Source organism: Marmota monax, unplaced genomic scaffold (genome assembly GCF_021218885.2).
Source record: "Marmota monax isolate L192 unplaced genomic scaffold, Marmota_monax_Labrador192_F-V1.1 WCK01_AAM20220418_F8-fsc00038, whole genome shotgun sequence".
NCBI classification, from domain to species: Eukaryota; Metazoa; Chordata; class Mammalia; order Rodentia; family Sciuridae; genus Marmota; species Marmota monax.
Window position 1 is genome coordinate 1417091 of NW_026692498.1, and position 61648 is coordinate 1478738.

Sequence of the window (61648 nt, forward strand, 5' to 3'; positions counted from 1 at the left end):
CAGTGAGAGGGTGAAGGTGGGGAGGTATGTGGGGACTGATGCAATGACAGTAAGCAATTTCTTTTGCAGGGAACTCTAAACCTCAAAGAAAGATCTGGGGGAAGGGTGTGGATAGGAACCTGCGTGGCCAGTCGGTAGAAGCTGCAAAGTCCACAGAACAAGCTGTCTTGAGTCTAAAAGTGCACCTGGCTCATTCTGCACCAGAATCTGAATTTCTTATGATTTTGGACAAAAGGAAACATTGGTCACTCCACTGGGTCTCTGCAGTGAAGCAAGGGAGATTTGGACATGGCAAGACATTCCCAAATCACCTCCTTCTGGGGGTCCCCCAGCCAGAGGAGCCGGGCACTGAAGCTGCACAGAAGGCAGTGGGTGAGTGGGTGTGTCACAGGTGGAGCAGTTTGTGTTGTTGTAAACACACAACTTCCCTAGGGAAAGTGTGAAAATAGACATAAGGAAGAGACTGTGTCTGCCATCAGGACCCCAGACAGGTACTTAAAGCCCTGGCTCAGGAGGCCCCACACCTCACTCCTCCCTCTCCACCTGCTGCTCTCACCTCCTCCAACCTCCACCTCCAGAACCATGACCTGCTGTGGCTGCTCCGGGGGCTGTGGCTCCAGCTGTGGGGGCTGTGGCTCCAGCTGTGGGGGCTGTGGCTCCAGCTGCTGCAAGCCCGTGTGCTGCTGTGTGCCAGCCTGTTCCTGCTCCAGCTGTGGCTCCTGTGGGGGCTGCAAGGGGGGCTGTGGCTCCTGTGGGGGCTGCAAGGGGGGCTGTGGCTCCTGTGGGGGCTGCAAGGGGGGCTGTGGCTCCTGTGGGGGCTGCAAGGGGGGCTGTGGCTCCTGTGGGGGCTGCAAGTCCAGCTGCTGTCAGTCCAGCTGCTGCAAGTCCAGCAGCTGCAAGCCCTGCTGCTGCCAGGACAGCTGCTGCCAGTCCAGCTGCTGCAAGCCCTGCTGCTGCCAGGACAGCTGCTGCAAGTCCAGCTGCTGCAAGCCCTGTTGCTTCCAGGACAGCTGCTGCAAGCCCTGCTGCTGCCAAGACAGCTGCTGCAAGTCCAGCTGCTACAAGCCCTGCTGCTGCCAGGACAGCTGCTGCAAGTCCAGCTGCTGCAAGCCCTGCTGCTGCCAAGACAGCTGCTGCAAGTCCAGCTGCTGCAAGCCCTGCTGCTGCCAGGACAGCTGCTGCAAGTCCAGCTGCTGCAAGCCCTGCTGCTGCCAGTCCAGCTGTTGTAAGCCCAGCTGCTGCAAGCCCTGCTGCTGCCAGGACAGCTGCTGCCAGTCTAGCTGCTGCAAGCCCTGCTGCTGCCAGTCCAGCTGCTGCAAGCCCTGCTGCTCCTCAGGCTGTGGGTCCTCCTGCTGCCAGTCCAGCTGCTGTGCCCCTATTTGCTGTCAGTGCAAGGTCTGAGGTTCTGGACACAGAACTCCAGTTGCCCCTGCGCACCCTCAGTCTCCAGACAGGGGCAGAAGCTGCACCCCAGGCCCCTGGGGCTCACCCCTGGCTCTTATCTTCCAGTTGTTGGAAGCTGCATCTGCAGACCAAGGAGGACCCAGGTCTCCAGGGAAGGACACCACTCACTCGTGGGGCTAGGTCCCTCTTCCAATGCCCAGGGAATCATGCCTCTCATCCCTCACCCACATTCTCCAGCCTCTGAGTCACTGCCCCTCATGGCCTCTGGCTTCATCTGGACATGCAGCACACAGTGGAGTCCCCACAGCCTGGGCACCCCCAAGCTGTGAGCACCTTGTCCACTGACAGTGGCCCAGCCCAGGCTGGCTCCTCTGGGCCCTCCCTCTCTGGCCAACTTCTCTGATTCCTCTGTGGAGGCGTGAACTGTACCCTTGATGTCCTGAAATAAAGTCTGTCACCCACTCTGTTTCCATGGTGTTCTTCCTTTCTTTAGCCCTTTCCGCTCGCCTGGATCCTCCTCCCAGCTCCTGCCCTGGGTCCCATCAGGGTGTAGTCTCAGGCCATTCAGGAGCTGGAAATGGACCCACACAGAGGAAGTTTTTTAAAAGTCACTGAGTCAAAATCGGTAGGGATGTCAAGGCAGCCGTGCTGTGGAGAGTTCCGGAAACGCAGGGTGCTGCTCCTCCATGAATCAAGCCAGAGCTCTGGACTCAGGAGAGCCTGGGGCATCTCCCTGCCCTGGGCCCCTTTCCAGGCTTGATGGGGGAGGCTGAGGCAAGTCGCCACCCTCCCTGTGCCAACCCTTGTGGCCTCCTGTGGCCACCAGCACTGTGAACTCAGATAAATGAAGATCCAGTGTGGTCACTGCTTCAGCTCCAGGCCCACCTGGCTTCTCCCCACTCACAGGAGGCCACCCGTCCTGGCTTTGTCTGCCAGGGCCCATGTACCCTTGGTCAGCCCAGGAAGCAGGACCAACACCTGGGAAGGAAGAGGAAGGAGTGTCACGTGATGTGATTCACCAGCCCGAGCGCTGGGGTCCAGACGCTCTTCCTCTCCCTGTGGTGCTGTGAGGGCACCCAGAACCTGGAGCCGGCTATCAAGCCCCATGCCAGAGCTGGCCTGGGCTCCTCCCCTCCTCCCCTGTCCTCTTCCCTCTCCTCTTCCTCTTCCTCCTGCTCCTCTTCCTCCTCCTCCTCCTTTTCTTCCTGCTCTCCTCCTCCTCCTCCTCTTCCTCCTCCTCCTCCTCCTCCTCTCTTCCTCCTTCTCCTCCCTTTCTCTTCTTCCCCTCCTGTTCCTCCTCCTCCTCCTCCTCCTCCTCTCTTCCTCCTTCTCCTCCCTTTCTCTTCTTCCCCTCCTGTTCCTCCTCCTCCTCCTCCTCCTCTCTTCCTCCTTCTCCTCCCTTTCTCTTCTTCTCCTCCTGTTCCTCTTCCTCCTCCTCCTCCTCCTCCTCCTCTTCCTCCTATTCTTCCTCCTACTCCTCCTTTACTTCCTCCTCTTCTTCCTCCTCTTCCTCTTCCTCCTCCTCTGCCTTCTCTTCCTCCCCCTCCTCCTTTTCTTCCTGCTCTTTTCTCCTCCTCCTCTTACTCTTCCTCCTCCTCTTCTTCCTCCTCTTCCTCTCCTCTTCCTCCTCCTCTTCCTCCTCCTCCTCTTCTTCCTCCTCCTCCTCCTGCTCTTCTTCTCCTCCTCCTCTTCTTCCTACTTCTCCTCCTTTTCTTCCTGCTCTTCTTCCTCCTCCTCTTCTTCCTCCTTCTCCTTCTCCTCTTCCTACTCCTCCTCCTCCTTTTTTCCTGCTCTTCTCCTCCTCTTCCTCCTCTTCATTCTCCTCTGCCGCAGTCTGGCTGGGCACACAATCACGAGCCACCACACAGCTTGTAGATTCAAACAGCAACTCTTTATTCCCGAACTCACACCAGCCGTCTACAAACACGTTCTGGGGAAATCCACGTTCTCTGCCCAAATCCACCTCCACTGGGCTTCTGTCTCCCAAAAAGTACTGTCTGAATCCCATGAGAACTCAAGGGGAACTCAGGCAGTAGGATACGCCATATTCCCAGCAGGAATAATCTTAAACCTTAAACCTGGAACCTAAACCGGGAATGCCCTAATCCGCCCTGGTCCTTGAGCAAGGTCACCTACTGTCGCGACCCCTCGCCAGCAAGGGAAAACACGACACAGGATTCTTCTTTCAGCAGTTTATTCAGGCCTTGTTTCATGTATCATCTTCTAGCGACCCCCCCCGCCGAGCGCCCAAGCACAGCCTAATAAAGCCTCCCGCATACCAATCCCAAGCTGCCACGTGGATCTCTCTCATAGGGTGGTAAGGGATTGCGTGCCAACTCTCCAAAAAAGGAGTTGTTTATCACAGGCCACAGTGGAAGCCGGCGCCATCTTCTAATGGCGGCCACGGTCTATAAGAATGGCTCACCACAGTTCCCCCTTCTATTTTATAAAACAATGCAGGCGAAAGTAGAGGTCCTATCCCACTGTGCAGAAGTGGCTGCAGTGTATGGTTCAGTCCTAAGGAGGTCCCTTCCCTAGACCTGGTCCCATATCAGCCGACGCCTTTTTTCGTAGGGCGGGGCGTGGACGTCAAACCCGCATGCAATAGGACATGCTTTCCTTGAGGTCCGTTGAGGGATCACTCAAGTGCAGTGCCTTGCCTCGCATCCTGTATCGTGACGATGGTGGACGAAGGGGGATAGCTGAGGCTGAACTGTGGCTGTTTATAATGACAAACAAGTTGACAGCACCCTGAAAGAAAGGCACGAACTTCAAGGCGATAGAAAAGTACTAGTGTGGAAACCCATCTGCGTGCAATGGTAACAAGACCTGCAGAGTGCAAGGGCTATTCAGCACTGGGAGAGAATAAGGAAGAGGACATGCCAATTCCAGTGCAATGTGAAACTAACTTGGGGTGCAATGGCCATGCCCAGAAATCACTGTTTAAGATGTGCAAGCCAGATTTGTGGAGAAATGCCATTTTCTAAGGCTACAAGAGCCTGTACAATCATAGCCTTCTCTTGCGCATGGCGAGTTTTAAGGCGACAGAGAAGCCACAAACAAAGCACAACACTGAAGCAACACATTGCCCCAAAAATGCCCACTCCCACCCATTCCTTAAATAAGGAAAAAGCAGAAGATATCCAATCGGTGAATTGACCCAAAGTCACGGAATCGACACGGGTACTGTTCAAGACAGCTATCTGGGTTAGTTGAGACTGGATCATGTTTTCTGCTTCCATGGACCAGGTTCCGGATAGATACTCTCCGATGATGCGGGAGGCATTTCTGGAATCATTAAATCTGACAGAGGTTATACATAAATGTGCACGTTGATCAACACAACCTAAATGTACTAGAACAGACAACTCCTCAACTTGAGCTTGAAGCAGATCTATCCTTTGATTAGCAGCCAAAATCCCAGATAAAATGTGTTGATTAATTTTACTTTGAGATTCAAGTATGGTGGATGTTTGTTGAATAACCTGATTAATAGTGGCAGCAGTTTGTACTTGGCTGGCCATGGCTACTCCAGCTGTAACTGCTGCAGCAGCAGACACCGCCACAGCTGTCACTATAGCTGCCGTAATTCCAAAATCTCTACGGGCTCTAATCAGTTCAACAATAGGAAAAGACTCTGGATCTGTAGTAACCGGAATCGGGACAAAGGTTGGAATTTTCATAACCACTGCCGTAGTCCAGGAGCCATTCCAACACTCAGACAAGTAACAGGTAATATTAGAACAATTAAGCATCCCCTGTAATGTAACATTAGCCAAAAGAAACAGGAACGGAGATTGGAGACAGACTGCTGCGGAGGGTAATGTAGCATTAAACAATTGTGAATTGTTTGCAGAAATTTTAAGCCTCCTACCTCGCTCCGAGTCTTGGGTACTGCCAGAAACATTAAACAGCCAACTTTGGACTCCTAATATTTCCCTGGGGAAACACAAGCGCGGACTAGACTAGCCCAATCTGAGGGAGTCATGCAAAATCTAGTAAGTCCCTCCACCTGAGTGAGAGTGAAAGCGGCATCTATGCCATAAGTGCGGACAGATTCTGCCAAGGTTTTAATTATCTTAAAGTCTAAAGGCTCATGATATCTTCCCCTGTTATTGTCCTGAAATACAGGGTATGCAAGTCCCATATCTGTCTTAACTGTCCTCCAAACTTGTGCATGAAAAGATCTCCCGGAACCTTGGCTCCCACCCACATACGGAGGTGGGGCAATCGGCACCATATCTTCTTCTAGATATTCTACCTCCTCCTCCTCAGAGTTTTGTTGACCGATGTTAACTCCCTTCCCCTTCTTACAGTAGGCCTGCGTGCCCTGTGTCTCCTTTTTCTTCTTTTTCATTTTTATCTTATGTAGTTGTTGTAACAATATATCAAGGTCCTCAGAACTCTCTGAGTCGATTGTGTTCTCAGGCGTTTTTAATTCGGTCAAGTCTGGGTAGAGCCTTCTCCTATTTTTATCTTCAGGCTCTTTTGCCTTCTCACTACTGTTACTTTTAATACTCTCTGCCACTTCACTACATGATCCTTCAGATTTTTCCTCATGCAGTTGCTCAAGAATAGCTTGACCCTCACTCACAGCTACCTGGCATTTACCATCTGTTATACATCCTCTAACTAACTTCCAAAGTGGTATAACACCACCCTCTAAGGTGCCTTGCTCACGAGCGAAATCTAGATCTTTCCCTAATTTGTCCCAGCTAGGAATCGTAAGACTCCCTGAAAAAGCAAACCAAGGAGCCACTATATCAGCTTCTCTTAAAAACATCTGCAAAGTACTCTGCTTTATCTTAAGTCCTTTTGAATGTAACAACCCATCTAGGGCCAACAAAATTGGGCTTGAAGAGGTAGCGCCCATAATGTTTTTAGAGCTATAAAGAAAGTGAAAGTACAAAAGTCCCCGCTCTCTTCCTTTTACAGGGGAGCGTTCCGTTCTATGAATTCCCCGCTCTCTTCCTTTTACAGGGGAGCGTCCCTTTTTCCCGCTGTCTCTCTATTTACAGAGAGAGCGCCCCGCTATTTGCTTGCGGATTCCCACTTTACCTGGGAACTTACCGGTGCACCACCCTGACTGCTGAAAGTTCTGGATCCTGGGTTCGAGGAATATAATTCCCCGTCCGGGCCACCAATTGTCGCGACCCCTCGCCAGCAAGGGAAAACACGACACAGGATTCTTCTTTCAGCAGTTTATTCAGGCCTTGTTTCATGTATCATCTTCTAGCGACCCCCCCCGCCGAGCGCCCAAGCACAGCCTAATAAAGCCTCCCGCATACCAATCCCAAGCTGCCACGTGGATCTCTCTCATAGGGTGGTAAGGGATTGCGTGCCAACTCTCCAAAAAAGGAGTTGTTTATCACAGGCCACAGTGGAAGCCGGCGCCATCTTCTAATGGCGGCCACGGTCTATAAGAATGGCTCACCACAACCTACATGCAATGTCACTGCAAAATGTCCTATTTCAACGAGTCCTTCCACTAAGCAACATGGGGTACGCTGGCAAGGAAATTGTCATACCTGTTGAGAGCCACAGCCAAAGGGGCCCCAGCAAACTTCCAGCTGCCAGCAAACTTCCAGCTGCTGGCTGATGATTGGCTCACAGCGGCCCCAGCAACATCTAGCTGATTGGCTCCTCGGCCCCAGCAACATCTAGCTGATTGGCTCCTCTGCGGTGATGCTCATTGGGCTGTTTCCCTGCCCTTTCAGACCACGGAGCTGCTCATTGGGGGACTTTTTTGACTCCGCCCACGTGACCCAGCCAATCGGCCTCAAGAGCAGGATTGTGGGAGGTGGGGAGAAGCTTGTGTGGGAGAGAGAGGCTTGTGGAAAGCCGGTGGTGGCAGTTGAGGCTCTGAGGGTTTTTCCTGAGAGGCTGTTTTGTTTGGCGTGTGTGGTTCTAAAAATAAAGTTAGTTTCTTTTGACAAGTGGCTCCTGATTGTGCCCAGCCAGACTGCGGCATTTGGTGGCTCGCACGGGGAGCGACTGAGGGTAAGTGAAACTGCTCGCCCCTGAGGGCAGGGCGAGAGGATGGGTAGCCATTTTAAGATTCCTCTTTTATTTTGCTTCACTTTTGTTTTAAGTTGCCTGTCCCTGGAGATGAGTGAGACGGAAGAAAAACCGCTCACATCTGAGGAAAAACTATTTACGTCTGAGGAACAGATAGGGAGAAAGGACGGATGCCCATGTCAGGAGGATAGAAAGGCTATAATGACTTTTTGTTGTTCCCTTTTTATTTCATTCTGTCTCGGTTTTGTTTGGCGTCATCTTGTTGGGTTGTATTATAGTAGAAATATGGGATCAGAAATTAGTAAAAAACAAACTGAAAGAGTGTTAAGTAAATTGTTAGAGGAAGGAGGCATCCCAGTAAAATCAAGAGCAATCAGGGCATACGTTGATACAATACAGAAATGTAGCCCATGGCTTTTTAAGGAGGAGTTGTTAAATATATCACAATGGAACCATCATGGTGAAGATTTAAAAAGAATAGAAAAGAAAAGCCCAGGGACTCTGCCAGTTGGCACATTGCCATTGTGGACGTTCATATCTTGTTTGCTTAGTCCAAAGCCTTCAGTTCAGACAATGGTAGAAGAAGGAGAAGACATAATGATTCAAGTAAAAGAGAAGGTCTCTCAAGTTAGTCAGACAGAAGAAAAGATTCAAGTAAAAGAGAAGGCCTCTCAAGCTAGTCAGACAGAGAAAGAAATGTAAAACAGAAAAAGCCGTCAGGGGGAAAGTTACAACAGGAGACTGCTACTAACACCTTTCTATCACCAGAAGGTGTAAGTGTCCAACCAACAGCACCACCTCTACAGGAGACTGCTACTAACACCTTTCTATCACCAGAGGGCGTAAGTGTCCAACCAACAGCGCCACCTCCATATGCTGGGAGGCCCCCAACCCCCGCAGTTGATAGTTGGGATCCTGAGACAAGATCTCAAATATTAACATGCCCTGTATTTGAGGCAGGAGGGCAGCGATTTTACCAAGTTTTAAATTTCAAAACAGTGAAGCAACTAAAAGAGGCTGTAACAACCTATGGTCCTCAAGCACCCTTCACTGTAAGCATGGTCGAATCCATTAACAACTTGAACATGACGCCAACAGATTGGGCTAATATGTGTAAAGCTGTGCTAAATGGAGGACAATACCTGTTATGGAAGGTTGCCAATGAGGAATTTTGCAAGGAGACGGCTAAGCGAAATGCAGCAGCTGGTTATCCTCAGAGAAATCTAGATATGTTGTTAGGAAAGGGACCTTATGAGGATCAGCAGCAACAAATTGCATATGATCCTGGCGTATACGCACAAATTGCTGCAGATGCAATTAAGGCATGGAAGACTTTACAAGGACATGGAGGTTTACAAGGTCAATTATCTAAGGTAATACAAGGAGCTAATGAACCTTATGCTGAATTTGTAGATAGGCTTATTCAAACAGCTACCAGAGTTTTTGGGAATACAGAACAAGCAATGCCATTACTAAAACACCTGGCTTATGAGCAAGCGAATCATTGGTGCAGAGATATCATTAGACCATGGAAACATGAAGATTTAAACACATATATTAAATTATGTAGAGACATTAATGAACAAGAGCAAGTCGTGGCAGCTGCAGTAAAACAGGCTTTAGATGCCAGAGACATTAATGAACAAGGGCAAATTGTGGCAGCTGCAGTAAAACAGGCTTTAGATGCCAAGCCAAGAACATGCTACAATTGTGAACAAACAGGACATTTTAAAAGGAATTGCCCCATTGGAGGAGGGTTTAACAAAACTAGGTATCAAAGGAGTAGAATACCAGGTATTTGCCCACGGTGCCATAGAGGGAGACATTGGGCTAATGAATGCCGTTCTCAAACCACCATAGAGGGTACTCAATTATCAAAAAACGGACAAGGACCAGGTGTTTACCCACGATATCATGGAGAAAAGCATCAGGCTCCATTGCCAAAAAATGGACAGGGGGGCTGGACGGGGGACCTAATGCTCCGGGGCCCACAACCACAAATATACAGGGCAATGGAGGAACCCAGCAACCCCATCAGGGTAGTGCCCAGGACACATTGTCCATCAGATCCCTCATCAGACAAACCAGAGGGAGCGCAGGGTTGGACATTTGCACCTCCACCAGAGCAGTACTAACTCCAGAGATGGGAGTTCAAATCATTCCCACAGGGGTGAAAGACCTCTTCCCAAAGGAACAGTAGGCTTATTATTGGGACAGAGTTCTTCCACTCTAAAAGGACTTAATGATAAGTCCTGGGGTAATTGATCCCGATTATGAAGGTGAAATAAAAATTATAGCCAGTTCTCCAAAGGGTATATCAGTAATTTCACCAGGAGATAGAATAGCACAGTTACTAATAATACCCAGCCTACATGATAAATTTTCCAGTCGTACTGTAGAAAGAGGTTCCAAGGGATTAGGCTCCACAGGTGTAGATTGGGCTATGCTTTCTTTAAATTTAGATTCTCGCCCCATGCTAAAACTAAATATTCAAGGACATGAATTTAATGGGCTACTAGATACAGGTGCAGACCTTAGCATCATCTGTCGTCAAGAATGGCCAAAACATTGGCCATTACAACAAGCCACTCAAACGCTTCGAGGCCTAAGAGTGGCGACTAATCCCCATAGAAGTGCAATGGTATTAGATTGGAAGGATCCTAAAGGATGTGAAGGAACTATACAGCCATATGTATTGGATCATCTTCCTATAAATTTATGGGGACGAGATGTCCTAGATCAATTAGGTTTGACATTAACAAATAACATCAACCAAAATGCACCCACTATTATGACTAGACAAGGTTTTAGGAAAGGAAAAAGATTAGGAGAACAAGAACAAGGTATAGCAGCACCAATACAAATAGATCAAGGAACAGACAGACATGGGTTGGATTTTCAGAAAGGGCCACTGAGACAATAAAAATTACTTGGAAATCAGAAAGACCAGTATGGGTTCCTCAGTGGCCCCTGACTAAAGAAAAGATACAAACAGCCCATGGCCTGGTCAAACAACAATTAGCAGAAGGACATATACAACCTTCTGTATCTCCCCATAATACTCCCATTTTTGTCATCAAAAAGAAATCTGGTAAATGGAGATTATTGCAAGATTTAAGAGCCATTAATAATGAGATGGTTATTATGGGACCTACTCAATCAGGGATTCCTCAGTTGTCTGCTTTGCCAAAAACCTAGTATATTTTAGTTATAGATATTAAAGATTGTTTTTTTTTCAATTCCAATTCATCCTGAGGATAGTCCAGGTTTTGCATTTACTATCCCTACACTGAATCATGAAGGTCCTGATCAGAGATATGAATGGAGAGTACTCCCTCAAGGGATGGCTAACAGCCCAACTATGTGTCAAATTTATGTTAACAAAGTAATCCAGCCACTTAGAAATCAAAATCCTGAACTACAAATATTTCACTATATGGATGATGTATTATTAGCACACAAAGATAAAAACACATTGCTAGAATGTTATGCCACACTTACAAACTTATTAAAAAATTATAATCTAGAGATAGCAATAGATAAAATACAATTAAATTTTCCAATTAATTATTTAGGAGTTCTATTATCCTCAACCATGGTCCGTCCACCAAAAATTCAAATACGAGTAGATCAACTCAAATCACTTAATGACTTTCAAAAGTTATTAGGAGACATAAATTGGATAAGGCCTTATTTAGGTATACCAACAGGAGAATTGGGACCTTTATTTGATATCCTAAAAGGTCCATCAGATCCAAATTCACCCCGAATGTTAACGCCTGAAGCAAGAAAGGCATTAAAAATCATTGAAACATATATGGAAAATATGCATTTGGATAGAATTGATATAAGTTTGCCTTTATTATTTATTGTACTACCAACAAAAAATATTCCTACAGGAGTATTTTGGCAAGAAGGTCCATTATTATGGATACATTTATCTTATTCTCCTAACACTATTCTTACTAGGTATCCTGAGGCTGCAGGACAATTGATACTCAAAGGAATAAAAGCAGCAAAGGGAGTGTTTGGGATTTCTCCCAATAAAATTATGACTCCATATAGTATGGATCAAATTGATGAGTTAGCTAATGAGTTAAATACTTGGGCAATAATCATGTGCAAATCTAATGTTTCATTTGATAACCACTTACCATCTAACCCTTTGTTGTCTTTTTGGTCTTCGCATCCTCTAGTTTTTCCAATGACAAGTAAAACACCTATCATGAATGCTCCAAATATATTCACTGATGGGTCAAATAATGGTACAGCAGCAGTAGTTACCCCTGATCAAACTTTTACATTTTTAGTACCCAAACAATCAGCTCAAAAGGTAGAGCTTAATGCAGTATTACAAGCTTTTGTGATGTTTAAAGATTCTGTATTTAATTTATTTTCTGATAGTCAGTATGTAGTTAATGCTATAGTATCTCTTGAAGATGCTGGTAGGATTTCCCCTTCCTCTACTGTTTTCTCTTTGCTTTCCACTATACAAAGTCTAATCTGGGACTGAAAAGATCCATTCTTTATAGGACATATCAGGGCACGTACAGGATTGCCTGGAGCCCTTAGTTTGGGCAATGATTTAGCAGATAAAACTACACATGACATACATATTTTCTCCACAATAGAAGAAGCTACAAATTTTCATAAAAAGTTCCATGTCAATGCTAATACTTTACAAAAGCGTTTTAAAATAACTAAGGAAAAAGCTAGACAAATAATAAAACAATGTCAAAATTGTGTGACCTTTTTACCACAAGTTAATCTTGGAGTCAATCCTAGAGGATTGATACCTAACCATATTTGGCAGATGGACGTCACACACTTGCCAGAATTTGGAAAATTAAAATATTTGCATGTTACATTTGATACTTCTTCTGGATTTTTGATGGGCTCCCTTCATGCCGGAGAAAAAACTAAAGATGTTATAGCTCATTGCTTACAAAATTTTGCCACTGTGGGTGTTTCAAAACAGTTAAAAACAGATAATGCCCCTGGTTATACTTCTACCTCTTTTAAACAATTTTGCTCAACATTTGGCATTACTCATATAACAGGAATCCCATACAATCCACAGGGACAAGGCATAGTTGAAAGAGCTCATCAAACTATTAAAATGTACTTATTAAAGCAAAAAGAATGAATTGGGAAGGGGTATATATTCCCCAAAGATAAACTTAAAATAACCCTTTTTACTCTAAACTTTTTAAATTTGGATTCATCAGGACTTAGTGCTGCGGAAAGGCATATGTGTCCAAAAAATGTACATAAGCCCAAGGTACTTTGGAAGGATATTCTAACAGGACAATGGAAAGGTCCTGACCCAGTAATTGTCTGGAGTCGGGGGTCTGTTTGTGTGTTTCCACAGGGAGAACAGCAGCTGATTTGGATTCCAGAGAGATTAACCAAGGTCCTGACCCAGTGATTGTCTGGAGTCGGGGGTCTGTTTATGTGTTTCCACAGGGAGAACAGCAGCCGATTTGGATTCCAGAAAGATTAACTAAAGCGATTTCTACAGACCAAAAAGAAGATGATTTGGCTCAAATCCATAACAACTGATATCCAAAACTCCAGTTTGGCTATTCTTACATCTGCAACAGAACCAGGATGCTTTTTTCAATATCTATTTTATTATTGCCCTTTGCCATATCATGAAGTTCTATTTTGTTTTTTGAGCTCATACAGACCTTTGTTAATGTTTTGCTGATCAGTTCTATTTTTTGACTATAGAGTTTTTAAACATTGCAATGGAGATTTCACCTGTAAAATGTTATAAGGCCTTTACTATAATGTTATGTGTTGTATGTATTATATTATGTGTGCACACTTGTGTTTTGTGTTATATGTTTGAATGTACGTATGTCCATATATCATATATGATGAGCGCTCATGATAAAATGGATCCAAATATTTTTTTTCACGTGATTTATATGGTTTAATTTAAATTGGGTAAACAACTGTTGAGGATTGTTTTAATATGTAAACAAAAAAGAAGGTTAACAGATCTGTTTGTTTACTTTCACCTTTCCTTTTCATTATATTTAATAATTCTCTTAAAGATAATGTAAATTGTTAAGAAAATTGTTTTCTTTTAGTGCCTTCTGTAATGTTACATAATTTTTTCTTTAGCCATTATTGCCAGAATTCCTATCTTCATCCCAGTGCCGGTGAAGACAATGTAAATTGTTAAGAAAATTGTTTTCTTTTAGTGCCTTCTGTAATGTTACATAATTTTTTCTTTAGCCATTGTTGCCAAAATTCCTATCTTCATCCCAGTGCTAGTGAAGTCAAAGATAAAACCAATCTACAGCTTCTACAATAGCCATCACTGAACTGCTTGCAGAACTTGCCTGGACACATTGTGAGCTCACCTGTATGCATTGTGAACTATCTGTTGGTACAGCGAATTGTGGTAGTGCTGGAGTATTTTTGCTGATGGTGTCACCGGTGGTACAATTTTTCAAAGGAGCCCTCAATTGGCTTAATGTCATGGCATTTTGCATCCTCCTCTACTAGTGATGGTCTAAAATTTGGGGGCCAACAGAGGTGAGGCAAAGAACCTCACCCCCCCACAGGTGCAAAGGCCTATCCACAAGTATGGCTGTATGCTGGACCGGTAGTCAGTGACGGGTATGATCCAATTGCAGTGGTACCAACCTAAGACAGGAGGCTGACGCCTAGAGGTCAGTTCATCCGATGACGGGTAAGGACCATATGTTGAATTGGACTGCCTAACAGGCACGGTCCCTAAGCCACATGCTTGTTGTTTAAACAGAGAGGGGGAGATGTTGAGAGCCACAGCCAAAGGGGCCCCAGCAAACTTCCAGCTGCCAGCAAACTTCCAGCTGCTGGCTGATGATTGGCTCACAGCGGCCCCAGCAACATCTAGCTGATTGGCTCCTCGGCCCCAGCAACATCTAGCTGATTGGCTCCTCTGCGGTGATGCTCATTGGGCTGTTTCCCTGCCCTTTCAGACCACGGAGCTGCTCATTGGGGGACTTTTTTGACTCCGCCCACGTGACCCAGCCAATCGGCCTCAAGAGCAGGATTGTGGGAGGTGGGGAGAAGCTTGTGTGGGAGAGAGAGGCTTGTGGAAAGCCGGTGGTGGCAGTTGAGGCTCTGAGGGTTTTTCCTGAGAGGCTGTTTTGTTTGGCGTGTGTGGTTCTAAAAATAAAGTTAGTTTCTTTTGACAAGTGGCTCCTGATTGTGCCCAGCCAGACTGCGGCAATACCTACTTGGCTAATGGCTCCCAGCACTCCTCCTCCTCTTCCTACTCCTCCTTCTCTTCCTCCTCCTCCTATTCTTCCTGCTCTTCTTCTCTTCCTCCTCCTTCTCCTTTTCTTTCTGCTCTTCTTCCTCCTCCTCCACCTCTTCCTCTTTCTCCTCCTCTGCCTCCTCTTCCTCCTCCTCCTCCTCTTCCTCCTCCTCCTCATCCTCTTCCTCCTCCTCCTCTTCCTCCTCCTCCTCCTCCTTTTCTTCCTGTTCTTCTCCTCCTCCTCCTCCTCTTCCTCTTCCTCCTCCTTTTCTTTTTGCTCTCCTCCTCCTCCTCCTCTTCTTCTTCCTCCTCCTCCTCCTCCTTGTCCTCCTCTTCCTTTTCCTCCTCCTCCTCCTCATCTTCCTCCTCCTCTTCCTCCTCCTTCTCCTGCTCTTCTTCTCCTCCTCCTCTTCTTACACCTTCTCCTCCTCTTCCTCCTTCTCCTTCTCCTCCTCTTCCTCCTCCTCTGCCTCCTCTTCCTCCTCCTCCTTCTCTTCCTCCTCCTCCTTCTTTTCTTCCTGCTCTTCTTCTCCTCCTCCTCCTCCTCGTCCTCCTCTTCCTTTTCCTCCTCCTCATTCTCCTCCTCTTCCTCCTCCTCTTCTTCCTCCTTCTTTTATCCTCTTCCTCCTTCTCCTCCTTTTCTTCCTGCTCTTCTTCTCCTCCTCCTCTTCCTTCTCCTCCTCCTCCTCTTCCTCCTCCTCCTCCTTTTCTTCCTGTTCTCCTCCTCCTCTTCCTCCTCCTCCTCTTCCTTTTCTTTTGCTCTTCTTCTCCTCCTCTTTCTCTTCCTTCTCCTCCTCCTCCTTTTTTCTTCCTGTTCTCCTCCTCCTCTTCCTCCTCCTCTTCTTCCTCTTCTCTTCTTCTTCCTCCTCCTCCTCTTCTTCCTCCTCCTCTTCCTCCTCCTCCTCCTTTTTTTCCTTCCTGTTCTCCTCCTCCTCCTCTTCCTCTTCCTCCTCCTCCTCCTCCTTTTCTTCCTGTTCTACTCCTCCTCTTCCTCTTCCTCCTCCTCCTCTTCCTCCTTTTCTTCCTGCTCTTCTTCCTCCTCCTCCTCTTCCTCTCTTATTCCTCCTCCTCCTTTTCTTCCTGCTCTCCTCTTCCTCCTCCTCTTTTTCCTCTTTCACCTCCTCCTCTTCTTCCTCCTCCTTCTCCTCCTCTGCCTCCTCTGCCTCCTCTGCCTCCTCTTTTTCTCCTTATCCTCCTCTTCTTCCTCCTCCTCTTCTTCCTCCTCCTCCTTCTCCTCCTCCTCCTCCTCTTCCTTCTCCTCCTCCTCTTCTCCTCCCCCTCCTCCCCCTCCTCCTCCCCTCCTCCCCATCCTCCTCCTTCTCTTCCTTCTCCTCCTCCTCCTCCTCCCCTCTTCTTTCTCCCCCCTCCTCCCCCTCTCCCCTCCTCCCCCTCCTCCTTCTCCCCCTTTTCCTTCTCCCCCCTCCTTTGCCTCCTCCTCCTTCTTCCCCTCCTCTCCTTCCTTCTTTTCCTCCCCCTCCTCCTTCTCCCCCCCTCCTCCATGGTGCTGGGATAGCGCCCAGAGCCTCCCTTATGCTAGGCAAGCACTCTATACCGTGCCATTCTCCACCCAACACGTAATTTCTTGCTGTATACATCATGTTTGTATACCTGCTGTAATGGTTTACTAAAAATTGGGTGAAATTTTAAATAAGAGAAATTTATTCTCTCAAACGTGGGTTGCCGGAATCTAAACCCCAGGTGCAGGCGACTCTCTTTGGCGGCTCCACCCCTCCAGGGTGGGTGGGGGGTTGGTGGTGCACCCTTTCCTCCTCCCCCTCCTGAGGTCAGTGCCCTGGCTGGGACTGCGCCACTCCATCTAAGCCTCCCTGGCCACGTCACCCCTCCTACAATGCCCACCTCTGCCTCTGGTAGACACTGTGGTGGGCTCGGGCCACTCAGTCCAGGTGAGCTCCTCTCAAACCCCACAACTTGATGAAACCTGCAGAGATTCCTTTTCAAAGTGAGTTCACGTCCACTGTTTTGATGAATAGTGTTTGCAGATCCAGGGGCTGGGATGGGCCTTGAGTTGTGGGACTCATCCTTCTTTGTCCTCTATTCTGCAAGGAAACACACTCGCCCCCTCCCGGTGCCTTTCAAAGCACCAACAACTCTGAATACAAAACCTCATCTGAACACAGATGCTAAGAAAGCCCAGTCTCACCACCTGGGTCTCCCCAAGGGCCACTGGTGAGACTCTGGACACCCCCCCACTTGTGCTCAACTAAAGCAGAAGTGTCATTGCTTCCCAGGAGTTTGTGGCACAGACGGTCCAAGCAGGAGGGGCCACCGTCCTTCTGCATGTGTGTATGTGCCACGTGGCTGTGCTTGTGTCACAGCAGGCTCCAAACCCAGGTGCCAAGTTGGCGTGGTTGCCATGTAGTGAATGGTTTGGGCCGTTGGAAACTCCTCCTCTGCGTCTGGAGACAGAACCCAGGTCGGGGTGTCTCAGGGTCCTCTCCTTTGGAGCCTCTGGGGGAAAGTCTGCTCCTGGCTTCAGCATTTTATTGTGGAGGATGCTTGTAGCCAAGTGGTGCAGTCTCTGCCTGCCTGGCCACATGGCCATCTCCTGTCTCCATGCCCCTCTTTCCTCTCTCTTGTGCATGGGTGGGACCCACCCAGATGACCAGTGCCATGTTCCCATCTCCAGATCCTTAGCTTACATCAACAATGACCCTTTTCCAAATAAGGTAGCACCCCTCTGCAGATAAGGTGACGTTCACAGCTTTGGGTGATGAGGATGTGGACAGAACTTTTTTGGATCACTAACAGCTTGGTTCCATGCACCAAAGCAGAAGGGACCAACTGTCATTCACCGAGACCATTCTGCTAGTCTGTACCACATCATCCAGAGCCTCCTATCTCACGAGTCTCACTGGAGGGTACCAGGAGGCATACCAGGAGGGTACCTGGAGGAGGCAGGGCAAGGGTGGGTGCTGCAGGGGATGCAGTAGCCCCAGCAGCACACACTGTTATTGACGCACCAACCCACCTCTGCTGGCTTCAAACAGCAGCTGCAGGCTGGCCAGCTCTCCTCGCCGGGGCCAGGTGTTTGCATTCGGCTCCTTCAGGAGGGCCCTGGCTTCTGCAGGACACCCTGGCCACCAAGGTTAGAGGCAACAGAAGTGGACACAGGCCCCAGCCATCCTTGGGCTCGGCCTCATGCTGGCACCTCCTGTGACCTCCTCCACCTGACCTGTCTGTGGACTTCAAGGTCCAGCAGCAGGTAAGAAGTCAGCCTCAGAGGAACTGCTAATCAATTCCCAAGTCTGTGTAGGTTGATTCTCTGCACCAACATCTATGACTCTATGTGTGAGTTTGTGTGTAGTTGTGTATCTCTCTCTCCATGTGTAGTGAGCACATACATTGTGTTCATGTGTGTATACATACATGTGTGTATATAACAGCTTTATACATAGCATTCATACATACCTAGCATGTGCACAGACAGTGTCTGTGTGTGTGGCATGTATGCAACACGTATAGAGTACTTTGTGTATGGGGTGTGTGCATATGTATAAATGTGTATACATGGTGTGTGTGTACCTATGTGTGTGTGTGTATGTACCTGTGTGTACAGACACGGAATGTGTGATGTAGGTATGCTTATGTGCATGCGTGAGTCTCCTGCTCGCTGTGCTCTTGCAGACCCTGTACACCCTCTGTGCTCAGCTCCTGCCCACCCCTCTGGGTCCTTCTACCTACTGGGTACTGTGGTTTGGGTCTGCACCATCCCAAAGCCTCCTATGTGCAGAGGTGGGGTTTGGGGAAGTGGCTGGATCATGAGGGTTCTGTCTTCACCAGTGGGTTGTCATTGGTGGCTAAATGGACAGCTGGGAGTGGACCAAGCTGGAGGAAGTAGGTCACTGGGGCGTGCCTGGAGGGTCATCTTCTCTCTGGCTCCTCTCCCCACATCTCTCTCCGTTTCCTAGCTGCCGTGACTTTTCTGTCTTGATGCCAGCCCACCAGGGACTGACTCCTCTAAAACCATGAGCCCCAAACAAAACCTTTTCTTCTCTAAGTTGTTTGTGTTTGGTATTTGGTCACAGCACTGAAAGCTGACTAAAACAGAAACTTGATAGCAGGAATGGGGTCATTCTGCCCATATGGTTCAGAAGTCTTTGGGACTATTTCACGTGAGGAGTTTGGAAAAGTTTGGAAATACAAGCTAGACAAGCCCTAGAATGTTGTAGGCAGAGCTTAAGGGACAACCTTTGCATTGTTTTGGAAGAATGCCAATTGGATGTAGACGTAAAGACTATGTTCATGAGGGGAATGAGGAATCTATTGGGAACTGAACCAGAGGCTCATGTATTACATTTTGGCAAAAACTTGTCTACATTTTGCCCGTGTTCTGAGACATTGTGTGATACTGGATTTGAAGGTAATGAGCTAATTAATCTAGCAGAGGAAATCTCAGGCAGTGGTATGGATGTTCCTGACTGCTTTAAGCCAGGTTAACTGTGATGATCATGAGCAAAAAACAGAGCAGAAAGAATTTTAAACATTAGTTTGGTCAGAAAAGCATATGTAAAATTGGAGCTAAGGAAGTTGTGGTTGCTGAAGAGATCAGTGCTGTTAGAGAGAAATCAAGTTCTTTGCAGGGGGGCAAGAGTAAAGGTGACTTAGGGCATCTTGGGGGTCAGCAAGACCCTTCCCATTCTAGGCTCAAGAGTGCCCAATGGAAAACTCACTTGAAAGGCTGTGTTCAGAAGACAGCTCTGGGGGCACCTGCTCCCTCAGGGTCACCTAGAAACTTGTTTCCCCAGGATTCATTTCACCATGCTCAGCCATCCAGGCACACAAATGTCACCGCAGCCATGGCCCAAGTGGGCCTGGTTACCAGTCCTGGTGACAACAGGCCTTGGCATGGCTCACTGGGTGCTGGCTCTGCAGGCATGGAGAATGCAGCAGCTTGGGCTCACGGAGGCTTCCACCAAGATCACAAAGGAGACCTCAGAGGCCAGGAAATGTGTGCCAGGGTCGGAATCCCTCAGGCAAGATGGGAATCTGTGAGGCTGTGTGTTGAGAGCCACAGCTGAAGGGGCCCCAGCAAACTTCCAGCTGCCAGCAAACTTCCAGCTGCTGGCTGATGATTGGCTCACAGCGGCCCCAGCAAACTTCTAGCTGCCAGCTGATTGGCTCCTCTGCGGTGATGTGCATTGGGCTGCTTCCCCGCCCTTTCAGACCATGGAGCTGCTCATTGGGGGACTATTTTTGGCTCCGCCCACGAGACCCAGCCAATCGGCCTCAAGAGCAGGAGGAGTGGGGGGATTGAGAGGCTTGTGGGAAGCCGGTGGGGGCAGTTGGGCTCTGAGGGAATTCCTGAAGAGCTAGTGTGGTGTGGCGTGTGTGATCTAAAAGTAAAGTTCGTTTCTGCTTCATAAGTGGCTCGTGAATTGTGCCCAGCCAGACTGCGACATTTGATGGCCCTCACGGGGAACGACTGAGGGTAAGTGATAAGGTAAACTGCTTGCCCCTGAGGCGAGAGGATGGGTAGCCATTTTAAGATTCTTCTTTCGTTTTGTTTCGCTTTTGTTTTAAGTTGCCTGTCCCTGGGGATGAGTGAGACGGAAGAAAAACCGCTCACATCTGAGCAAAAACTATTTGCGTCTGAGGAACAGATAGGGAGAAAGGATGGATGGACATTTCAGGAGGATGGAAAGGCTGATATAATGATTCTTTGTTGTTCCATTTTTGTTTCATTCTGTTTCGGTTTTGTTTGGCGTCATCTTGTTGGGTTGTATTATAGTAGAAATATGGGATCAGAAATTAGTACAAAACAAACCGAAAGAGTGTTAAGTAAATTGTTAGAGGAAGGAGGCATCTGCTGGGAGCCATTAGCCAAGTAGGTATGACAATTTCCTTGCCAGCGTACCCCATGTTGCTGACATGTTGCAGTGACATTGAATGTAAGTAACCTTGCTCAAGGACCAAGGCAGATTAGGGTGTTCCCGGTTTTAAGATAATCTTGTTTAGGGCGTTCCCAGTTTAGGTTCCAGGTTTAAGGTTTAAGATTATTCCTGCTGGGAATAGGGCGTATCCTGCTGCCTGAGTTCCCCTTGAGTTCTCACGGGATTCAGACAGTATATTTTGGGAGACAGAAGCCCAGTGGAGGTGGATTTGGGCAGAGAACGTGGATTTGGGCAGAGAACGTGGATTTCCCCAGAACGTGATTGTAGACGGCTGGTGTGAGTTCGGGAATAAAGAGTTGCTGTTTGAATCTACAAGCTGTGTGGTGGCTCGTGATTGTGTGCCCAGCCAGACTGTGGCAGGCATCCCAGTAAAATCAAGAGCAGTCAGGGCATACGTTGATACAATACAAAAATGTAGCCCATGGCTTTTTTTTTTTAATTTAATTTTTTTTTAATATTTATTTTTTAGTTTTCGGTGGACACAACATCTTTATTTTTTTATTTTTATGTGGTGTTGAGGATCAAACCCAGCGCTCCGCGCATGCCAGGTGAGCGTGCTACCGTCTGAGCCACATCCCCAGCCCCTAGCCCATGGCTTTTTAAGGAGGAGTTGTTAAATATATCACAATGGGACCTTCATGGTGAAGATTTAAGGGAAAAGGAAAAGAAAAACCCAGGAATTCTGTCAGTTGGCACATTGCCATTGTGGGCGTTGGTATCTTGGTTACTTAGCCCAAAGCCTTCAGTTCAGACAATGGTAGAGGAAGGAGAAGACATATGGATTCAAGTAAAAGAGAAGGTCTCTCAAACTAGTCAGACAGAGGAAGAAAGTTTAGAAGAAAAAGCCATCAGGGGAAAAGTTACAACAGGAGACTGCTACTAACACCTTTCTATCACCAGAGGGTGTAAGTGTCCAACCAACAGCGCCACCTCCATATGCTGGGAGGCCCCCAACCCCGGTAATTGATAGATGGGATCCTGAGACAGGACCTCAAATATTAACATGCCCTGTATTTGAGCAGGCAGGAGGGCAGTGAATTCACCATGCTTTAAATTTCAAAACAGTGAAGCAGCTAAAAGAGGCTGTACCAACCTATGGTCCTCAAGCACCCTTCACTGTAAGCATGATCAAATCCATTACCAACTTGAACATGACGCCAGCAGATTGGGCTAGTATGTGTAAAGCTGTGCTAAATGGAGGACAATACCTGTTATGGAAGGTTGCCAATGAGGAATTTTGCAAGGAGACGGCTAGGAGAAATGCAGCAGCTGGTTATCCTCAGAGAAATCTAGATATGTTGTTAGGAAAGGGACCTTATGAGGGTCAGCAGCAACAAATTGTATATGATCCTGCCATATACTCACAAATTGCTGCAGATGCGGTTAGGGCATGGAAGACTTTACAAGGACATGGAGGTTTACAAGGTCAATTATCTAAGGTAATACAAGGAGCTAATGAACCTTATGCTGAATTTGTAGATAGGCTTATTCAAACAGCTACCAGAGTTTTTGGGAATACAGAACAAGCAATGCCATTAATAAAACAACTGGCTTATGAGCAAGTGAATCGTTGGTGCAGAGAAGTCATTAGACCATGGAAACATGACTATTTAAACACATAAATTATGTAGAGACATTAATGAACAAGGGCAAGTCTTGGCAGCTGCAGTAAAACAGGTTTTAGATGCCAGGCCAAAAACATGCTACAATTGTGAACAAACAGGACATTTTAAAAGGAGTTGCCCCATAGGAGGAGGGTTTAACAAAACTAGGTATCAAAGGAGTAGAATACCGGGTATTTGCCCATGATGCCATAGAGGGAGACACTGGGCTAATGAATGCCGTTCTCAAACCACCATAGAGGGTACTCCATTATCAAAAAACAAACAAGGACCAGGTGTCTATCCACGATGTCATGGAGAAAAGCATCGGGCTCCATTGCCAAAAAATGGACAGGGGGGCCCAATGCTCTGGGGCCCAAGACCACAAATATACAGAACACTGGAGGAAGCCAGCAACCCCATCAGGGTAGTGCCCAGGACACATTGTCCATTAGATCCCTCACTAGACAAACCAGAGGAAGCACAGGATTGGACATCTGCGCCTCCGCCAGAGCAGTGCTAACTCCAGAGATGGGAGTTCAAATTGTTCCCACAGGGGTAAAAGGACCTCTTCCCCAAGGAACAGTAGGCTTATTATTGGGACACAGTTCTTCTACTCTAAAAGGACTTATGATAAGTCCTGGGGTAATTGATCCCAATTATGAAGGTGAAATAAAAATTATAGCCAGTTCTCCAAAGGGTATATCAGTAATTTCACCAGGAGATAGAATAGCACAGTTACTAATAATACCCAGCCTGCATGATAAATTTTCCAGTAGTACTGTAGAAAGAGGTTCCAAGGGATTAGGCTCCACAGGTGTAGATTGGGCTATGCTTTCTTTAAATTTAGATTCTCGCCCCATGGTAAAACTAAATATTCAAGGACATGAATTTAATGGGCTACTGGACACAGGTGCAGACCTTAGCATCATCTCTCGTCAAGAATGGCCAAAACATTGGCCATTACAACATGCCACTCAAACGCTTCGAGGCCTAGGAGTGGCGACTAATCCCCATAGAAGTGCAATGGTATTAGATTGGAAGGATCCTGAAGGATGTGAAGGAACTATACAGCCATATGTATTGGATCATCTTCCTGTAAATTTATGGGGACGAGATGTCCTAGATCAATTAGGACTAACATTAACAAATAACATCGATTCAAATGCTCCCACTATTATGGCTAGACAAGGTTTTAGGAAAAAAAAAGATTAGGAGAACAAGAACAAGGTATAGCAGCACCAATTCAAATAGATCAAGGAACAGACAGACATGGGTTGGATTTTCAGAAAGGGCCACTGAGACAATAAAAATTACTTGGAAATCAGAAAGACCAGTATGGGTTCCTCAGTGGCCCCTGACTAAAGAAAAGATACAAGCAGCCCATGACCTGGTCAAACAACAATTAGCAAAGGGACATATACAAGCTTCCGTATCTCCCCATAATACTCCCATTTTGTCATTAAAAAGAAATCTGGTAAATGGAGATTATTGCAAGATTTAAGAGCCATTAATAATGAGATGGTTATTATGGGACCTGCTCAATCAGGGATTCCTCAATTGTCTGCTTTGCCAAAAACCTGGTATTTTTTAGTTATAGATATTAAAGATTGTTTTTTTTTTTCAATTCCAATTCATCCTGAGGATAGTCCACGTTTTGCATGTACTATCCCTGCACTGAATCATGAAGGTCCTGATCAGAGATATGAATGGAAAGTACTCCCTCAAGGGATGGCTAACAGCCCAACTATGTGTCAAATCTATGTTAACAAAGCAATCCAGCCACTTAGAAATCAAAATCCTGAACTACAAATATTTCACTATATCGATGTTGTATTATTAGCACACAAAGATAAAAACACATTGCTAGAATGTTATGCCACACTTACAAAGTTATTAAAAATTATAATCTAGAGAGAGGAATAGATAAAGTACAATTAAATTTTCCAATTAATTATTTAGGAGTTCTATTATCCTCCACCATGGTCCATCCACCAAAAATTCAAATACCTAGTGGCCTCCCTGAGTTTCAGCCTGGCTTTGGCCCCAGCCCTTTTGGAAAAGGAGTGTTTGTGCTGTCATTCCCTGTTGAAAGCATGTCACTTGCTTTGAGATTTTTAAATGGGCTTACAGCTAAGAGTTGCCTTGAGTCTTGGAGGAGACTTTGGACTTGAACTTCAGCAACCCAGGGACTGCAAAGACTAGGGGACTCTTGGAGAGGGACTGAGTGCATCTTTCATTGTGGGATAGGTGTGGGCCTTTGGGGCAGGGGTGGAATGTTAGGCTCTGAATCTGGGATGTCCCGCAGGGTTTCATGGGTCCAGAGGTGGGACCTCTGGGAAGTCCTTAGATCCTAAGGGCTCTGGCCTCCTCGGTGGATTCATCCCTTCAGGTTGGTGGACTGCTGGGGGTCAGGACTAGCTGGAGGAAGTGCCGCTGGGGTTGTGCTGGAAGGGCTCCTCCTCCCTGTGGCCCTTCCTCTCTCTTCTTCACTAAGCCAGCCGCTGAGACTCGGAAGCCACAAGTCAAAATAATCCTCTCCTCCTCTCAGTCATCCCTGTCAGGAATCTTGGTCACATCAGTGAAAAGCTGAATGACACACCCGCTGGCTCTTCCCAGGCCGAGCCCCAGGTCCCCTTCTGACTCTCAGCAGGGTTCCTCAAGGTCTGTCTCTCCTTCCCCCGTCTCTGGCCCTCCAGGGACCTGGGTTCTCAGCACACATCAGTGTGATAGCCACGGCTCTTGGGTCAAGTGAGCAGAAATGTCTCCGACTCACTTCCTGGACCTCACCACAGGTTGAACCTTTGTCCCCAGATGTCCCAGCTGTGCAACCTCCGCCCCTGGGCCTGGCCCTGCGCCTGGTCTCCTCGCCATGGTGAAGTCACTTGAATTGGGTGCCCTGATGACCCAGGTCCTTTGCAGAGCTGCTCAGTGGCACCAGTATCCCACTCCCCCTGCTGCCTTGGTTTCCAGATCACAGAAGGCCCAAGACCTGGAAGCAGGTGCTACGTGGCCCTTGCCTTGCTGACCCTGGCCCTGACATGCCCCATGGTGGGCATGGTCTAGTTGGCTCCAGGAGCCAGTGGACTCAAGGGGGAATGGTGATTGGAACTAGCAGAAGAACTTGGAGGAGGATCGAGGTGTGGCGATAGGGGCTTTCATTGATTAGTTAATTAAGTGAAGAACACCATGGAAACAGAGTGGGTGACAGACTTTATTTCAGGACATCAAGGGTACATGCCTCCACAGAGGAATCAGAGAAGTTGGCCAGAGAGGGAGGGCCCAGAGGAGCCAGCCTGGGCTGGGCCACTGTCAGTGGACAAGGTGCTCACAGCTTGGGGGTGCCCAGGCTGTGGGGACTCCACTGTGTGCTGCATGTCCAGATGAAGCCAGAGGCCATGAGGGGCAGTGACTCAGAGGCTGGAGAATGTGGGTGAGGGATGAGAGGCATGATTCCCTGGGCATTGGAAGAGGGACCTAGCCCCACGAGTGAGTGGTGTCCTTCCCTGGAGACCTGGGTCCTCCTTGGTCTGCAGATGCAGCTTCCAACAACTGGAAGATAAGAGCCAGGGGTGAGCCCCAGGGGCCTGGGGTGCAGCTCCTGCCCCTGTCTGGAGACTGAGGGTGCGCAGGGGCAACTGGAGTTCTGTGTCCAGAACCTCAGACCTTGCACTGACAGCAAATAGGGGCACAGCAGCTGGACTGGCAGCAGGAGGACCCACAGCCTGAGGAGCAGCAGGGCTTGCAGCAGCTGGACTGGCAGCAGCAGGGCTTGCAGCAGCTAGACTGGCAGCAGCTGTCCTGGCAGCAGCAGGGCTTGCAGCAGCTGGGCTTACAACAGCTGGACTGGCAGCAGCAGGGCTTGCAGCAGCTGGACTTGCAACAGCTGTCCTGGCAGCAGCAGGGCTTGCAGCAGCTGGACTGGCAGCAGCAGGGCTTGCAGCAGCTGTCCTGGCAGCAACAGGGCTTGCAGCAGCTGGACTGGCAGCAGGAGGACCCACAGCCTGAGGAGCAACAGGGTTTGCAGCAGCTGGATTGACAGCAGCTGGACTTGCAGCCCCCGCAGGAGCCACAGCCCCCCTTGCAGCCCCCACAGGAGCCACAGCCCCCCTTGCAGCCCCCACAGGAGCCACAGCCCCCCTTACAACCCCCACAGGAGCCACAGCCCCCCTTGCAGCCCCCACAGGATCCACAGCCCCCCTTGCAGCCCCCACAGGAGCCACAGCCCCCCTTGCAGCCCCCACAGGAGCCACAGCCCCCCTTGCAGCCCCCACAGGAGCCACAGCCCCCCTTGCAGCCCCCACAGGATCCACAGCCCCCCTTGCAGCCCCCACAGGAGCCACAGCCCCCCTTGCAGCCCCCACAGGAGCCACAGCCCCCCTTGCAGCCCCCACAGGAGCCACAACTGGAGCAGGAACAGGCTGGCACACAGCAGCACACGGGCTTGCAGCAGCTGGAGCCACAGCCCCCACAGCTGGAGCCACAGCCCCCACAGCTGGAGCCACAGCCCCCGGAGCAGCCACAGCAGGTCATGGTTCTGGAGGTGGAGGGTGGAGGAGGTGAGAGCAGCAGGTGGAGGGAGGAGTGAGGTGTGGGACCTCCTGAGCCAGGGGTTTATGTACCTGCCGGGGGTCAGGTGAGGCTGGACACATGGCTGCTTCCCGGTGGCTGTTTGTGCTGTCTGCAGTGGATGAGCCTTGCCTGTCCCCCTTGGCTCTGTTGATGTTCTCTGCAGGGAGATGCGGGTTTCCCCCACGCCATCATTTCCTTGTGGAATTCACAAGGGAAGGAAAAATAGCTTCCCCTGCCTCACTGCAGGGGCATGTGACCAACCTGGCTCTTCCTCTTCTTTTATTGTTGGGACACCCCCAGGCCCCACAACTCCGCTGCCTCCTCTGCAGATGGAGCCAGAGCACCAGCCTGCGAGGGTGGCCTGAGTTTGCTTGAGATCCTTTGCACAGGTGGCCTGTCAAGTCTTCTCTGGAGCCCCCCTGCAGGTCTGTATGCAGGGTCAGATGTGAGACTTCCTTTCCCTACGGGCCTCTGGCTGTCAGGTGACCCCATGTTCAGGCTTCCCAGAGCAGTGCCACCTGTGCCTGTCGCCTGCTGCTCCCCAGGGGAGTGCAGTCTTCCTGCATGGTGTCTGCAACCAGGCGGGAGGCTCAGCTCTGGGGCTGGGGAGATTACTTCCTCCTCCCCAGCCCTGGGAGTTCATGCCGCAGGAGCCCTGGGGCATGCGAGGACATCTGCTAGTGGGTTGGGGTCTTCTGAGAAACTGAGGCAGTGTGAAGCCCCCCTCCAAGCCCTGATGCTTGCAATCAGTTCAGAAGGATTTCAGACATGTCGCTCAGAGTAACAGGAAGGAGTTGTTGACGGATAGGAAAAGGGGAAGGGGACACTCTCAAGGCAGGGAGTGGGTCTTCTCAGGGAGGACAGGACAGCAAGCCTCTCCTGCTCTTCAGTTTTACTGAGGTCCCAGAGAAGTTTCCAAGAGTCCTGCCTATGTCCACCCTTGACTTTTGACTGACAGCTGGATGACACTACACTTTTTTGCTGACTGGTTCTCATTGAATTCTTGACCATCAATTCTTAGTCTGTGGTGGGGAGAAACCGTCCTCATCTCCCCGAACTCCAGGATGTGCTCTGTGCAAGGTTCGCAGAGTTCTCCCCCTTCAGGGTGACTTGGGTTCCTCTGATGGGCGATATTAGGGGCCTGATTTCTCCTGCAGATGGCAGTTTGCTGGCGACATATCCTGCTGATTTAAGCCAGGCAAGGCCACAGGGCACTTGCTTTTTAAAGGAGAACCCAGTGGGTCAGCAGGACGGCCTGGTCTCCAGAGTCCTTCCCTGGGCCTCTGGTTCCCACTGCTCACGCCTGCCTTCCCCAACACATCCTTCTCCTGCCGGAGGCCATGGCCCATCTCTTGGAGGAAAGCCAAGCTTGGCGCAGCCCCGGGAGGCTGGTGGGACCTGATAGGTGCTGGGAATGGACAGGAACCCGGCCAGGAGGCAGGGTGGGAGAGGGGTGCAGGCTGGAGACCCGCCACTCCTGGTCCAACTCCAAGGAAGCCCCGCTCAGGCCACCAGCCTGGACCCACTCTGCACGGCTGAAAGCCGGTGTCCTTCCTGCTGGCACCGACCCTTCCTGCAGCGGTCACTGTGCCCAGGGAAAGGTCCAGAAGGCCCGCACCCAGGGCTCCCAACGCCCAGGGTCTTTGTCTCTCCCAGCAAGCCCTCTGTCACACTAAGAGCAACCTGGGGAGGGTGGTGTAGGGTGACCCAGAAGGACCAGGGCACGGGGGCGTCTCAGCCCCACCCACCACCTCCACCTCCCCAAAGCCGGAGACTGGAGATGGAAACTCTGTGAAAACCCTGGTGTCAGGGGACTCCGTGAGCCTGGTGTTGGTGAACACATCCTCGGCCAGCAGGGGCTCACGCCCAACTCCACAGGATAGCCCTGTGCTGGGGACCCCTCCGGATCCCCCCTGTGTGCCTCTTCATCTGCGTCCATCTGTGCCCCTTGTGACAACCTTTATAGTAAGTTCCAGGGCCTTCCAAACGTTACTGAACCCCAGTGGGAGTCCCTGTCCCCAGCCCGTCTGTCAGGAGTAGGGGGATGGCAGCTGGCATCTCAGTGGGGCCGTCACCCATGGTCGGCTACCTCGGGTGGACTAATGAGTTGCAGGGCAGCGCTGGCTTCGAGGGAGAGCCGCCTGCTCTGGTGTCAGAAGTGCTGTGTGAGGTGCAGAGAGACAGTCCCCTCAGTTCCTGACCATAGCAGGCGACACAGTGGTCCACCTGGGGGCAGCCCCAGGAGCCTTGCCCCAGAGGAGGGGCCTCACCTGCAGGACACAGGCCTCAAGGATGCGGTCACCTGGCCTCTCAGGGACACTAAGCCTGCGTTCCCAGGGGTCTTCAGTGCCCACGGTGGCCTCGGAGCCAGGTGCACACCCAGGCCTTCCTGGAGTGGCCCTCCACACGGCACCTTTCCTGAGAGCTGGGCCCGGCCCCTGAAGGATGAAGTGAGCCAGGTGCCTGCATTCCTGCCGGCAGGTTCCCGCCCTCTGCTTTGCTGCAGCAGACCCTGCTGACCCTGCCAGGAGCCCTCTCTCTCACTGCCCACGTCCTGGGACGACTCCCTTTCTCTTGGTCTTCAGTTCCCTGGTTGGTTGGCTGGTGAAGGGTCTGGCTCTGTTGCCTCTGGGGCTCCGACTCCTGGGCTCCAGCCTCCTGCCTCAGCCTCCAGGAGTAGCGGGGTCTGCAGCTGCCACCCCTAGCCTCCCGTGACATCCCAGGCTCTGAAGTTCCCTCCAATGACGTCTGCTTCCCACACGACTCTCTGGTTTTGATACAGAATCTGTTCTAAGCATGGTCTGACTGCCACTATTGACTTTCCCATCTCGTATCCGTGTGCTCCCGACTTTCCATGAACGAGGGGCCTTTCAGTCATGTCTACGTCACTGGTTTTCAAAGATCATGGCACATCTGGAGAATAGAATCGAGTGATATTTTTTCTGTGAATTTATTGAGACTAGTTTTATAAGTGGGTAGCGATACAGTCGTCCCACATGGGCTCCGAAAGATCCACGCTCCACTCACCGGGTGCCAGTCTGTCCACGCGCAGAGCAGGTGACCTCTGTGTGGTGGAACCTCCCGTGACCTCCTGCTGTCTAGTAGCCAAGAGAGGTGTGGGGCACACCCCGCCCCCGGCTCCTGGCTCCCCGCTTCCCCTCCCCGGGTCAGCCTCCCCGTGAAGCCCAGCCAGCGGCCCTTCCCACCCTTCCTCCCCCTTCCCCCCCTTCCCGCGGGGCTTCCTCTCTTCAGAGGACTCTGTGATCTCATGATCCACATTGCCTGCCGTCTGTCACCCTGTGGACGTGGCCCTGTGACGCTCTGCTGGTTTCCCTCACTGCCGTGTCTGGGTGCACGGCACGGTGGCCCGCACCAGGGAGGACGGATCCTCATGGTTATGACCCTGAGCCAGGGTGGGCTTTTGGATGAACCTTGCCGAGGGCTCATCGATCAGAGTACTGGCGCCTTCTGTGATGGGGTGTCTCCCACGTGTGCCTGGCCACCCCCAGCACCCCCTGAGAGGGCGGTGAGGTACCCGGGCCTGCTCTGCATCAGCTTCAGCAGCTCCTCACGCCACTCGGGTCCCACGGAATCATCGGTGATTTATCCACAGCTGTTTATTAACATCCATCAGTTCTCTTTCACCTGGCCTGAACATGTCCGTGACTTTTCAGGGGGAGAAAGTCTGCATTTCTCGTTCATGTGCTTGGTGGTCTGTGTCTTCCTGCTCCGTTTCTTCCCATCTCAAGAGGGCATGTTTTGCCTTCTGGGCCTGATGATCCCAGTACCAGAGCCTTTGTCTGGATGGTTCTCCTGTCTGTGGCCTCTGCTGGCTCTCACCATCTGTGTGTGTGTGTGTGCGCGTGCCTGTGTGTGTGTGTGTGTGTGTGTGTGTTGTGATTTGGACTCACGGCCTTGGAGTTTCATCCTGTCACAGAGTGGGTTTCTCGAGAGGGGACGTGGTTCCTCTTTGTGCACCAGGACCTCACCAAGCCCGGCTGGCTTTACTGGACTTTCAAGGCAAGCTTCTCGGGCCACCAAGGGAGCGGCACTCAGCCAGGCCCGGTGACTTCCCCACCACCCCACCCAGGCTGATTCCAGGGTTCCCTGTGTCCCAGGCGTAGGCTGCTTCCCGCCCACGTGTGTTCTGTGCTTCCTGGGCTGGGGGCTCTGGGACTCCTTCCCTCTGACTGCTCAGGGACTTTGGAACCATCAGTTTTTAATTCAGCACTGTAGGTGTTCCTGGCAGGAGAGTCACGCATGGAGTCTCATCAGTCTTACCTGCCAACACGCAGGCCCAGAGAAGGCCTTCCACTGCTTTGCACTGTCCTGTCGACAGCCCTGCTCTGCGGTGGCCGACGGGGGCTGCGCCCAGGCCTGCAGCCCACCTCCTCCGCAGGCCTCCCCGTGAGCCACGGTGTTTGAGGGGCTGTCCCACAGGAGCTGCTCTCGGACCCTGCTCCTCCTGGGCTGCCCTGCCCCAACCAGCGCAAGGCCTTGAAAGCTCTGGCCCTCTGACTTCTGCTGGCTGTGGTGGCCCCGACTCCTCCAGACGGCAGACCTGGTTCTAGGCTCCGCGGCTTGTTGTTTGCAGGGTGCAGCTGCTGCAGACTCAAGGCCCTGAAGCCGCAGACACTCTATGGGGTCAGCGATGGCTCCTGAGAAGGGCTGTGTGGGCCGGACCTGGGGAGACTGCGAGAGGCCAGAGGAGAGAGTGCCGGTGCCAACTCTCTGTGTGAGTTTTTAAGCTCAGTGATCTTAAGCCTCTCTCTTTTACACTAGCAGATGTGTTTAAGGCCATAGAATTTCCCCTAAGCACTGATTTGGCTTCATTCAGTGAATTTGTTAGACTCGATATTACATTAAAGGTTCAAAATGGTGAGTTTCTGATTTCATGATTTCTTCTTCCTCTATAAACAAACACTTCCTCTCATTTTTGGTTATCATGAAATAGAGTTGGTATATCAAAGATCAGATAAATGCTAATTCTTTTCTTGTACTGATTCTTGTTCAAAATAACAAATGGACTCCCAGCACCCTCTAACGGCAAAGCGGTAAAGTTTGGGTTTTGCACATTATCGATATTACTACTTGTGTATTATTATGTCCTCACCGGTTTAAAAATATTTGATGTGTGTTAGATCACTTTAAAAATCGACGCACACCCTGGCCCACGTCTGTCTGGGAGGGTCCAAGTTTGACACGTGTATTCTGCCAACGTGACCTCGTTGGTCTGTGAGCTTCCTCGCTTCCTAGAGTACGGAGGTGACCCAGACGTATTATGTGCACTTCCAGCCCATTTCTCCAGAGAACCCCATGTGGTTTAGGTACAAGTAATCAACTTAAAGACAGTGTCTTGGTGCTTGGAGTGACCATTGCTGCTAGGTAGGCCATTATTTCTAAATCTTTCATGGGAGTTAAGAAAAAACTCTCTAAAGAAAATACGTGACCACAATAATATGTCTAATTTAAAAATCCAAGTTTTTCTTAACCTCATCAATCCTACACCAAAAACTCTAGCTCCCTTTACAAAATTATGCATCTTATTTTCCCATAAAACACTCACATGGTCTGAGAGTAAAAAATACCAACTCTGCCACCACCAATGTGGTTCCCCAAACAGCTGAGGATTCTTATTTTTGTCTTTTTTTCTGTGCTGAAGACATGTTCTGCCAGTAAGTCAACCTGTTTCCAGATGACTGGAGATCACCCGTCTCCACCACTGTGGCCTGTTGGGAATCTTGAAGGAGTGCAGTTGGGCCTTAGGGCGGCAGGGAGACCTCACAGGTCTTCCCCTGAACGCTGCCCGGTGGCAGGCTGGGTGCACAGCCAGCTCGGGTGAGGAATGCCGGGGTGTAGGTCATTCTGGGCCTCCGCCATGCTGACCAAGACTTAGGGTCCCCACCAGCGACATCTGGAGGAAGAGGACAGCAATGAGGTGTTGGTAGGCAAGGGAATGTGCTCGCTTTCAGGGTGTTTAGATATTCACCAAGAACATCACGCACGTCATTTGCAAAAGCTTCCTGAGGGCAGGTGACAGAGCCTGGACCAGGGAGAGGGACAGCGCAAACCATGCACCCAGCAGCTGACTCTGGGGTCTCTGTTGACCTAACCCCAAGACAGTCCTGTCTCCACTGGGCCAAGGGCTTAAGGCATGGGCAGAGAGGAGTCCCCAGGGAGGGAGGCAGGAGCTTGGAAGGAGCCCTGAGGCAGGAGAGGCCTCTGGTCCGTCCCAGAGGAGGATCAGCACCTTCAGCTAGCAGCACCTGGTCCCTTGGAGTCTCACCTCCAACAGGAATTAGGAAGCAACAGCCAGAAGACGGTGGTGAGAAATGACAGACAGAGTCAGCAGGACACGGGCTCTGCTGGTGGCTGATGTGTTTATTGGTTTGCAATATTCAATTTAGTAAAACAGCAGGAGGCGTGCAGAGCTATCCCAGGAGGTCTCTACTCCAGCCGCATTCCACGGGGAACATCAGGGGAAGGCTCCTGGGGCTTCAAGAGACAGAGGCAAAGGGTGCAGCAGCTCTGGTCACATGAGTGGGTGAGCAATGGCAAGGTCTGCATGAGTGTGACTCGGGAGCGGGAGCAGAACCCCATAGGAGACAACAGACATTAGGGCAGCCTCTTCTTAGGAACTGGCAACAAAGACAGCTTCATCACATGGGGGATGGGCCCTGATTGTGGCTGGAGGCTCAGCGATGGAGCACCTCCAGGTCACAGCTGGGAAGCCAATGCTGCAGGAACTGCCTGTGTCGAGAACCTCAGATCTTGCACTGGCAGCACACGGGGACACAGCAGCTGGACTGGCAGCAGGAGGACCCACAGCCTGAGGAGCAGCAGGGCTTGCAGCAGCTGGACTGGCAGCAGCAGGGCTTGCAGCAGCTGGACTGGCAGCAGGAGGACCCACAGCCTGAGGAGCAGCAGGGCTTGCAGCAGCTGGACTGGCAGCAGCAGGGCTTGCAGCAGCTGGACTGGCAGCAGGAGGACCCACAGCCTGAGGAGCAGCAGGGCTTGCAGCAGCTGGACTGGCAGCAGCAGGGCTTGCAGCAGCTGGACTGGCAGCAGGAGGACCCACAGCCTGAGGAGCAGCAGGGTTTGCAGCAGCTGGATTGACAGCAGCTGGACTTGCAGCCCCCACAGGAGCCACAGCCCCCCTTGCAGCCCCCACAGGAGCCACAGCCTCCCTTGCAGCCCCCACAGGATCCACAGCCCCCCTTGCAGCCCCCACAGGAGCCACAGCTGGAGCAGGAACAGGCTGGCACACAGCAGCACACGGGCTTGCAGCAGCTGGAGCCACAGCCCCCACAGCTGGAGCCACAGCCCCCGGAGCAGCCACAGCAGGTCATGGTTCTGGAGGTGGAGGGTGGAGGAGGTGAGAGCAGCAGGTGGAGGGAGGAGTGAGGTGTGGGGCCTCCTGAGCCAGGGCTTTAAGTACCTGCTGTTGTCACTGGGTGCCTTGGTTCAAGCTACTTCCTGAGCACGTGTTTGTTTGTTTGCTGGCTTTCAGGCTCTCTCTCTCTATCAACACTCACCTTCTTGTTTCTAAATCTGGCAGCTTCCTCATTGGAATTGTAACTCACCTGGCCACCTGCCTTCTGCGTCCCAGGGATGTTGACTTCTCCCTTCCCATCTCAACTTCCTGCACATGCAGCTCGGTTTCCCTGGAAAACACCATCTCGTGTAAATGAACTTTCTTCACCAGAATTTTCCCCACATCCTCAGGGGTGTCCTCTATGTGCACACAGGGACACACTCCGGACACGCCCACCTTTGTCCCCTCAAGGCTTCATGCCGCTCGAGGTCTGTGGCCACTGCAGTCCAACTGCTGCCCAGTGGTATTGATTTTAAGATCTTCATGAGTTTCCCGTGTGGAAAGGGGTATCAAGTTTGCTGTTTGAATTTCTTTAATTCTCAGGGTGGGTGCTTTTTTTTTTCTTGTGTATCAATGATATTTTCCTTGACTTCTATTGTGTGAAAAGTTCTTTGTGTTGGAGAAAACAAATTCCCTGTCCTGATGCTACTTTTATATCTTTTGGGTCATCATGGTGACACACACAGTGGGGTTGGCTTTCACATGGGCACTGGTCATGGAACGCCATTGGCTTCTTCAGCCCCCCCACCCCCCTTGCACCTCCCCTCCCCCTCCCCTCCCCCCTCCCTCTGCTCCTCCCTCCCCCTCCCTCCCCTCCCCCTCCCTCTCCTCTGCTGGTCTTCCTTCCATCCTCTTATCTTTCCACTGGTTCCTTCTAGGCACACATCAGTGGCCCTCCACTGTGACCACCCACGCCTGCGCTAGCGTGACCCTGCCATTCCAGCCTGCAGCCCCCCACTCCGCCTGTGCCCCCCTCCCCTGCTGTCCCACTGTCTGTCTCCCTCTATTTCTGGCTCATTTCTCTAGCAGGATGTTCTCCAGCTCTGTCCCTTTGCAGCAGGGCCTTAGTCCTCCGTCTTCTTTGTGGTGGATCAAAGTCCCAGGGTATGAACACCTTTTCCCGTGACACACAAAGTTCCACTGTGGATGTCACTTTTTTGATCCGTCCACCTGCCAGCAGGCACCCGGGCTGGCTCCATGACTTGGCTGTTGTACTTTGTTTTTAACATGTTTGTGAGTTTGGTTTACGACATTTTCATTTTAAACTTTAAAAAATTTACTTCTTCTTTCCTTCTCCTCACAGTTTTAGGGATTGAGCCCAGGGCTCAGGCTTGCCAGGCCAGCACTCTGCCACTCCACCTCTGAGCAGCTCCCATGCCTTTTAAGACATGTTTAAAAATATTTCATTGTCTGCCTGGTCAGCAATCTAAAATGGTATCAAAATGAATGTTTATAGAGTAAAAAAAAAAACCATACCTTATTTGGAAGAGGTGAGAGACAGATTTGGGTACCACTTATTCTGGGTGCTCATGGGAGTGGGGCAGACAACTTAGAGGCACTTGCAGGGGGCTGAGCCAGCTCAGGAGGCACCCACCCAGCAGGCACCCAGCAGGCACCCAGCAGGACACCAGCCTGGTTCCTACCCCCAAACCAGTGAGCTCAGCAGTGGCATTTCCTAAGCCCCAGGGAGAGACTGTGGGGCCCAGGGGTCTTGGCAGAGCCCTCTCCACCTGCTGTACCCCCAGGCTGCCTCCACCGGAGCCCCCAGATGCTGCACAGAGAGAGTTTCCCATTTGGTTTTCATGCAAATGAGGGATCCGGACAGGACTGCCCAGACCTGGGAGATTAAAAAGGGGTGCTCTGATAAACGTGCAGGCAGCCCTGGTGAAAGAAGGTGCGGAGGGAGGACAGCCCGACTGGCCAACGTGATATCCAGGAAACACCAGGGAGTGGCCCATATAGGGCTAAGCCCCAGAGCAATTAAAGTTTGGCATGTGCCAAAGGGCCACAGATGACATGGGAAATTCTAGGTGGGTTTTGAAGGGAGAGTGGAAGCCTAGGGACGCATGGGGACATCTGAGCTCCTCACAACGGAACAAACGGATTAGAGCAGGGAGCAGAACAGAGGAGGCTGGAACTTGAACGCAGAAGGGAAAGAAAGACGGCCTCGTCCCAGGACGGCCAGCACCAGGAGCCCAGCACCAGCAGGGCCTCAGGGTGACCAGGGCTGGAAGGGGATCTGTAAATCCTCCCAGAAGAGAGTTGTGTGCCGCAGGGAGAGGCTGGCGCGGGTGCCAAGACTGAGACTCAGGGGCAAGCCCACGAATCCCAAAGGCAGGAGAACACGAAAATGAGCTCTGTGTCAAAGCCCAGTCCTCCGCCATCCGGGGGCGCTGGTGTCCCCTGCCAGGGCTCCCACCCTCCGTTTCCTTAGGGACCCTGACCATGCAGCAGGCCGCATGCAGAGGCTGCTGGGCAGCTTCTGGCCCCAGACTTCTTCCCGAAGTGGGTGGGTGAGGCTTGCCTGGGAGATGGCTTCGCTGCCCTCCAGCATAGGGTGGCCCAGCCATGAACTCAACTGAGGCTTTCCCGGACCTCTGAAGGTGGCCTTCTGTGTATGGTGCTAGACAAAAGGTGGCTGCTTAACTACTATTTAGTGGTGGGCAGGATGGGGCAGAGACCCAGGCAGAGGCAAGGTGCCACACTGGCCCGGGAGGCAGAGCATCTGGGTACCCACTGCCCTCGCAGAGGCCTTCTCTTCTCTGGAAGATGCTGGGTCCTCTCCTGGGCCCTTGCTGGTTCCCAGGAGGTCTCCTACTAAGCACCCCTTCCCTCCCGGGCCCACTGCCACCCCCTTCTTCCTCAAAAGGAACCTGCACTAATATTCCTGATACATCCATGCGCACCTGTGTGTCCTTTAAAGCTGTGAGAATTTCTTTTTGTTGTTGTTATTTTAAGTTGAAGTTCACTGGCTTATTTCCTACTTCTCTCCTTTCTCACGCTGACCGCTGTATTTATGAAAATCAATCTGTTACCGCTGTCGACCATTGACGGGTCCTTGCTTCTCCAATGTTGAAGAATAACACCAGAGAAGCACACCGAGGCAAGGTCAGAGTGGAAAATTAGAAGTTTATTAAAGGATAGCAGAAAAGACTTCTCCCCGAGGAAGAAGGGGACCCAAGAGATGGAATCCATTGAAGGGCCAATGTGTTCCCCTTTTTATAGTTTTCGGTGATGGAATGTAGGTGGGAAGGCCGGAAGGGTTAGGACACAGGTAGGCCAAAGAAGTAATCTGGGCACTTCCGAGTGAGCGACTTCAAGTTTGCTGTTCATTAACATTTCTTTGGGATGGGCTATTTTCAAATCTGCTGGGGGCTGTTTCCTGCACTTCATTAACATTGGGAGAGTTGCTCAACTTTTCCGGGAATTCATTCTCAACATGGCCTCCATTTTAGATTTCACTGGATATTAGATCCGATTTACCTAACTACACTGACTACCTAATTTTAAATCTGGCTTCAAAGCCACGTTTCTTTATAAAACCAAGAGCACTCTCCTCTCCCTGCAGTATGTGCTGCAGCGCAGCTGACCTCCTGCCCTGGTGACAGGCACTGCGGCAGCCACACCTCCCACCCCAAGAAGCAGCCACAGAGCGGTCAGTGTCTCGGGCACACGTGCCCGTGGGCTGCCCCCATCCGTCGGTCTGTAAAGGGGCTTCGCGATGGCGTCTCTCTGGGGGGTGAACTGTTAAGAGAGAAGCAGGCCAGCACAGGTGCCCGTGGAAGCCCTCCGCGACTGCAAAGCCAGGTGCACGTGCAGGACTGTCGCGTGGCCCACCTGCCACGCCCACCTGTGGTGCGCCGGCTGCAGGGGAGGAGCCGGCTGCAGGGGAGGAGCCGGCTGCAGGGGAGGAGCCGGCTGCAGGGGAGGAGCCGGCTGCAGGGGAGGAGCCGGCTGCAGGGGAGGAGCCGGCTGCAGGGGAGGAGCCGGCTGCAGGGGAGGAGCCGGCTGCAGGGGAGGAGCCGGCTGCAGGGGAGGAGCCGGCTGCAGGGGAGGAGCCGGCTGCAGGGGAGGAGCCGGCTGCAGGGGAGGAGCCGGCTGCAGGGGAGGAGCCTACTCATGGCGCTGGCCACCGAGTAGTTTCGGCAGGTCTGGCGGGTGCGAGAGCCCTGGCTGCGGACTCTGTTTTCCCGATGTGGAATACCACCGATTCTTGGATACCCAGCAGACGTTCTAGAGCATTCCTGAATTCTCTCCTTCTGGTTTCCCTCTGCCAACCCCATTTTTGTGCACCTGTGCAGCCCTGCGGAGTGAACCCGGAGCTCTACCCCTGAGCTACCTCCCCAGCCCTATTCACTCTATTTTGAGGCGAGGTCTGGCCAAGTTGAGGGGCTGGCCTGGGGCTTGCTGTCCTGGGATCACAGGTGCGGCCACCCAGCGACTCCTTCCGCTAGTTCTGATTGCTCCTCTTCCCACCTGCACGTGGGAAAACGGCTGCCTTGCCTTGTCCCACAGCGTGATGCAGAGAATCTGGGTCTTTTCTGTCATTTAAAGAGATGCATCTAAATTTTCTTAAACAGATATTTGCTTCTGGGATCTGATGACCTCACGAATCAAAGAATCTGCCCCTCGGCTTCTGGGCAGACCCACCATAGCTAATTTCATCGAAGCTCTCTGCTGCACCTGCTGAGGTGGCCGTGTGGACTCCCCTCCGAGCCACTGTGGCAAGTCACAATGGCATATCTTCTTGTGTGAATCCTCCTGCTGGACTGTGACTTGTTACTACTTAACAACCAGCCAGATTCTTCTTGCTTTAGACGTTGTGCATTTGGCTTCTTAAGGAAATGCCTCTGCAGTCTTGTTTGGCAGCCTCCCGGGCGTTGAAGCCACAGTTATTCAGCTAGCATCTGCAGGAATCTGCCCGACTGTCCCTCTGTACCGCCCCCCCCCCCCCCCCCCCCGCAAATTCAGATCAGAGGACCACTGGGAGAAGCCATGTGGAAGCCCACGTGGGGCTGGGGGCTTCAGATTCTGGAGATGGTTTCCATGTCTCCAGGATTACTGGTCTGTTCCCTTTCAAGACCATGTGGTAGGGATGTGCCTCTTTGTGCTTTTCCCTGAAATGTGTCCAATCCTTCTAGAGTGGCTTGGATGCTCAGCTGCTGGGTCCAGATGGCCTGAGCCCCTCGGTCGGCCTCTGTTCAGTGCCCTGCTTCCTTTCTGCAGTAGCGTTTCAGAGATTCCCCTCGTGTTTGCTTGGGTTTGCATTTGGCCATCTGTCCATGTGCTGGCCCTTCTGTCCTTCCTGTGCTTCTTTTCTGACCAGTACTTAGTTTGAGTACTCGCCCTGTTCTCCACCTTTCCTGTCAAGCCTGACATTTTCCTGGGTGGCCCTGGCTCAGGGTATTTCTGTGACTTGAGGCTGAGTCACCACTGGGGCTGGGGGGCCGCCCCCTCCCTCCCCTGGCTGTGGCAGGAGGCACCTGGGGTCTGCGGCAGTAGTCCCCAAGGTGGAGCGCTGAGAGAGTAGTAAGGCCTACCTGTGTGTTTTAAGCTAAAAAAATTAACTGTGGAGCTTAACTAATATGTAGCATGTGCCGGAGAGGAGTGGACCCGCAGGGGGCTCCTTGTATGGACACAGTTGCATGGCCACTCTCAGAGCCTGTCTGTGGGTGGAGCCCTCTGGACGGGAGAATTCTAGAAGGGATCCCTGCTTTGAGAGAGTGCACCAGGAATGTCTGCAGCCCTCCTTTCCCTCTTTAGTTCTAGGACTGACAAGCTGGCCATCAGTGGCCACCAATGGACCAAGAACCAAGGCCCCCTCTCTGCTGGGAGGTAGCCATCCAAGGGCAGTTACCTACAGGAGTCAGTGCAGAATTGGGTGATTTATTTCAGCACTGGGATCTGAATGCATTCTGACATGACCCAGTTCTAAGGGAGCCCTGGTGACACCCAGCAGCCCGCTGCTAGGGCGAGGGGGCTGCCAGGGAGATAGTGCCCAGACACAGCCAGGTCCAGCCACGCCCTGACGACTGTGGGGCGGGCTCACGAAGCCACAAGCACAGGTGGAAGCCCAGCGGACCAGTGAACCAGGACACCGCGGGCAGAAGGACCAGCTCTCACAGCGTCACCTCGCAGCCACAGGAAGGACTGCAGCCACCGAGTCCGTGCTGCAGCACAGGTGTTACCCCAGGAAAGGTTCCCAGCTACTTATGCAGAAAAAGCCTGCTGGTTATGCGGACTTCAGGTGGCCCTGGACTTGCAGTATTTCATCTGCACCACGCCACCACTGGTGATGGTCTGAAGAGCCAGAGCGAGTGTCAGAGAGAAGGGGCTTGGTCCATGGCTGTCAGCAGAGCTCTGATGTGCCCCTCACCTGGGTCACCTCAGTCCCCAAGTCTCCCAACACTCTCCCACAGCAAGGAAACGGCAGAACTGAGGGCTGGATCCAGGCCCCAGGACCCTCAGAAACGTCCTCTGGCCAGGGCTCCTGGGCACCATGGAGGCTCAGGGTGAAAGAGGGGCTTCTGAGAGCTGATGGGGCCACGTCCAGGAGAGCCCCAGGTCAGCCAGCCAGGCAGCAGCTGGGGCCCTGCTTCCTCTTGCTCCCAGGAGAAGTGGGGCCACCTGCTGACAGCGTCAGGGATTGCAGAGGAGACCTGCCTGCACCTTCAGGGAAAGCTCAGAGAAAACGGTCATTAAAAACACAGGGCCAGGAGATTCTCTGGACCCTGGCACAAACAGGAACCAGGAAGTGACCACATGTCCAGCCTCACCTGATCCTGGGCAGGTACTTAAAGCCCTGGCTCAGGAGGCCCCACACCTCACTCCTCCTCCCTCCACCTGCTGCTCTCACCTCCTCCACCCTCCACCTCCAGAACCATGACCTGCTGTGGCTGCTCCGGGGGCTGTGGCTCCAGCTGTGGGGGCTGTGGCTCCAGCTGCTGCAAGCCCGTGTGCTGCTGTGTGCCAGCCTGTTCCTGCTCCAGCTGTGGCTCCTGTGGGGGCTGCAAGGGGGGCTGTGGCTCCTGTGGGGGCTGCAAGGGGGGCTGTGGCTCCTGTGGGGGCTGCAAGGGGGGCTGTGGCTCCTGTGGGGGCTGCAAGGGGGGCTGTGGCTCCTGTGGGGGCTGCAAGGGGAACTGTGGCTCCTGTGGGGGCTGCAAGGGGGGCTGTGGCTCCTGTGGGGGCTGCAAGTCCAGCTGCTGTCAATCCAGCTGCTGCAAACCCTGTTGTTCCTCAGGCTGTGGGTCCTCCTGTTGCCAGTCCAGCTGCTGCAAGCCCTGCTGCTGCAAGTCCAGCTGCTGCAAGTCCAGCTGCTGCCAGTCCAGCTGCTGCAAGCCCTGCTGCTGCCAGGACAGCTGCTGCCAGTCCAGCTGCTGCAAGCCCTGCTGCTGCCAGTCCAGCTGCTGCCAGGACAGCTGCTGTGTCCCTGTGTGTTGCCAGTGTAAGATCTGAGGCTCTGACCACAAACCTTTGGTGGCCTGAGCTGCCAGGTCCCTGGGCTGTCCAGCTGCCTTTCCCCGGGGTCCTGTGTACCCCACTGTTCACTGACTCCTTGCTCTTCACCCTGTGTCCTCTGAAGCATGTCACCAGGGTGCTTCTTACCCACTGGGCCCCCTCCTGCCTTCCTGCTTGCCTCTTTCCAGGACAACCCCTCCCTGTTGCCCTTCCTTTAAGATCCACAGTGGCCTGAGGTGGTCTGAGAGCTGCCCCTTCTCCCAGCCCTCTGACCAACCCTCCATCTCTGTCCCTATGCCAAGTCTATCCTAATAAACACAGCCCACGACCACAAAGCTCTCTTCCCAGCCCTTCTCTATGCGCCTGGATGGGGTGGGACACTGGAGGGACAGTGCAGTAACCAATGTGGGGGTGGGGGTCGCCGCAGTGGCACATGGGCCACCCTGAGGGAAGGGAACGAGCTGGAGGCCCCTACTCTCCCTGGAGGCAGGAGAGGGCGTCTGAGGGGCCCCAGTGCAGGGGGAGTCAGATGCGGGGTGCCCAGGACTAGTGCTTTGTCCTGGGTGGCACAGGAGGTTTGGGAGGGTCATGGCAGGGCTGAGTTGTGTCCCCAAGCCCTGTGTGGGAGCTGTGACCCCAGTGGGGACCTCATTTGGAAATGGGCCCTTACAGAGACAAGCAACTTAGACGTGGTCATTAGGTAGGCCTAATGAGGTCCTTATGAAAGAGGACACGGGGGCCCAGGTGGTGATGAAGGCAGAGATTGAGGGGATGTGTCCAGAAGCCATGGGACACCAGGGACCGCCAGGGACCAGCAGCTGGACAGGTCTGGAGCAGAGGCTCCCGCAGGAGGACGTCCTGTGCAGGCACAGAGGCTGTGGTCCCTGTTACGACCTGGGGACAGAGCCCGGCAGCTTCCCGGGCGGGCTGGAGGGAGAGCTGGGGGCAGGCCTGGGACCCGCCCTGCCTGGTGGCCGAGCCCGGGCAGCAGCTCACAGCTCACGGTGAGCGCGCAGTTCCCTCCTGGTGCGCGGGACACAGACAGGCAACCTCCCTGCTCTGCTGTGCCCTAACGAAAAGCCATCCTCCCCGTGGGTGCGTGGCGACGGCTGCCCCCGTTGGCAACTCCTATCCTGCCCAGGTGGCATACTGACTGTGGGAGCCTGCAGGTGCTGAGGACCCCGTCAAGGTGGGTACGTCAGGAGCACGTCTTTCCCGGTTCTGACAACCAGAAAATCTCCAGAGGTTTCCAGATGTCCTGTGGAGGCCAAGTCACTCCCAGCTGAGAAGCAAGTGTGAAATCACCTAGCAACCCGCTACTCCACTGGGAGTAAACGGATCTCCTTTACGTCAATCTACATCGAACTGGATGTGGAATATTGAAATTACACCCTAAAATGAGCAGGGCCTGGGTGCACCTGGTCACTGTCAATCACACCCTGGGTTGGAAAGTCCAGTCAGTTCAACAAGGGTAGAAAAGCATGCCCGGGGAGAGCGGGATACTCGGCTAAAATTCATGACCACGCGACCTCGGTGTTCGCGGTCCAAGCAGATCTGTCAGAATTCACAGGTTAATAGAGAGGATACTGCGGGCGAGGTCCGTATGAAGTCCAGTGTCCTGGGCTGGGCTGGGCTCCGGGCAGAGCACTTGCCTGGCCTACACGAGCTCCCAGCACCAAAATTGCCATGGCCACCGTCATCCTCTGGGGGATTTGATGCTGAGGAAGATGGCTAACTGACCCACCACAGTGTCAAAGGGCAGCATTTGCCCTTCCTCCTGAAGGCTCTTCGGCATCGGCAAATGCCACACGGGGTGTGGACGGTGCCCATGACAGCGTCTCCCTCGTACAAGGAGTCCAGGTGTCTTGATTTTCCTGCAGGTGGGGGCGGATGGCTGGCCTAGTGGCCTTCACCATCTCCTGCAGCATTTCCTGGGTGCTGTCAGAGCCTCAATGGACTGGTCACCAGAACTGGTCACTACTCCCTGAGCAACAGGGTCACCACTGTCTGCAGGGCGCATCTGCTGACCGGGCACTGTGAGTCAGCTGCAGAGGGCTCCGCTGAGGCCCGGGGAGGGCAGGTCCCTGCAGGGCAGCTTCCTGTCATGCCAGGCACCTGGGCACCAGAGGGTTTGGTATCTGTGGGGGCCCTGGACCAGTCCCCCGAGGGTACTGAAGAACGACCGCTTTTCCAATGACCTTCCCCAGAGTCTCCTCTTGATGGGAAACTCACTCACCACGCTCTCCCTCTCCCCCTCCCTCCCTCCCTCTCTCTGCCTCCCTCTCCCTCTCCCTCCCTCCCTCTCTCTCTCCCTCCCTCCCTCTCTCTCTCCTCTCTCCCTCTCTCCCTTTCTCTCTCTCGCCCTCCCTTATTCCCTACCTCTCTCTTCCCCCTCTCCCTCCCTCCTCTCTCTCCCTCCCTCTCTCTCCCCCTCTCTCCTCCCTCTCCCTCTCTCCCCCTCCCTCCCTCTCTCCCTCCCTCTCTCTCCCTCCCTCTCTCCCCCTCCCTCCCTCTCACTCCCTCTCTCCCTCCCTCTCTCCCCCTCCCTCCCTCTCTCCCTCCCTCTCTCTCCCTCCCTCTCTCCCCCTCCCTCCCTCCCTCTCACTCCCTCTCTCCCTCCCTCTCTCTCCCCCTCTCTCCTCCCTCTCCCTCTCTCCCCCTCCCTCCCTCTCCCCCTCCCTCTCTCTCCCTCCCTCCCTCTCCCTCCCTCCCTCTCTCTCTCCCTCCCTCCCTCTCTCTCTCCTCTCTCCCTCTCTCCCTTTCTCTCTCTCGCCCTCCCTTATTCCCTACCTCTCTCTTCCCCCTCTCCCTCCCTCCTCTCTCTCCCTCCCTCTCTCTCCCCCTCCCTCCTCCCTCTCCCTCTCTCCCCCTCCCTCCCTCTCTCCCTCCCTCTCTCTCCCTCCCTCTCTCCCCCTCCCTCCCTCTCACTCCCTTTCTCCCTCTCCCTCCCTCTGTTCCTCCCTCTCCCTCCCTCTCTTCCTCCCCCTCTCTCCCTCCCTCTCTTCCTCCCCCTTCCTCCCTCCCTCCCTCCCTCTTCCTCCCTCTCTTCCTCCCCCTCCCTCCCTCCCTCCCTCTCTCTTTCTCTCTTTTATTTTCTTTCTTTGGTCCGGAGGATTGAACCCAGGAGAGCTTAACCTCTGAGCCACATCCCCAGCCCTTTTTTATGTTTTATTTTGAGACAGGGTCTCCCTGGGTTGCTTAGGGCCTTGCTAAATTGCTGAGGCTGGCCTTGAACTTTCGATCCTCCTGCCTCAGCCTGCTGAGCTGCTGGGATCACAGATGTGCCATGGCACCTGGCTGACGGAAATATTTCTTATGCCTAAAAGCAAGTCGGCCGGCTTCTGTGATGAAAACAGGCTTTTAGAACATTGATTGATTGACTGATTGATTGATATCAGGGATTGAACCCAGGGGTGCTTCACCACTAAGCTACAGCCCCAGCCCTTTTAAAAAACATTTTATTTTGAGACAGAATCTCGCTAAGTTGCTTAGGGTCTTGCTTAGTTGCTGAGGCTGGCTTTGAACTTGTGATCCTCCTGCTTTAGCCTCCAGAGCCTCTGGGGTTACAGGGCGTCCACCACCACACCTGGCCAAAAAGCTATTTTTGATAACATCTTTTCTCTGGGGAAATAGTGCTTTTAAAATGGAAAAGACTCGGGCCTGATGCCCGCCTGGGCTCTTTCCTCCTCCTCGAGGGTGGTGGGCAGGCTGTGCCCAGGACCAATGCAGGGGCGCCAGGCACGAGGTTGCCTCACGCCTCTGGCACGGGTGACTGAATCCCCACATCTATGGATTTCTAAATCCTAAGAGTAACACGTGCTGCTGGTTGAACAGAAAGAGGAGCACAGAGAAAGTGGAGGGAACCGGCCCTCACCCAGCCGCCACCTCTGCCTCCGGTGGCCGTTCCAGGAAGGAGGCCGGGGGAGGCTGCAGAGACGAGTCCCCGGAACCCTGCCCTCTGCAGAAAGCCTGGCACGGGGTCGGGCTGGACTGTGGGGTCACCAGGGGGGTGGCAGGGTGCAGCCCCAGGGTAACACAGGAGCTCGGGAGAGGACACGAGCAACCACCAGAGGGCGCAGCGGCCACCACGCCAGCCCTCACTGATCCCCTCAAACAGGGCGCGGGAGTCCTGGAAGGCACAGGTGCCTGGCCGTGCTGACGCCCGCCCCGATTCCTGACCAGTCAGCCTGCGAGGAGCCCAGGCTGGGCCAACAGCCCCCTGCCTCTCCTCATGTTGAGGAGGAGCCATGGTGGCCTCCGTGTGCCGCTGCAGCCGCAGGGCTGGGCAGTGGGGATGGGCTGTTTGCATGGGGGAAGAAGGACGTGACCTCTGCTGCCCACTGCCTGATGCCCACGGCTCCCATCCCCAGGATAGAGGGGCCCTGTGCTGCCCCTTGTCCTTAGTGTCTGTCTGTGCTGGTCCCTGAACTGTGGCACTGACCAGAAACGCAAGGGAGCCTGGGTTCTCCCTGGAGGGACGCTCCTGTCTGCTGTCCGGGGCACAGGTGGCCCTGGGCCCCAGCATTGCACTGGCCCTTGGGGAGCACCCCGAGCGCCGCAGCTGGGACACCCACAACAACATGCCTCCTGCCTTTCTACCCCTTCCACACAGGGACAGAGGACCGTCACAGCAGGAGGTGCTGAGCCAGTGGCTGCCGCCACCTGCTCCTTCACGTCAAGGTCACGGGAGCACGGACAGCTCAGCACCGACAGACTCAGATTTGGGTCTCAGCCGCTGGTGGCAGGTGAGGAGTCACCAGCTGGAGGGCCAGAAGGAAGCGCCAGGCCTTCAGAGCTGTGTTGGTGACAGGAACAGAACTCCTGGGGAGGAGTGGCCGTGTCCCGCTGTGGCTCAGGCTCCGAGGCTGCCCTACACCAGCAGCTCCTCACTTGGAGGTCACGGGGAGGGACCTGGGTGTGAACACTGCCACTACAAGAAGGTGCCATCTTTTCTGTTTTGTGAGCAGAGTGCCCACGGCTCAGGGAAACCACCCAGGTCACAACATAAGAGACCCCAGAGCCTCTGTGGGCCCTGGATTTCCTGCACGGGGTCAGGTGGAGGCATTTAGTGGCACTCAGTAGAAGCATGCTGACCCTGACTGTGGGCCCGAGGCCCGGCTGGCTGGACAAGGCCTTGGGTTGCCTACTGAGCCTCATCCCCACTCCCATGGTGCCTGCCGGGCTCCCAAGGGACCCGGGTCCTTTTGGTTCTCCAAAGAAAGGGGGTGTGTGAGTTCTGTGTGGGTGCAGATGTGGACAGACACGTGAGCAGTGTGAGGACCCGGTCTCTCAGCCACCTCTGCAGCTGGATTCTGGGTCCACACAGTACAGCACACAGAAAGACAGAGGCAGAGACAGAGGGTGTGCTCTGAGGACTTAGCCCGAACAGCTGTGGCTGGGCCAGCAGCTCTGCTGCAGGCTGCAGGCTGAAGACCACGTCCCTTCCTTCCTGAGGAACCCCAGAATTTCTTTTTTTTTTTAAAGTAAAACTCATTTTTTTTTAAGAGAGAGAGAGAGAGAATTTTAATATTTATTTTTTAGTTTTTGGCGGACACAACGTCTTTGTTTGTATGTGGTGCTGAGGATGGAACCTGGGCCGCACGCATGCCAGGCGAGCGCGCTACCGCTTGAGCCACATCCCCAGCCCCCAGAATTTCTATTAAGGCCATCAACTGATTGGATGAGGCCCACCCACATCATGGCAGGTCAGCTCAGAGTCTCTCGATCTCCACACTGATCCCAACTGAAGATACCTTCACAGCAATATCCAGGCAACCAGGCACCACGGCCTGGCCAGTCGGCCCTGCCATGGCCACTGCCGGCCTGCCATGGGGTGCTGCCAGAGCTGCCAGTGCTCCAGTGACCTTTGCGTCTCAACTTTGCAGGTGGCTGCAGCGACTGGCTCAGCACCTGCGTGAGGTCCTCTGTCCCTGTGTGGAAGGGTAGAAAGGCAGGAGGCATGTTGTTGTGGGTGTCCCAGCTGCGGCCTCCCAGGCAGAGCACCAGCTTCCAGAGGCTCGCTGCACTGAGCTCCCCACCCAGAAGCGGGTCTGGGACTGGCTCCCCGCCCCCCAGCAGAGCTCCTGGTCCTCGTGGCCGTGCCTTGGCCTACGTGCGCTGCTGTAACAGGGTGCCCGAGGCTGGACGATCATAAAGGACGGAAATCTGTCCCCACCTGGAGGCCGGGAGCCCACCATCCAGGCGGCAGCTGGCTGAGGCTGGGGAGGGAGTGCTGCTCCCTGCCCCCCAGGGGCCAACCTCCCCGCAGGGTAGACCTGGCGCTATGAGAGCCACCAGGAGGGGAGCTGCCGGAGCCGACACCCCACACCAGGAAGTGGTGGGCACTGGGTCAGGGGGGAGGCCGGGGACAGCTGGGGGTGTCCTGGAAAAGACCAGGCTGCCATCCACAGAGCCTGGGACTCTGAGGAAGAGAGGACTGTGGGCAGCCTCCATGTCCCTGGGCACCCGAGGCCTGTGGTCAGAATGCTGACTGATGGGGTGGCCGGGCGGAGCCTGGGGACCAGGAACGCTGTCACTGCAGCCTGGGAGAGGCCGTCCGTCACAGGTGGCTGGCCACCCGAGCCTCCAGGCCGGGGTTTGGGGGCACATGGCCCATGCTCCCCGCTGGCCCTGGATCTGCCGCCACCTGCCCCAGGGCCTCCCAGAAAGCCTGGGAGCGTGGGACACTCTGCCAAGAGCCTGGTGCAGCTGACCCGGAGGCACCCGGCCTGTGGTGCCTTAGGTCACCCTCCTGCTCCAACCAGAGACTGTCACCACTGCTGCTCAGGAGCTGGGGGTCCCGGGAGCCCAGACACTGGGCCCTTTACACCCTGCACCCGCCTGGCGAGCCCCAGAGCGGCAGTGGAGATGGCTTCTGTCCAGTGATCTGGGTCTCTGCAGGTGCCCGCTGTGCCGCCTTCTGGACCCTGCCAGAGCCCGCCTGGTGTCCCTTCCCGGCTGGTTCTGTGTTCCCCTGCGGCTGAGCTGAGCACTGTGAAGAGGTGGCCTTAGGGACTCCAGCACCTTCCTGCTGAGTTCCAGCAGACACCTCTGTCAGGCTGCAGGGCGAAGACACAACAAACCCAGGAGGAAAACACTGTTCAGGTTCCCAAGGCTCCTTCCAGACTGGAGACCCTGGGTGGGCTGGCTGCTGTGGTGCTGAGCCGCCACCAGGTGGCACTGTTGACTGGCAAAAGGCAGGTGGCGCCTCAGGCGGGCGCACAGCAGGGGCCGCCTTGCTGCTGCCCAAGCAGGGAGAAGGTGCCCGGGTCCTGCAGGCCTCTGCCTGGTGTCCCCTGTACAGCCACGGAGACAGGAGACCCGACTCGGGGTTCAGCACTTGCAGGACGTGGCTGCCGGTCTCAGCAGCAGCCCCCTGGCCTCCCCTGGCCGCCGAGGATCATGTGTGCAGCTGTGGGTCCCCCTGCACTCCATAGCCACCCTCTCCACCTGTGCTGCACACCTGCCCCTGGGCCTGAGGACTGGGCACCTGTCGTGGACCTGGCCTCTGACCACCAGGCTGGGTGACCGGGCATTCTGTAGGACCAGCCTGCAGCCCACGGGCAGGGTCCACTCCCCCACACTGCCCAGACACAGGCCGGAGTGGGGGTTTTGTCTGTTCTTGTTTCCATGCCGGGAACGAAGCAAGGCCTTGTGCACGCCAGGCAAGTGCTGACCACAGGCCATGCCCCAGCCCAGGGTTAGGATGCCCTCAGGTGCTGAGGGAGGCAAGGCTCGGCTTTGTGACCCTGGGCCTGGCGCGGCCACATCCTCCCGGGGCATAGAAGTCCCAGCCTGCCTGGCACGGGGGCACTTGGCCCTGAGGGCAGAGCCAGGAGTACAGACTGGCCCCTGCAGCTGCCCCACCTAGGCCTCACTTGGGCTGATGGCCTCCTGGACTCCTGGAGGTTGGGACAGCTACTGGGTAAAACGTCACTGAGGACTCTCCTGACCTAAGGCAGCGGGTGCTGGTCCCACGGAGGTGTGCAGGGGTGGAAGACCCAGGGGTGGTGTGCTCCAGAGTGCACCTAGGGGGTAGACCACCCAGGGGTGGTGTGCTCCAGAGTGCACCTAGGGGGTGGACCACCCAGGGGTGGCGTGCTCTAGAGTGCACCTAGGGGGTGGACCACCCAGGGGTGGTGTGCTCCAGAGTGCACCTAGGGGGTGGACCACCCAGGGGTGGCGTGCTCCAGAGTGCACCTAGGGGGTGGACCACCCAGGGGTGGCGTGCTCCAGAGTGCACCTAGGGGGTGGAAGACCCAGGGGTGGCATGCTCCAGAGTGCACCTAGGGGGTGGACCACCCAGGGGTGGCGTGCTCCAGAGTGCACCTAGGGGGTGGACCACCCAGGGGTGGCGTGCTCCAGAGTGCACCTAGGGGGTGGACCACCCAGGGGTGGCGTGCTCCAGAGTGCACCTAGGGGGTGGAAGACCCAGGGGTGGCATGCTCCAGAGTGCACCTAGGGGGTGGACCACCCAGGGGTGGTGTGCTCCAGAGTGCACCTAGGGGGTGGACCACCCAGGGGTGGCGTGCTCCAGAGTGCACCTAGAGGGTGGACCACCCAGGGGTGGCGTGCTCCAGAGTGCACCTAGGGGGTGGACCACCCAGGGGTGGCGTGCTCCAGAGTGCACCTAGGGGGTGGACCACCCAGGGGTGGTGTGCTCCAGAGTGCACCTAGGGGGTGGACCACCCAGGGGTGGCGTGCTCCAGAGTGCACCTAGGGGGTGGAAGACCCAGGGGTGGTGTGCTCCAGAGTGCACCTAGGGGGTGGACCACCCAGGGGTGGCGTGCTCCAGAGTGCACCTAGGGGGTGGACCACCCAGGGGTGGCGTGCTCCAGAGTGCACCTAGGGGGTGGACCACCCAGGGGTGGCGTGCTCCAGAGTGCACCTAGTGTGTGACCTGGATCTGGGAGGCACTTGGTGGAGCAGCATCTCTGTGGTGCTACCAGCAGGACACCCCTTGTGCTGGTCCCCTTAGGGTGGATCAAGGGCAGGGGTGGCCTCTCCCCAATGTTAGTGACTCCAGGAAGGAATCTAGCGGATTCTAGCCTCTGTCCCTGGATTGAGACTAGTGCTGCCCGGTCTCAGCTCCCTGTGGAGGAGGGCACCTTGCTGCCATCGGGAGAGCACTTGAGCAGTGGCTGCCCTTGGAGTCCAGCCTGATCACGCTCCTCAGCAAACGCAATGGGAATGGCCAGCCTGCTGTTAGCTGGCTGGCCACCGATGGACACGCAGTGACCACTGGCAGTGGGTTGCTTGGTGTGGTCGGGTGTGGGGTTCCCAGGATGCTGGGCTTTCAGTGCTTAGAGAGGGGAACTCTGGGTCTGGCCGGGTGGAGGGTGGTCCTGCCCGGCAGGCCGTGACCACAGGGCCCCCTGTGCCCGCTGGACAGCTGCTGGCTCCGTCTTCCTTGTGAGCGCTGTTGCAGTCCCCCCTCTCCCCTGGGAGCTTCCTGTGCACGCCATGCGCTCATAGTTCTGCCAGCTTTCCTGTCCTGCCTTTTAGGTTTGAGATGGGATCATCCTCTGGCCCTCCACCCTGCTCGGATCTCAGTCCCGACAGGGACATGTCAGCACAAAGACATTCGTGAGCGGGCGGGGGACGGGGCTCCACCCAGGGTGCGGGCCCGGGGTGGCCGGGGGTGCGGTGAGCCACACGGGCCCCTGCAGAGGCTTCCTCTTTATAGGTGAAACAGCAGCATGTCTGCCGCCCGGTCAGCACAGGGACCCCTGCGGTGTGCGGGGACAGGACGGTGCCTTGTTTGTCCCCACCGTGGTTCAGCGGCCTCCCAGGCGGCCAGGGGCTCCTCCTGTGACTACAGCGGGCCTAGGGGACATGGGTCAGGACTCCCAGGCAGGAGCCCGCGGGCCCTCAGCTAAGCAGAACCCCTGGAAACAGAAGGGGGGCGTGGGGAAGCCAGGGCTGTGGACGGGGAGGAGGCAGAGCCAGGCCGGGCTGTGTCTGGAGAGGGTGCTGTGGTCACATGGAGAGGGGGGTGGACAGACAGCCCTGCGACTAGAAGAGACCCCTCTGGCCCCACAGGGCAGCCGGGAAAGGTGAACGCACACCCACCACCTGCTCTGGGCCACCAAGGACGCACCTGGCCAAAGACAGGAGGCTCAGAAGCAAATTAAACAAAAAGGGCCTAGAGCCACAGGCGAGATCCACAGCTGAATTAACCAGGTTTATTTAATAACGAACGTGCAAGGACGGGGCCACCCTGTCTGGGAGACGACCCGGAGGCCCCGCGGCCTGCACCTGCAGGCCCTGCTCCGCCCCGTGGGAAGGGCCTCTCCTCACCTGGGGAACCCGGCAGCGGCCTCCTCACAGGCGAGGTCCCTGGGGATCAAGCTGCTGCCCTGGGAGGGTGGGGCCCGAGGGGGAGAGCGGGGTGGCCGGCTGAGTGCCGGGGTGTGGGCAGGATGGCCATCAGAACGTGATGACAGGCAGGAAGCAGAGGCACCGTTAACAGGCCCTGGTGTGGCTGGGCACAGGTCTGGGCTGAGGGGCGGGCACAGTGTCCATACAGGTGGAGTGGACAGAGAGAAGGGGACGGGGAGGCTGAGAGATATGCAGGACTTTCAACCCCGAGGTGAACGTCCAGCCTCCTCCTGTCCACCCTCAGCGGTCACTGGGGCTCACGGTCCTCTCCACCCACACTCTGGGGAGATATGCAGGTCCACTTCTCAGTCGAGGCGCTCTGGCCTCGGCCACCCTGAGCACAACCCCCGGGAACTTGAGACGGCTGTTTAGACGTCCATGAGATGCCTGGCCAGAGCCCGACCGTGGAACACCCTGCCACAGGGGAGGACGGCCGCGGTCATTAGCACCCCCCGCAGAATCACTTGCCCCCAACCCAGCAGGGCCAACACCAGGTGCCCCCGAGGGAAGGCTGCCGAACTGGACGGCCACTGCCAACCCGAGAGAGCAGGTGGCCAGCAGACAGAGGAGGGGCGGGGCGCAGGGAGGCGCAGGTACTGGGGGCTGCCGGCGCCCTCTCCCCTGACCCAGCAGCCCCGGCCTGTCCCACGGTCCTGCTGCAGGCCCAGGGCTCAGCAGGCTGATAGGGAAAGAGGTGCTGGACGTCCCTGGAGGCAGCTGGCAAAGCCTCCAGGAGCCTGCGGCAGCGATGGCGCCACTGCCCGTTATCTGCAGGGGCATTAGCAGAGCGATTTATGGGCCATGAGCTGGAAGATTCCCATGTGCAGTAAACAGGCTCAGACCACGGGGGAATATTAGTGAGCCCTGACATCCTTGATCCCAGGCAGATCTGGCGCGTGGGAAACCCAGATATGCCCTCCGTCTGGTCACGGGTTTGTGGGGAACGGGCCAGGCTCCGTGTGGGAAAGGAGGGCTTGCAGGCGCCCCTGGGTGGGGAGATGACAGCCAAGTGACCCCGGGCTCCTCTGTGCCTGCAACAGGAATGCATCATTCCCGTCATCCTCAAGCTCATAATCATCTGAAACAGGCCAAACACAGCAGGGAACTCACAGTAACAACGTCTTGAACAAGATGGAGGGTTAGTTCTCTATCCCCGTTACAAAGCCCCACTGCCCGGGGTCGGAGAGGCCGTTTTAGGGTGCCCGTGACAGGTACCCAGGCTCCAAGCTCCTTCCGCCTTTCTGCTCCCTGATCCTGACACGAGCACTCCATGCCTCCTGGTTCAAGGTGGCTGCTGGAGCAGCCACCATTTCATCTGCACTCTAGAAAGCACAGGAGAGGCCAGGGTGCTCTAGCCAGCAACCTCTGCTCCCCGAAGAAGGGTCAGGCACAGAATGAAGGTGACCCAGCCATGCCACCTGAGGCAGCCTGGGGTGGCGGGTCTGGGGTCCCGTGGGAAAGGCATGGGAGGAGACTGGTGGGGTGAGAGTGGCCTGAGGGGGCAATGACCCACCGTGGGCTGTGACAGAGGCACCCTCACGGCCCCCAGGGCTGCTGGTCAACCAGGAGCTCGGGGGCTGCCGTGGCGGGGCAGGCCCAGGCGCTCGGGCCCAGCAGACGTGGCTCACCAGCCCCGACAGGAGAGGAGGGGAGGGCTGGGAGGCCTGGGGGACGCAGGGAAGGCCAGGCCAGGCCCCGAGGGAGGACACAGGCTGTCCCGAGGAGAGCTGGGGGGCAGGACCCCCGGGAGCAGGCACAGGCCTGGGGACAGAGGGCGGCAGAGTCTGGGGTCTGGGGCTGCAGAGCAGGCAGGGTCCCTGGAGAAGGAAGCCCAGGCCCGAGCCCTCAGAGGCCAGGGCAGCCGGTCAAGGCCTGCGGGCCGAGAGTGGACAAGGCCCACTTGGGAAGAGGCCGCACGCGTGTCCCCCTGTGAGTGGCGGGGCCTGAGCACATAGCTGGAGCCGCGGTGGCCCGTGGCCCTGGTGGTCCAGGCTGGGCCCAGAGGGGCAGGAGAGGGGAGAGGTGCCGCGTGGGCCCCCGCGAGCTGCCTCACCCTGCCCAGGCTCGGCCGCCCTGCACCCCGTCCCCGCCCCACGCCTCCCCCTGACCCCAGGCCCCGCTGTGCAGCCAGGGCCTGGCCCTGGGGCCCTGTGCACAGGGGCTTCTCAGGGTCCAGGCACAATCACAGAGCCCCTTGCCCGCTCTCGGCCTCTGCTTCCAGAAGGTTCTACTTCCAGAAGGCTCTGGGGTCTGGTGGACCCTGGCCCTGCAGCGAGCTGGGGGTGGAGGGGCCCCGCCCTCCCCTGGGGCCTGCGCCCACCCATTGGGCCACGGGGCCCCGACCCTCCCCGTCTCCACGCACACCCCGCACACCCCGAGCAGGCCCCCCGCATCCCGGGCCAAGCCCGGAACTGCCGAGTCCCCACGCGGGGCCGGCCTGGCATGGCGTGATCCGCGTGACGCCGCTGACCCTCCCGCAGGGACCTGAGGCAGACCTGCAGAACATTACAGAGAAATGAAAGGGAAGGAGAGGAAGACACAGATGTGGTCTCCTGTAAACAGTCTGATTTCCCAATGTAAACCAGATCCCGGCCCAAGACATCAGGTAAACATCTGCGTCAGCGCCCCCGGCCCCCCACCGCCCGGGAGGCCCAGGGGTCTGCATCGCCTACTCTGGGACGTGTCAGAGTCGCCGCCGAGACATTTCGTAATTAGGCAAAATTAGGCCTTGCATTCCTCCACTAAATCCCAAAGATCTCTGCAATTTCAGGTCTTCTCAAAAACGAAAACACTTGGTGATTAAATGGCGGGCGAAAACGGTATAGAATGCTCTCTCAACTGGAAAATGCCAATTAAGGAAGTGGCCCTGGCTTCCCACCCACCTTGGCTGGGTGGGGGCTTATCTCTGCACAGAGGAATCTGCCTGGGGAGCAGATTAGCTGTGGCCTTGCTCTCAGGCTGGGCTGGGCGGCCAGGGGCCCGGGGGAGGAGCGGGCAGGGCTGACCCTGGCCCCTGATACTGGGATTTGGGGCCGGGAGGCCCCACGTTGCAGGCAGCTGTGGGGGCAGCACCAAGGACAGTGACCTTGGCAGGGCACACTGGGGATTAGTCCTTTGAAGCTGCCTGGGTCCCCACCCTGGTCCTTGAATCCTGCCAGAACCCCGGGCCTCTGGGGCGGCAGCAGGCCCACTGCCCTCACAGAGTCCCTTCCTGTGAAGTCCCTCTCGGCCCCTGATTTTCCCTTCTTAGTTTTCCCCACAGTTGGATTTTATGATTTGTCCCCTTCCTGCCTGTCCAGAGGTGACTAGACACATGGCGTTTCCCCTTCCCTCACCCAGCATGGGACCCCTGAGTGCTCTGTCCCCGGCCGATCTGCAAGCTGGGGACCTCAGGAGCCCTGGGGTCCTGCAGTGTGCTCCAGCCCTGGTCAGCATCTCCCAGCTCTTCCCCCCTGGACCGCGCTGTGTCACACTTGTGAGGGCACAGCTCTGGCCACAATTGTGTGTGCTGCAGTTCCCATGAGGAGCCGGATGGAGGAGACAGCCCTGCCCTCGCCCCTTTCTGGCCCTCTGACCCCTTCAGCTGGCCACTTGAGCTGGTGGCGAGGACCGGGTGGGCTCTTGGCCCCTTCCACCCCGGGGAGGCCAAGAGCCAGTCTCTCCTCGGCTGGGTGGTACGTGGCACCGCAGTACAGGGGCCAGCTGGTTTCTCCCTTCACCCCCTGGACAGTGCTTAGCCCCGTCCCCTCTGGGCTGTTATAAATAAGACCCTCTGCCCGCCTTGCCCAGGTTCGCCCCGAGCTCCCTGCGGCTGGAGGAGGGCGGGGAGGGTGACTGCCGCGGATGGCCATGAGGTCCAGAGTTTTAAGCAACTGTCCGGCTGTGCCCTGCAGTGCTGAGCGGCTCTGCGGCTCCCCGTCTCTGGTCCCTCAACTGCTGGGTCTGGCAGTTCAGCGGGTGTGAGGTGGCCCCTGCGGTTTGTGGCCTCGACGCCGCCTCCCTAGTGGCTGAGGGTGAGGCCTTCTCCCTGGTCATGAGCCCCAGGTCCTCTTCCCCAGTGTGACAGCACGTCCTCCTCTGGCCAGGTGGACTCCGAGTTCTCGGTGCCGTGGACCCCAGGCCCGTCAGCCACACAGTTTGCGGCCTTTTCTCCCGTCGGAACCTTTATGTCCGTCGCCATCTAAACAAAAAAGAGAAACAACGTCATGGCTCATGCTTCTGGTGCCACAGTGAGGAGTCGGTTGCCAAGTCGAGGCCCTGCCCCGGGCCCCGCTCTCCCTCCCTTAGTTCCTTCAGGTGCTGGACGGAAGCCAGGGCCTTGTGCTGGGCAACTGGTCCACCTTGAGCTGCGGCCCAAGTGTTGGACTGACCCCTGCCCAAGGCAGAGGCTTAGGCCAGGGCCGTCTTTCCATCCGCCCAACACCGTCCGCCCCAGATGCTCCTGCGTTGAGCCCCCTTTGAGCCCCGGTGGACCCCAGGCTGCTGCCCCCGGGTGGCCACTGTGCTCCCCTGTGGCCGTGCTGCTCTGGAGTGAGTCTGAGAACCCAGAAGACAGTTCCTCCAACTGCACTTTCCTGAGGGAAAGACAATAGCTTGGTTATTCGAGTTTGTTTATCCTCCCTGGAAATTTAAAAATCAAGGGATTTTTTTCCATCAAAAAAGTCTGCCCAGATTTTGATAAGAATCGTGTTGAACCTGAGGAGATGAGCTCAGGGGAAATCGGAGCAGACAGCCGTCTCCAGGCCTCGCAGGCTGAGCAGGCCCCGCGGCCGCGGCTCCCCACCCCCCGGAGCCGGACCAGCCTCCCCGCTTCCCCCGCGGCCTTCTGAGGCCCTGGGCTGCGGCCAGCTGTGGGCACCGATGTCCCATAGCTCGGCAGGACAGCTGTCTTCCGGGGGCAGCATCTGCTGTGGTCTTGGCAGGGAGGGGCCCCTTCTGAGGCGGCCATGCTCCTGCCACACCTCAGGGTGCATCGCCTCCTCGTGTCCTTCACACGTGTCCTTCATGCACGCGGTGCTTCTGACTTCCAGTCTGGACATGGATGCAGCCTTCTGTGGACATTGAAGAGATGAGAGGGAGCGTCACGGGCAACGTGTGGACGCCCTGGATGACCTGGGTGTGACGGCGGGGGACACAGGAGATGACGGCCCAGCTCACACCAGAAAACCAGGCAGGACACCCCGACCCGCTAAGGGGGACCCGTGTAGCGGGGACCTTCCAGCCACAGTGCCCTGCCACTCCAGGCACCCAGGCCCCAGGCCGAGCCCTCCTGAGTGTGAGGGGGACAACTCAGCAAGTTGGGCCCAATGATACATCCAAAGGCCACATCATGGTCATGGGGTCCACACCAGTGACGCAGGCTCAAGTGACTCCCCAAGAGTTAGTGTTGACACTGAATCAACCGAAAAACACGACCATCTCGGTAGGTGCAGAAAAAGCAGGAAAAAAAAAAAAAAAAAGCACCTGACAAAACTTAACGTCCACTCAGGACCCTCTCCGCCAGCCAGGGTCAAAGGCATCTGGGACAGACGTGCACTGACTTCCCCTGGGGGCATTCAGCACTGCCCCCCGACTGGCGCCCGCACTTCCCTCCACCCCACCACGGAGGTGGCACCACCGAGGCCTGGAAACTGAAAGGCCCAGCACTTACACAGGAAGAAGTCAGAAGACCTGACCGTCCACGTGGACAACCTGCCCCCACCCAGGCCACTGCCCGCAGACTCACACACCCGGCCGGCTGCCCTCTCCCACCTGGGCTCCCTCCAGGAGTGGCCAGTGTGCCCTCCTGCCCTGAGTGCTGGGTCTGGGTCCCCCCGCTGGCCCAGGGCCTGCCACCCAGAGGGCCCTGTGACCCAGGTGTGGTTCTTGTTGGGACAAGGGTCCTGGTGAAGTGCTTCTCCTGTGGAGGAAAGAGGGGGACGTCGGGTGAGGCAGATGTCCCCATGACGTGGCTTCCTCCCTCCCTCACGGCTGAAGTGAGCCCTTGCCCTGGGCGCGCTGGCCCCTAGGCCCCAGCCTGCTGGCCACACTGCAGCGTGGGGCCCGTGGTCGGTGACTCCTTCCCTGGACCCCATGCCCTGCGGGTTCTGCTTCTCAGGAGGACCTGCTGGGACAGCTGCCAGCTCAGCTGGGCGTCCAGGGGACCTCGGGGGTGCGAGAGGGACCTGTGTGGCTTTCCCCAGGGTGACCCTCTGGGCACCTAGGACGGGACCCCTGGGAGAGACGGCCCCTGAAGGCCAGAGGCACGGGTAGAGCTCTCAGCCCCCCCGCCGTGGCGGAGACAGGTTTCCTGCAAAGCCAGCAAGAGGCCCCGCTGTGGAGGCCAGGCTCCAGATGAGGACAGAGGCTGGCCGTGCCGGTGTGACCCTGACCCTATGTACTTTCCTGTTCCTGGAAGAAAATGTTACTGGCTCGAAGGAAGATTCCACCGGCCAGAATCTGCTGATGTCCACACACAGCATCCAGCGCAATCAAGATCCCTCAGGGAGCTGGCTCTGCTCCGTGTCCAGCTGAGCCCCCCCGCTCCCTCACGTGTGACGGGCAGGGAATGCTCCGTGCTGAGCAGAGGGGCCTCTAGATAGGGGAAGTGGTCACTTCCTCCTGGCCCTGCCTCCCTCCCCACCCGGCCAGCGTGGAGGCCAACGGAGGCCACGTCCCGGCACACTGTGTCAAGGACAGAGCCAGGCAGCACACCCCTCCGGCCAGCTTGTCCTGCTCCTTGGTCAGAGTCACCCCTCCACACCCAGGGCACCGCAGGGTCTTCTCGGGAAGGCAGCCGAGGACCCCACTTTCTTTAAAACACCGTCACCCGAGCAGACCCCCCCCCCCCGTTGAAGCTCAGTGCCGCCGAGTCCTGGGAAAGCCTCGCGTGGCCACGCTGGACACTCTCTGGGCTCCGGGTGGTCACTGTGGGTCAGCCAGCGGCTCCCTCCAGCCTTTCACTGAGGTCCCGGGGGTCCTTGCCTGGTCCCATCCCATGGCACTGCCACAGCAGCCCCCTCCTGGAGTGGCAGACCTCGTCATGCCCTCGGTGTGCGGGAGGGTGGGCTCCGGCCGTCCCCAGGGCTCCCCTGACGCAGGGCCGCACCACTGACACGGCTGCCACCGCCTGTGGGGAAGTCACGTGTCCGGCAGGAGGACAAGGCCCAGGAAGGAGGAGGGGGCGCCTGACACGTGGCTGCCCGGGAGGACACCAAGCGCAGGGGCCGAGGAGGGTCCCCCGCTGCCCCAGAAGTGGCCCAGTCCCTCTCCAGTGCCCAGTGCTGCACCCAAGCTCCCGTGCAGGCCGCCACGGTCTTGTGGGTCGGATTTCCTGAGGACTGGACCTCGGCTCAGTCGCCCGGGCCTCCCTGACTGTAGCCCTGTAGAGAAGGTTCTGGAAAAGTGTGTGGAGGAGTTTCCGGGACCAGAGGGTGTCGAGAAGCCTTCCACACCCTCGGGGTGAAGCGAAGGCCCTGAGAGGCTGCCGTCCCCACTCACCCGGAGACACAGCTGCCAGGAGAGGCTGCCGGATTCTGTCCCAGACTAGAGGCCACCTCGACCCGGTCCAAGGCTGGGCTCCGCGAGCTTCTCGGCCAAGGGAGGGTGGTCAGTACCATGGCTCTGTGGGTCACGTCTGCCCGGGTAGCGTGACAGCAGCCTGGGTGTCTGTGAGGGCTGGCCCTGTGCCACCACGCAGGGTTCAAGGACCTGAATGTCCAGACACATTCATGGGTCATAAAGCACTCTTCCTCCTTAACTATTTTTTTTAATATTTTTTTACTTATCGATGGACCTTTTATTTATTTATCTGAAGTGATGAGCATCAAACTCAGTGTCCCCTGGGAGCTTGGCAAGCGCCCCAGCTGACCCAGCCCCAGCCCCCCTTTAACTTTTATGCAGCCATAAGTGTAAAAGCCGCTCAAGCAGAGACTGTGGACGAGGTGGACGCCCTGAGGTGTCACCGGGTCACAGAGGAGAGCACACCCAGCATGGGAGAGCCCCAGCCCAGGCACTCAAGAGAAGGCAGGGTCACCAGCAGGGCAGGAGCTCAAGGCCACAGCTTTCAGCAACAGAATGGGGGACAACCTGTACTCACAAAGGCCAAGATGCCCCACACCAGGTCACCCATGCACCCCAGGGAGACAGCCCCCGGGTTCTGGCAGGATTCAAGGACCAGGGTGGGGACCCAGGCAGCTTCAAAGGACTAATCCCCAGTGTGCCCTGCCAAGGTCACTGTCCTTGGTGCTGCCCCCACAGCTGCCTGCAACGTGGGGCCTCCCGGCCCCAAATCCCAGTATCAGGGGCCAGGGTCAGCCCTGCCCGCTCCTCCCCCGGGCCCCTGGCCGCCCAGCCCAGCCTGAGAGCAAGGCCACAGCTAATCTGCTCCCCAGGCAGATTCCTCTGTGCAGAGATAAGCCCCCACCCAGCCAAGGTGGGTGGGAAGCCAGGGCCACTTCCTTAATTGGCATTTTCCAGTTGAGAGAGCATTCTATACCGTTTTCGCCCGCCATTTAATCACCAAGTGTTTTCGTTTTTGAGAAGACCTGAAATTGCAGAGATCTTTGGGATTTAGTGGAGGAATGCAAGGCCTAATTTTGCCTAATTACGAAATGTCTCGGCGGCGACTCTGACACGTCCCAGAGTAGGCGATGCAGACCCCTGGGCCTCCCGGGCGGTGGGGGGCCGGGGGCGCTGACGCAGATGTTTACCTGATGTCTTGGGCCGGGATCTGGTTTACATTGGGAAATCAGACTGTTTACAGGAGACCACATCTGTGTCTTCCTCTCCTTCCCTTTCATTTCTCTGTAATGTTCTGCAGGTCTGCCTCAGGTCCCTGCGGGAGGGTCAGCGGCGTCACGCGGATCACGCCATGCCAGGCCGGCCCCGCGTGGGGACTCGGCAGTTCCGGGCTTGGCCCGGGATGCGGGGGGCCTGCTCGGGGTGTGCGGGGTGTGCGTGGAGACGGGGAGGGTCGGGGCCCCGTGGCCCAATGGGTGGGTGCAGGCCCCGGGGGAGGGCGGGGCCCCTCCACCCCCCAGCTCCCTGCAGGGCCAGGGTCCACCAGACCCCAGAGCCTTCTGGAAGTAGAACCTTCTGGAAGCAGAGGCCGAGAGCGGGCAAGGGGCTCTGTGATTGTGCCTGGACCCTGAGAAGCCCCTGTGCACAGGGCCCCAGGGCCAGGCCCTGGCTGCACAGCGGGGCCTGGGGTCAGGGGGAGGCGTGGGGCGGGGACGGGGTGCAGGGCGGCCGAGCCTGGGCAGGGTGAGGCAGCTCGCGGGGGCCCACGCGGCACCTCTCCCCTCTCCTGCCCCTCTGGGCCCAGCCTGGACCACCAGGGCCACGGGCCACCGCGGCTCCAGCTATGTGCTCAGGCCCCGCCACTCACAGGGGGACACGCGCGCGGCCTCTTCCCAAGTGGGCCTTGTCCACTCTCGGCCCGCAGGCCTTGACCGGCTGCCCTGGCCTCTGAGGGCTCGGGCCTGGGCTTCCTTCTCCAGGGACCCTGCCTGCTCTGCAGCCCCAGACCCCAGACTCTGCCGCCCTCTGTCCCCAGGCCTGTGCCTGCTCCCGGGGGTCCTGCCCCCCAGCTCTCCTCGGGACAGCCTGTGTCCTCCCTCGGGGCCTGGCCTGGCCTTCCCTGCGTCCCCCAGGCCTCCCAGCCCTCCCCTCCTCTCCTGTCGGGGCTGGT

The 61648-nt window shown here is 55.3% G+C and overlaps 2 protein-coding genes across 2 annotated transcripts; one reads left to right on the plus strand and one right to left on the minus strand.

Moving 5' to 3' along the window:
• The first annotated feature begins 288 nt into the window (after positions 1-288).
• LOC124092679 (keratin-associated protein 5-4-like) lies at positions 289-1865 on the plus strand. Its single transcript, XM_058579628.1, has 2 exons — positions 289-372; positions 826-1865. Exons 1-2 carry the CDS (start codon positions 289-291, stop codon positions 1399-1401), a joined length of 660 nt encoding a protein of 219 aa, XP_058435611.1. The 3' UTR covers positions 1402-1865.
• Positions 1866-25521: 23656 nt separating this feature from the next.
• LOC124092680 (keratin-associated protein 5-4-like) lies at positions 25522-26770 on the minus strand. Its single transcript, XM_046444494.2, has 2 exons — positions 26249-26770; positions 25522-25613 (listed from the first exon to the last, which is right to left on the minus strand). Exons 1-2 carry the CDS (start codon positions 26724-26726, stop codon positions 25522-25524), a joined length of 570 nt encoding a protein of 189 aa, XP_046300450.1. The 5' UTR covers positions 26727-26770.
• Between the last annotated feature and the right edge of the window lie 34878 nt (positions 26771-61648).

Bases quoted from the DNA above. Each gene is read 5' to 3' on its own strand.
- LOC124092680 (XM_046444494.2), bottom strand. From the start codon at position 26,726: ATGACCTGCTGTGGCTGCTCCGGGGGCTGTGGCTCCAGCTGTGGGGGC. The intron at 25,614-26,248 runs GCAAGTCCAGCT...CACATTCTCCAG, and splicing joins CTGTGGCTCCTGCGGGGGCT to CCTCTGAGTCACTGCCCCTC.
- LOC124092679 (XM_058579628.1), top strand. From the start codon at position 289: ATGGCAAGACATTCCCAAATCACCTCCTTCTGGGGGTCCCCCAGCCAG. The intron at 373-825 runs GTGAGTGGGTGT...GGGGGCTGCAAG, and splicing joins AGCTGCACAGAAGGCAGTGG to GGGGGCTGTGGCTCCTGTGG.